The sequence below is a fragment of the Camellia sinensis genome, chromosome 2, assembly GCF_055761805.1.
Source record: "Camellia sinensis isolate YWXY chromosome 2, ASM5576180v1, whole genome shotgun sequence".
Lineage (NCBI taxonomy): Eukaryota > Viridiplantae > Streptophyta > Magnoliopsida > Ericales > Theaceae > Camellia > Camellia sinensis.
The window spans coordinates 62,329,828-62,386,369 of NC_138962.1; the positions used below are offsets into that span (position 1 = coordinate 62,329,828).

The window sequence follows — 56,542 nt, forward strand, 5'->3', positions numbered from 1 at the left end:
TAATTTATAATTTATAATTTTTATTTAATAAATAATTTTAAATTAACAACACTAAAAAAATAATTTTATTTAATATGTAAATTTAATTTTTTAACAACACTAAAAAAATTTAATTTATAAGGCCATAAATTTTAATTTATTATTTTTAATTAAATTAAATTTATAATTTAAAATTTTTATTTAATATATAATAGTAAATTAACAACACTAAAAAAATAATTTATAAATATTTAAAAGACTATTTTATCATTTTCTAATTGTTTACTAAGTAATAACATGGACATTTCACACATTAATCCCATGAGACACCAATCCCATGAAAATAATCCCGCCTCTCCCCCAGGATACAATTATCCTTCATACGAGGGACTAATAATTCGGAGGAACTATTAATTTAGAGCAAACAAATTAAATTAAATAATAAATTATTAGTCCAATGAGACTAATAGTCTAATCCTATGACCTAATCTTTTAAAACAAACCCACCCCAATAGAATATGTACAAAAGGTGATTACACCCCGTGTATTAATTGATACTTTTCTCAACCATGACCTCGCCGAAATAAAAAACTTAGGGTTTGGATTGTCTCCAGTCAAGATTTGAAATAATTCAATCTAGTTTGGCCCATTAAGCTATGTTTAGGCTTATTTTCGATAATCGGAATCGTTCACATTTCAAAATTTATTGAATATATTATTCTTGTAAAAAATTACGTCGATCAGATAACGAATATTATGTATTCGGATAACTTTTGTTTTAAAAAATTGACGGCTAGAAAATTAACTATTCATAAAAAAATAATCTGAATACATAGTATTCGTTATCTGATTGGCTTGATTTTTCATAGGAATCATGTACTCAATAAATTTTAAAATATGAACGGTTCAGATTATCAAAAAGCGGCAAAAAATTAAATCAAATGGACTAGACTGGACCCTCTAGTCTAAATGGTGAATCCTCAGCCAAAACTTATTATAATGATTTAAATAGTGACACCGTATAAATTTTTGTATATACATAATAATTTGTTTGTGATAATTTTTTATTTAATTTCAAAACGATTAATATTGTAATTTATAATTTTAAATATACAATTGTCAAAAGAATGTTCATGATCGATGACATGAGCGATCAATTTCTAATGGCCAATTGATGTTGGCCCCTATTCAGTCCACCATTCTCGCAAACGGATTACTAATAAATCTTAATTTTTTATTTTATAATTGTATTTTTTGTTATAATTATTACGTATTATTTTTAATAAAATTATGGTAATTTGTAATTTAAAAATAAAATTATTTATTTATTATAATTTTAAATATTTTTTTGTTTAAAAATATTTTAATAAAAAAATATATTTAAATTATAAATTATTGCAATTTTACAATAAGATAACCATGAAGGGTAGAGGGAACCTACTAAATACTCTCAGTGGGGGTCGCACCCCAGTGAAGTAGCGCGCCCACTGGCTGACAACAAAAAAAAAAAAAAAAAAATTTTTTTCGTTCAATCACGAGCCTCCACTCACTCACTGAGAGTCGACGCCAGCGGTGGGGTATAAAGCATTTTTGGGGTAGAGGCGTGGTGGTCAGCATTGGGAAGTGGACGACATGGTGAGAATGAAAAGAAAAGAAAAAAAAAAATTGAGAGAAAGAAAAGATAGCGACATTTTAGACCTTATTTTTATGGGTAAATGCACTTTGATTTTTTATGTTTGGAAAAATATTATAAGCTTAAATTTTTTATTAAATAAATAATTAAATATTTTATCTGAATATAGATTTCACAAAATTATGGATCTTATATTTATATAAGATATTTAATTATTTATTGAGTAAAAAATTTAGGCTTGGTTTGGCATAATTTAAAAAAATCAAAAAGTCACTATCCTATTTAAGTCACACCACCTCTCCACCACATCACTTTAAACTCAACCCTTTCATAAAAAGTCAAAAAGTACACTTATTTAGTTTATCCCAAACAACCCTTTTAAATATCCTAACATTATCCTTATATTTGGCTGTTCTCTCATCTTGATTTCTAAATTTTTTATTTTAACTTTTTATGTTTTAATTTTTTCTTAATTTATTCTAAAAATTAACTTAGGTTCAAAACTAAACATAAAATATAATAATAACTGCTACATAATATAAAAAATATATTATATTAGAATTTAAGTTCTTATAAGATATGTAAGTTATATAAAATGAAATATTTTTATATCATATGACTGTCAATATATTATTTTTATTTAATTTATAACAGAAATTAATTTTAAAAATAAACTAAAAAAATTTAAAAAGAGAGAGAACAAACAAATCTTAAAAATAAAACCGAAGAAATGGTCAAATATAAAAAATACAAAACGTAATTTACCTGATTCCGTACTTTTGTAATTAATTAAAAAAAAAAAAAAATTTCACTGACGAACAATTGGTTACCCCCAAATTTCTATGTTTTGTAATTCCCTCCCCAACCAAAAATCTAAAACCAGATGTATATACATATATATCCCTATATATACACATAATTAGGGTTTTTAATTTTTTTGAGTTTTGCCTCCAAAAGTGGTTTCCCGCCACTTGTACATTTGAAACAAAACCCTCCTGCCAAATTTCCCCTATTTATTTCCCTTTTAGCGCAGCTGCTGGTTTTCAGAAACACTTTTCCTTTGTATCTATCTAGGGTTCTGAAAAGTGTTGCGATTGTTTGTGGGTGTTTGAGAATTTTGCAAATTCTTGATGGGTTCCTCGAGTTTGATGGTGGAGAATCAAAGCGCGGTGAATAATGGCGTGGGTTTGGAAGACCAAGTGAATCCAGGTAAGATTTCTTCTTTGTTTTTGTTGTTGTTGTTGTTGTTGTTTAGGGCTTTTGCTGATTGATTGTATATATCTAACAACGCACATATAGATTGATTCTGTCTTAGAGAGAGAAAATGTGTGTGTGACTTGACACATTGAATCGATTTGAGAGAAAGAGAATGTCTGAACAGAGTGGATCGATTGATTGAGAGAATATTGGTAAGGAGATGGTATTTGTATTGACTACTTCTTTGTTTTTAGACATATGAGGAACTAGTGTGTTGATTTAATTGAAATGAAAAAAATGATCTATGTCTACTATGTTTTTCAAATGAACTTTTCTTGTTTGATGATGATCAGAGAAAGAAGTTTTTCATAGATAAAACATGGATGAATTGATAGATAGATGGAGGGGCACAAATTATCAGTTTAAAGAATGCTTGAAAGATCATATCACACCAAAGAAACACATATATGTATGCAGAGGTGCATGTATTCAAAAGATGGCTGATTATTCCTTAGAAGGTTGAAAGATCAAATTATTCCATAGAAGGTTTGTCTTACCAACTATATATGCTATCGCCTGGGTGGCTGGCCCCGAGAGAGTGAAACATGGGACCTCAACAATGTTAAATGACAAAATTGACATTGTTAAAGAAAAATACTCTCTCTATATCTCTCTCTCTATATATATATATATATTTCTTTAATTTTGTTATTTAACATTGTTGAGGTCCCAGGTTTCACTCTCTCGGGGTCAGCCACTCGGCCGATAGCATATATGGTTGGTAGGATGAGCCTTCTAGACATGGGCAAATCGTACACAGTGTCAAGCGTGTGGGTTTGAATCCTCACTTGTGTGTGAGTCTGTGACTTATCTTGTTGTGTAGCAACCACCTAGTGGTAACCTTTGGAGCCTTGACTCCTTAGGGTCTAGCTCCAGAGTTAGGGTCTAGCTTTAGAAGTTATTCTTTTGTGGTTAGGCATTTAACATGAGAAGTAGTTTATCTGTATAGATCTAATCAACAATAACCTATATTTGGGTTATGCTATTTCTATAAAAAAAAAACTAAAAATAAATCGGGACCTAGTATGTTCGCAGCCTGTCCTAACTTGCCCTCGGTTTGTCTCCAGTGTGTTACAGTATTTTTGACTCCCTCCAGCGAGTATTTCGGTGCATGCTTGTGTCCAACACATGTCAAACATTGGTATGTGACCTCCGGTGAGGTCTGTGCTTGATAGATTTTGGGAAATCACAAATAATAGATTTTTTAATTTTAAAAAGTAATTTTATTTGATGATTTTGGGATAGCCTCTTTTTACGATCTCTGTATAGTTTAACTATCCATCCTGTAGGACTAAACTTTCAAGTGTTCAACATGCATTTTTTGGCTTTCACTACACATTTAGCACAAGTAGTGGGCTTTTTTTACTCCTTATTGATGTGCTAGCATTCTTTTTTCATTAGGTGGATTTCATTTTCTATCTTCTTGTTTTGTGTTCCGCTTTTGTTTAATCTGTCTTTGCAAATTTTGTTGCTTTAACCGTATTGCAATATTTACTTCTATGACAAGTTTGGCAATCATGTTCTTGGTTTCATTTAATATTTAACTCTTATTTTTTTTTGGTTTTTGTTGTGATGTATAAAAGTCACTTTGATTGCCAAACTTGTCATAGAAGTAATTATAAGCAACTTTGATTAGTCAGAAATCTTAACCTGTGCTTGCTAAAATTGCGTGGTAGATTCCAGTCATCTGTATGCATAGATATAAGATGATACAACTACATCTGTATTTCTTTTGGCCTGCCTTGTGAATTTAAATTGAATACAATGCGTGCTTGCATTTCTTTTGCCTCACTTTTTATCTTCTCCTCCCAATATTATTGTCATTCTTGCTTATTTCCTCTCCTTATTGTTTTTTTAAACAGAACTTGTATCATGGAACATGCCATCTTGTTCTTTATAGTTTTGCCTTTTTTGATGCTTAGTCTTTTCTTTTATTTATGATTTCATCTTTTGCTATCTGCATATTTTTCTCATGATAACTCTTTGTATCTCTTCCAACTTCTGTTCATTTTTTCCCCTCATGTATCCTTCACTAGCTTCTTTTTCATGCTATGAATTTGACTATGGAGATGACAATATAATTCTTATCCCACGAAGTAATTATTAATTAGACATGGAAAAGATTGAATGCATTCCATGGCCCTATGCAGGCTTACCTTCAAAGATTGCATCTTAGGTTTTTGTAATCTTTTGGCCTGTCATCTTGAGGGTGTCAAGTGAGGTTACCCAGTCTCTCTTCCATCTCTCTTTCTAATTTTTTGTAGTCTGCAATTATTTTCATAATTTATGTACGTACCTTTTGTGGCTGCTTGGTATCTTGTAATGTTGCCTGTCTGCACTTCTGTCTAACATTTGTGTGTCTCAAAGGGTCAAATTCTTGAGAATGTCTATGCAGTCTAGTATGGTTTGTATTAAAACTTATATATCTTCATAGTTGTGGTTTTATCTTCTAATTATTTGCATGCCTCTTGTAACTTCTGTTATCTCTGTAAATTGCATGTGTCTTCTTCTTGTTTTCTAACCTGCCATTTTTCTCTTATCCTTTTTGGTTAGGGATGAAGGAAAAGAGAACACAGGGTAAATCCAAATCAAATGTTTCTGATTCTAGTATCAAAGTGACTGCAAAACCAAAGAAAAAGCGAATGTCTGAGAGCACTGAAAATGTTTCTGGTTCTCGAAAAATGCCAAAACGAGCTGCTGCCTGCAGAGATTTTAAGCATAAATCAGTTCGTGTCACTGAAAAACCAAAAATAGAAACAAAAAGGGATCATGTAGTGGAAGATGAATTGGAAGCAATATGCTTGACAGCTAGCCAGGATGCTCAGCGGCCAAATAGAAGATTGACAGATTTTGTCTTCCATGATGAAGATGGAATACCACAACCGGTAGAAATGTTGGAAGTGACTGACATTTTTATTACTGGTCTCATCTTGCCCTTGGAGGAAACGCATGAAAAAGATAAGGCAAAAGGAGTTAGATGTGAGGGTTTTGGGCGTATAGAAACCTGGGCGATATCTGGGTATGAAGATGGCTCACCAGTCATATGGGTCTCTACTGAAATTGCAGACTATGATTGTGTTAAGCCTACCAACAGCTACAAAAATATGTACTGTCTTTTCTATGAAAAGGCACATGCATGCATTGAAATTTACCAGAAGCTATCAAGATCTTGTGGAGGTGATCCTAATCAGAGTCTTGAGGAGTTACTTGCTAAGGTTGTCCGTTCAATGAGTGGAAGAAAAAGTTTTCCTCGTGGGATGTCTGTTAGAGACTTCATTGTTTCACAGGGGGAGTTTATTTTTAACCAACTAATTGGCTTGGAGGAGACATCCAAGAAAAATGAACAAATATTCAGTGAGTTGCCTGTTCTTGCTGCTCTTAGGGATGAAAGCAAGAAAAATATGGGTTGTGTGGCTGGCGAGGTGATTCCATCTGACAGGGTGCTAGATACAAATCTGAAAATTAGAGAGGGAGATAATATAAACCAGTCACGTTCATCGAGTTATGCAGACGAAGAAGATGAAGATATGAAATGTGCCCGGTTGTTGCAGGAAAAGGAAAACTGGGGACAAGTGAGACAGAAGAAAAGGCAGCGTATGGTTACTTCCCCAAACAACTATTACATCAAGATCAATGAAGATGAGATTGCAAATGACTATCCACTTCCTGCATATTACAAGAATTCTCTTCAAGAAACTGATGAGTACCTTATCTTTGATGATTATGATGATGCAAATGATCCAAATGAGCTTCCTCGAAGCATGCTGCATAATTGGGCACTCTACAATTCAGACTCTCGGCTGATCTCTTTGGAGCTTCTCCCAATGAAACCTTGTGCTGATATTGATGCCACTATTTATGGTTCAGGGAGTATGACAACTGACGATGGAAGTGGGTTTTGTCTTGATGGGGAGTCTCATAAAACTTCTAGTTCTGTTGGATCACATGATGTGGATGGAATTCCTATATATTTAAGTGCAATAAAGGAATGGATGATTGAATTTGGATCATCGATGGTCTTTATTTCAATTCGGACAGATATGGCCTGGTAATAGATTCTATTCTCATGCTACAAGTTTCACAGTATTAAAAATCTGATAATTTAGTTTTTTCCTTTTCATCCACTTTCATAGTGATTATGTTCTAAAATTTTTATCATTTGTGGCCTATTTAGTTTTACATGTCCTTGAATTCTTCCCTTCACAGTTAAATTTGAAGAGAATGAGGCTTATTTTTTATGTTTATATTTAAATGGTAACTTAATCATCATGCGGCAAGTGGTTATTTTGTATTTGTTTAGCTTCATATACATTGCCAGGGTCTTTTCTTAAGCTTTAGATGAGTTGATCTGCACGACAATTTAACATAGTATCAAGCTTTGGTTCCAGGAGATCATGAGTTCATCTTTGTAATCTGTGTTTGCTCCACTGTTGGTGCATCCTGTTCAGTTTAGGCTATTTGTCTCTTCACATGTGAGATGCCCTTGTATGCGAGGAGAGTGGTAGATAGCCCATTTCTTAACAATTAAATTTTTTGGCATAATAGGTGTGCTCTAACATGCTTAGTCATTGATTGTAATCACATATTGAACTCAAGAGGTGCACAAACAGACACAGAACAGGATGCACAATGGCATATGATAACAAGAGTGGAGCAAATACAATAACCAAACTTGAAATGAGGACCTCTTTGACCCAAAGATTTGATACCATGTTAGATCACCAATTATACCAAAAGCTTAAGGAAATGAGGATAACGATGTATTTCTAGTTATCTTGTACAAGGATGGTGCCTAATCGGCACTACCCTTAATATGAATTTGTTGCTTACAATTTTAAAAAATAATAAACAAATAAAATAAACTGTACATTAAACTATCTTAACAAGATTCACAGTGTCTTCTTAACCTGCTCAGTTACAGTTTCTGGCTGATTTAATATCTATGAGAAGGGATAAAATAATGATGGAAGCTTATGTGGTCTTCTTTGAGTTTTACAGGTATAGGCTTGGAAAGCCATCAAAGCAGTATATTCCATGGTATGAACCAGTTTTGAAAACAGCGAAGCTTGCAATCAGTATCATCACATTGTTAAAGGAGCAAATTCGAGTATCACGACTTTCATTCTCAGATGTCATTACTAAAGTATCTGAATTTGACAAGAATGACCCTGCTTACATATCTTCCAATCCAGTGGCAGTAGAGAGGTATGTGGTAGTTCATGGACAGATTATACTGCAGCAGTTTGCTGAGTTTCCAGATGATGCTATTAGGAAGTGTGCTTTTGTGACTGGTCTTCACGATAAAATGGAGGAAAGACATCATACAAAGTGGTTAGTGAAGAAAAAGGCGGTGCTAAAGAAAGAAGCAAATTTGAATCCTAGAGCAGCCATGTCAGCTGTGGACTCGAAAAGGAAGGCGATGCCGGCAACAACAACAGGACTGATCAATAGAATATGGGGAGAGTTTTACTCGAATTACTCACCAGAAGACTCGAAGGAGGGAGATGCATGTGCAGTGAAGGAAGATGAAATTGAGGAGGAACAAGAAGAAGAAGGAGAAGAGGATTTTGAAGAGGTTGAAGAAGAAAAGGGATTGGTTATTGAGCAAACTGTGAAGCCTTATTCAGGATCAAAACAAGGAAAGCTGTCCTGTTGTAGTGAGGAAATTAAATGGGATGGGGAGGCAGTTGGCAGAATGCATGGGGTTGAAGCTCTCTATAAACAAGCAATAGTTCGTGGAAGTGTGGTTTCTGTTGGTGGTTCTGTCCTTTTGGAAACAGATGACTCAGAGGAATATCCTCCTATCTATTTTGTCGAGTACATGTTTGAAGACTCAGATGGGAGAAAAGTGGTTCATGGAAGATTGATGATGAGAGGATTTCAAACTGTTCTTGGAAACACTGCTAATGAGAGAGAGGTATTTATGACAAATGATTGCTTGGAATTTGAACTGGGTGATATTGGGCAATCAGTGGTTGTTGAACTCCGGTTGATGCCTTGGGGTTTTCAGCATCGCAAGTCTAATGCCGCTAATGATAAGGCTGACAGGGCAAAAGCAGAAAACAGAAAAAGCAAAGGATTGCCCATGGAATACTTCTGTAAAAGTGTGTATTGCCCGGACAAAGGTGGTTTCTTTTGTCTTCAAATTGATTGTATGGGTCTTGGTACTGGGATTTGCCACTCCTGTAAAATAAAGCAATCTGAGAAGGAGAAGGAAGTCTTCAAGATGAATTCTTCCTTGACTGGCTTTTCACACAATGGAACCGAGTACTGCATTCATGACTTTGTATACTTAGATCCTCATCATTTTGGAGAAGATGGGAAGGACAGTGAAAATTTCAAAGGTGGGAGGAATGTGGGTTTGAAAGCTTATGTTGTTTGTCATTTGCTGGAGATTGAAGGAGTGAAAGCTCGGAAGCAAGCTGACCCTGAATCAATGAAAGTTAAAGTTAGGAGGTTTTTCAGACCAGAGGACATTTCAGCAGAGAAAGCGTACCGTTCGGATATACAAGAGGTAGTTATTTTTTTTTTTAAATCAACATCAGTAGTCTGTCTTTACATTGGGAAATGAGTTGCGCTTAAGCCTTGTAAGTGAAGCATATGATCTCCAGTATGCTACATGGACATGCAAGTGTGTATGTATGACCCATGGTTAGGAGTTAATATTTTACCAATAGTGGAAGTTCCTATCTTCTCATGATTCTGTTATGGAAATTATTCTGTGTTACCTATTATAGATCTGTTGTAAGTTGTGACAATTCACTTACTGAATGTGCAGGTTTATTACAGTGAACAGATGGTCACAGTGCCTCTCATTGCCATAGAAGGGAAGTGTGAGGTCCGAAGAAAGCAGGATCTTCCCTTCATGGATGCCCCTGTAATTTTTCAGCATATCTTCTTCTGTGAATATTTTTATGACCACAATAATGGAGCAATCAAGCAGGTAGCTTTCCCCTTATCCTTTTGCGTGGTAGTAATGTTATCCTAGTTCTTTTCTTACTCTATTAGGCTTAATATTGAAATGGAAACTCTGATGATGTTTGATCACAAATTCATTTATCATATTTGTCAAGTACATTTTAAAAAAAATTCTATTTGACTCTCCTTTTGGATGCGTGCCATTTTTTGTAATTTTTTTTTAGCAACTGTATATTCGTCCTTTGAAGTCTGTTATTTCATTTAATGGACAGTTGCCAGCTCACATTAAACTAACTCCTTCTAAAGAAAGGGTTGTGGATGATGCTACAATTAGAAAGAAGAAGGGGAAGTGTAAAGAAGGTGGTAGTGGTTTTGATGAACAAAAGGATGCGTCTTCTTCAAATCGCCTTGCCACACTAGACATTTTTGCTGGTTGTGGTGGGTTATCTGAAGGTTTACAAAGATCAGGTAGGCTCCTTTTTTGTTTATTCTTTATTAAGATAATATCCTGCCAAGTTCATGTTTAAAGTACTTGACATAGAACATTAAAAATTTACTACTTTTCTGAACCTATAAATACTTGCAGGAGTGTCTCTGACCAAGTGGGCAATTGAATATGAAGAACCTGCAGGGGAAGCTTTCAAATTAAATCATCCGGAGGCACTGATGCTCATTAATAACTGCAATGTGATTTTAAGGTGGATGCTTAATTTTCCTTGAAGTTTGTATTCAATGACGTTAAGTTAAAACATTACAATTTTACATAGACATCCTTTTTGTTTAATCTTAAACCTTGTTGCTTGAAGCAAATGATTTTCACCAGACCTGTCCTGGATACTTCCATACAGGCTATGTTTTTATTTTTGTATTAATATATATTTTTATTATAACAAATATTTTGTATCCTCTTATTCTTTGTTCAAGCAACTAATTCCTGGTTTTGTTGAGTTCTCATCTTTGATCACTCATCAATGAATTGATTCGCAGAGCTATCATGACAGCATGTGGGGATGAAGATGACTGTATTTCAACTCCTGAGGCTGCCGAGTTAGCTGCAAAGCTTGATGAGAAGGAGATCAATAATCTGCCTCAACCTGGACAAGTTGATTTTATCAATGGAGGGCCTCCATGTCAGGTGAAATATAATTCTTTAAGCAATTTGAATAAAGTATATAGTATTGGATCTCTATTCTGACACCCTTCTCTGCAGGGCTTTTCGGGAATGAATAGGTTTAATCATGGAGCCTGGAGTAAAGTTCAATGTGAAATGATCTTAGCATTCTTGTCCTTCGCTGAGTATTTCCGCCCGAAGTTTTTCTTGTTAGAAAATGTCAGAAACTTGGTATCATATAACAAAGGGCAGACATTCCGGTTAACACTAGCTTCACTTCTTGAAATGGGTTATCAGGTATATTGCTTCTTTTTCCATTTTATTGAAATGAAGTTTACCCCCATTATGCAGGCAGCTAGTTCAGCAGCCAACAGACAATATTTTGTAACAAAATAAAGTTCTTAAATCATGCACTGTGGACAAGGGGGACGGGTCAATATGTCTTTGATTTTCTCTTTCCAATTGCTTCGCCAAAGAATAGTATTGATCTGGAAACTGTCTAAAGATGGTGTTTAATTGAAAAGACACTGATGGTGAATTACATGGTCCCCCATGGTTACTTGATGACTGCTTTTTAAGTCACTATAATTGGTCATCAACTACCTGATTTATGTATGATGGTTTTTTTGACTTACAAAATCATGTCCAGTTTAAAGTGCGTTATTTAAGATGGCAGGAAAAGTTTGATTTCCTTATAAAAAACTAATTTGTTATTTTTATGTTTTTTGGCAGGTGAGATTTGGTATCTTGGAGGCTGGAGCATATGGTGTATCGCAATCTCGGAAACGTGCATTTATATGGGCAGCCTCTCCTGAAGAGACACTTCCAGAATGGCCTGAACCAATGCATGTTTTTGCTGGTCCAGAGCTTAAAATATCATTGAATGGAAAGATCCAATATGCTGCTGTTCGAAGTACTTCGACCGGTGCTCCTTTCCGTGCAATAACTGTAAGAGATACAATTGGAGAGCTCCCAGCTGTTAAAAATGGGGCTTCAACAACTACTATGGAGGTGGTGTTTCTTCTCCAGTTCTATGGAATTTTCTCTTCTTACTAATGTTCTATGTTCTATCCTTATATCATACCTTCCTTGCTTTTTATATTGCTGTACAGTACAAAGACGAACCTGTGTCTTGGTTTCAGAAGAAAATCCGAGGAGATGCTCTGGCCTTAACTGATCACATATCAAAAGAAATGAATGAACTCAATCTCATTCGGTGCCAAAGAATACCTAGACGCCCAGGTGCTGATTGGCGTGACCTTCCTGATGAAAAGGTAGTTTTTTAATCTATCCACAGAATTGCATTTGTAAACTGCCCACATGATTATGCAACAGGTCTTTTATCCAAGAATGTATAAAAGAAACTATTTGTTATTTTTTAATCCAATGGTTTGTGGTTCCGTCTGTTGTGTGCTGTTTTGTATTTTTTATTGTACACTTGGATGTATTTTAAGGAAAGCTGAGGCCCTCCAGAGGTAGTTATTGTAATTTTTTGGTTATGGTTTTGGTATATGAAAATGTGATGACATTGTTTAGCTGTTTAGTTGAGAGGTTTAGATTTTTGTAATCCCCATCCATCGACTTAAGCACATTGCTGAACCATGTATATTTTATGTTCTGTGTTTGCTTGTTTCTCTATACTTTTTTGTGATTGGAACCATTCAATTTCTGCATAACAGCATGCCCATTTATCATTTGGTTGTGTGTTTTATATTGGGGCTTTACAATTGAAATCTTTGCTCATGGAACTTTTAGCAGGCTGCTATATCACAATTTTTTTTTCATTATTTTTCCTGTTTCTGCAGGTTCGGTTGTCTACAGGACAAGTTGTTGATTTGATACCTTGGTGCTTGCCAAACACAGCCAAAAGACACAATCAATGGAAGGGCTTGTTTGGAAGGTTGGATTGGGAAGGAAACTTTCCAACGTCTATTACTGACCCACAACCAATGGGTAAGGTTGGGATGTGCTTTCATCCTGACCAGGACAGGATACTCACTGTACGCGAATGTGCTCGATCTCAAGTAAGCCTTTCACTTAAGCATCTTCATAAACTTTAGAATTAATGCAACTTCTTCATTGCCATGATCAAAAGATCATTACAAGTTAGGCCTTGTTAGGAGCTTGAAATAAAGGGGACTTCATGAATCAAGTGAGCCAAACAATTTGTCCAAGTGTTTGAGATTATTAAGAAACTACATGATTTTGATTTGATTTTCTCAACAATTGTAATTCATTGAGTAAAAAGAAAAATTGAATTTGGATAGAGTGAGAACTGTGTGTTTTTTCTGATCTGCTTTTCATCTTTGGCATGCAGGGTTTTTCAGATGGGTATAAATTTGCTGGTAATATTCAGCATAGGCATAGGCAAATTGGCAATGCGGTCCCTCCTCCTCTGGCGTTTGCTTTGGGGAGTAAACTCAAGGAAGCAGTGGAAGGGAAAAGCGGTAGATAGTTGAATTGCTGTTAATGCACATCCGTGCAATTGTACTTACCTCAATTGTGTTTGTAAAATGAAACTAATCTTATGTAATTTCTTTTTGCCCAAGGCAATAATATCATAGAGTTGGGTTTATATTGAAATTGACCGAGAATGTATCACTTTATATAACCTGGTTTGAACCCAACTTTATTGTATCTCACTCACATTTAAGTATTAGTCCGTTTATAGGACTTTACTCATATGTAGTTCTTGATTTGAGTTTGACAGTAGCTGGAGTCTCTTATATTTAATCTAATCCTGACAAGTTTGGATTAGATATAAGAGTTTGAGAAAGATATGTAATATTTAAGAATAAGGATGAGATATAACATGTAATAGGATATGAGATGGATTATATATATTGTGAGGTCATTTATTATGTTTGGTTAAAATGAGATAAGAAGAGGGTAATTATTTGACTCTTGGATGAAAGATGAGTTATATTTGACAGTGGGGATATACAATACGATGGGACCTTGTTTGATTTGAAGATATAAAGGGTGAGATTCGATATTATATATTATGGGGTTCACATATTCTATGTAATTTTTTTTTTAAAGAGTATATAATATATTGTGGGATTGTATATCTTTCCAAAATTGGTGGATATACAATACTACTCTCCTCCTATTATATTATATCCCTTGGTCTGGGACATGAATTAGAAAGTCCAATTTATCTTTCTTGTCTATCTAATATGAAAAATGCTTGGGAGCACTTAGTGCTCCCACTAATTAGGTGGCAGTGAGTCCCGCCATTAATGATGTGATGTTTTGGTCTTGGAGTTGTATTTTTTTTTTTTTTACTTTTTTAATGCATTAGTGCTATTAGTGGTGATGTTTTTAGTGGGATGAATCATTGTTGATCTAATATATGTACACATTAGGGTTTAGCAAAACATGTGTTGCTCAATACATCTAGGCATAGAAGAAAGAGCTTTGGTTTTTGCAAGTGTAGATCTACTCGATTTTCTGGTTAATTTCTGTTGGCAAAGTTTCTTTTTGGTGATAATCATCATTTCTCTCTACTTTGTTTTCTTTTTATTTTTTTTTTATTTTATGGTTTTGAGTTTTTCGTGTATGATTTTTATCTAAAGCATTTGGGGGCCTTTCATTGATTTTTGTTCAATCTGAACTTTCTAAACTCTTTTTTATTTGTATAAGGCTGCTTCAATCATTTTATCTTACATATTTGTTTCGTAATCTTTTTTTGTTTGTGGATATCTTAATTTTGTCTCAGTGTTTTTTGTTTGTGAGTATGTTGATTATGTCTGTTTTTTTGGGGGCTTTGATTCAAGCATTAATAATAATAATAATATATATCTTTTTAGTTTTTGTTTGAGCTTTTTGTTTGAAATCAGAGGGCTGAGAGAGGTTACATATATTAATTGATTTGCTTTAATTCCCCCCCCCCCCCTTTTCCAAAAAAAATAAAAAAATTCTTGTACATCTATGACCTGTGTTTGATAGTGTTTATTTATACAAGACAATAAAAATTTGTTTGTTTTGTATGTAAAAATCAAGGGATTTGATTGAATCAAACTCTTCACATAAAAAGAAGCAAATAATCTATGAGGAGTTTGATTTTTTTACATAATCAGATTTTTTATATATTGGGAAAGTTAGTTTAAAGATTGATTTTTGTTGTAGTTGAATGACCCCTCTTCTTCAATGCTTCTTGTTTTTATATGTTCTTGATTTGGAAAACAATTATGCATCTATATACAAACAAAAAGATATTAATTTATAAATATAAGATAAACAATGAGAAATCTGGTTGATTGTATACGACAAAAAAAATTAGTTCTAGGATTTTTTTAAATTTTTTTTAAGCTAAAAAAATTTGATTGTGTAGGAAATTATGTCAAAAGTTTGATTCTTGTTGTAGCTTAATAATCCTTCATATTGAATGCTTCTTGTGGATAAGATTATTTTCCATCAAATCTGATTGTTTACATGAAGCTGCTATAAATAGTAGTTAGCATTGATTTAGTTATCTATTTGATTACTTTAGTTATTTAATCTACTATTGCACCATTTCTTTTCATAGATGGCAAATAATAAAGGATTTGATGGTAAGAGAGACCTCATTGAGGCCTACGTTGCCTTGCAACATATTGTATCATCCATGAATTATATTTGTGGAGTTCATATTGTCATTATGCATGTTGCACTAGAAAGGTTTGAGGCTACGAGGAAAATAAGTAGAAATCTTACTTCTTTCAAACAACAAATTGACCACCAAAATAGGTTGGTAAGAGATAATGACATAGACTGTGATGAACAACTATGAATGAATAGGCATACATTTATGCGGTTGTGTGGGCTTATCAGAACAAGGGGTGTGTCAGATTCAAAATATGTTGTGTTAAAGGAAAAGGTTGCTATGTTCATGACTGTGCTTGGGCACCACCGTAAAAATCGAAATGTCTAATGCAATTTTATGAGGTCTGGTCAAACAGTTAGTAAGTATTTCAATAATGTCCTTAGGGCTGTGTTTCGACTACAAGGTGTCTTACTAAAGACACCTAAACTGATAACTTCTGGGTGCACAGATGATAGGTGGAGGTGGTTTTAGTTAAATACTAGTTTTAGTAATGCTTCATGTTTGATAAAAGTTATAATATTCATAATTACAATTTAATAAGTAGTCATTTATTTTTGGTAATTTTTGGTAGAATTGTCGTGGTGCACTTGATGGCACTTATGTTAGAATGCTAGCTCCTGCAGTAGATAAAGCAAGGTATAGATCAAGAAAGGGTGAAATTGTGACTAATGTCTTGGGTGTTTGCTCCCATGACATGCAATTCATATATGTCTTACCTGGATGGGAAGGTTCGCTTCAGATTTTAGGGTACTTAGAGATGACATAAGTAGACCAAATGGGTTGAGAATGCCAATGGGTACAAATGCATTTCACAATATCTTTACTATGTATAACCTTTGGCCTTGTACTCAGCTTATGTAATTCTATAATCCTACATTATTATAGGTTCCTACTATCTAGTTGATGCAGGCTACACTAATGGAGAGGACTTTTTAGTGCCTTATAGAGGACAACGTTACCACTTGTCCACTTGGAGAGAAGAGGGTGCCCCAACTAATCTATAGAGAAGTTCTTCAATATGAAGCACTCTGCGACTCGTAACATAATAGGGAGATGTTTTGGTCTTCTGAAGCTTAGATGGGCAATATTGAGTACTTTCCAATCAAGACCCAATATCGAATTATCACAGCTGTTGTCTTTTACACAATTTCATCAAACATGAGATGCCTGTGGATCCATTGAAGGTAGACTTAGATGACACATTGCCAAATAATCAAGAAACAAGGGACGAGTACATTGACACAATTGGGGGATTTGACCAATGGACTAATTGGAGGGACACTCTAGCTAACCAAATGTATAATGAGTGGTTAGCTAATAGGAAACAAAATTAAGTACTATTTTCATTGGATGTAATTTTTTTTAATAATTATGTTGTGTAGTGAGTTGGTGACTTGTAACTTAATAGAATGATATAGATATGTAACTTATAACTTATTTTATGTTTGAGTTATTTGTTGAAGACATAACTTTTTCCTGTGTTTGTTTGGTTGTCTTGATAATATTATTGTTGTGTTGCAAATGGTTGTATGGATGACACAACTGCTACTAGTGGATGTCGAAAGGAAGGTAAGGGGAAGGCAACTGCTTCCTCATCAAGGGGTCGTAGAGTGTGGACCCCGAAAGAGTGTGATGTGTTGATCCGAGCCATGAGGGATTTGTTCAGTGACAAATGGAACGTTGACAATGGTCAGTTCATGTGTGGATTTTACTTTGAGTTGGAAAAGCTTATCATATTGGCTTTTCCTGGAACTGATCTTCGTGCATATCCTCATATTGAGTTGAATATCAAAATTTGGAGAAGGCAATACAATTTGTTTATTGACATGCTTCGCTTGAGTGGCTTTGGGTGGGATGACTCTGACAAGATGAATTTAGTCGACAGTGAGTAAGTTTGGCAAAAGTATGTCAGGGTAAAAAACTTACCTTAAAATTTGAAATAATGTTGTTTTGTAGAGAGCCAGATGCCAAGGGCATGAGAAACGTACCTTTTCCTTACTACGAGGATTGGTAATTCTCTTTGGCAAGGATAGAGCCACTGGAGTCTTGGTTGAGGGGCCCGTTGACATGCCTTAGAAAAAGAGGACCAAACTACTGAGGAGTGTTACACTCCAATTGTTGATTTGCCTGATTGTTCCTTATCAGCATCTAGGACTCCATACAACCAAGGTGGCTCAAGCACAACTTCTAAGAAAAGAGCTAAGGAAGCTGAAGGTATTGCAAAGGGTCTTGCTAATATGGCTGTTGCGTTTGGTTCATTCTTTGAGAAAACCAACACTACTATGGAACAAATTGCTCATAAGATTGGTTATGCTCATGACTTGTCTCAAGCTAGGAAGCTGGTTAATGGGGAACTAGTCAAGTTACCACCGAACACCAATGACAGGTTAAGAGCAACTACCCTTGTCGTGAAGGATGCAGAAAGGGTTGATTTGTTCTTTAGCTTGCCTGAATAAGACAAAATGGAATGGGTATGTTTGTTGTTTGGTAAGTATATTTAGGAGGGTGTGCTTACTTTTGGTTAGTAAAAGATATCTATTTATATATTATAATATTTAGTTTAGCTATTCATCTAGAGGCACATGTCACTACAAGAAAATGCACATTTGGCGACTAAAAAAAATTTAGTCGCCAAAAGTTGTGGAATTGGCGATCAAAAATTTTTTTAGTTAGCAAAAGTATAATATTTAGCTACTAATTTTTTTAGTCGGGATATATTGATTATTAGCGACTAAAAAAAAATAAATTAGTAGCTAAAAATACCAGAATTAGCGACAAAAAAATTATTTTAGTCGCTGTATATTGAGTTTTGGCTACTAAAATCATTTAGTCGCTGAATAGAAAATAAATAATTATTTTTTATCTTTGGCGACTAAAAGTTTGGTCACCAAAAACATATTTTCAGCAACAAAAATAAATTTTAGTTGCCGTATATCGAGTTTTGGCTACTAAAATCATTTAGTCGCTGTATAGAAATAAAAAAAATATTTTTTATCTTTGACGACCAAAAGTTTGATAGTCAAAAACTTATTTTCAGCGACAAAAATAAATTTTGGTCGCCAAAAAACCAAAATATTTGGAAGGATTTTTCAAATTTTGGAGGGTTTTATAAATTAATTGGCGACTAAAAATATTTTCAAGTTTGGTACCTCCCCAAAAAGATAAAAAGTGAAAAAGTTACTCAAAAAATTAAAAAGTTATTACTATTCACGAAAAAAATATTAAAAAATTAATTTTTTACACATCCATACAACTTAGCAAACATGTTTTTTCAGCGCTGTGCAGCGTTTGTTAAGAAAAATTGCATAGTTTGAGTTCAATTTTCACACATTGCTGTTCGGCTCGTGGGGGCTCATCATGGGCCCCGTTTTGATAATCTGAACCGTTTAATGTGTAGAACTCGTTGAGTACTATATGTCTGTAAAAAATCACAATGATCGGATATCGATAACTACATGATCAAATCAGTTTTGTATAAAAAATGGATGGTGTTATAATTAACGATTGAAAAAAAACAAATCGGATCAGATAACTATCGACATCCGATCAACATGATTTTTTATAGGCATATAGTACTCGACAAGTTCTACATATTGAACGATTCAGATTATCAAAATGGGACCCGTGATGGCCCCCATGGGCCGAACAAAACCGTTCAGGGCAATGTCCGAAAAGTAGCCACTAGTTTCTTACTATCAATTCGGCTGTGCAGATTGTACGGCTGTACAACACACATCTCTAATCTTCTCCTACATACTTCTTTATAAAATTTTTTAATACAAATTTTTTCATAAAAAATTAACCCAAACATTCATATTTTTTTCTTCAACTTTTTAATCACAAAAAGTACATTTATTTAGCACACTCCAAACAACGCCTAATGGGGAAACAACGCCTGTGTCTCTCTCTCTTCAGCGTTTTTCTCTCTCTCTCCATCTGCCTTTCCCTTTCCGCTGCTTCTCTCTCCTCTCTCTCTCACTGCCGCTCCACCAGCCGCGCCTCCGCCGCTCCTCCTTGCGGTCGCGGGCAACCGGACCACCGATTCACCTAGATTTGCCCTATTTTCTCTCTTTAAAATCTCTCTATATTTGCATATCTGTCTATCCATCAACGGCGAGAGCGATGTATTATATATGTGTGTGTGTGTGTGGATTTGTACGTGATTGTTAGGGTTTTGGAGATGTAGGGAAGGTTGAATGATGGGAGAGAAATTGCGGTGAAGAAGCTGTCGCAGAGCTCGAATCAGGGGAAGAATGAGTTCAAGAACGAGGCCAAGCTGTTGGCTCGCGTGTAGCACCGCAATGTTGTCAATTTGTTAGGGTATTGTACGCACGGTGCGGAGAAGTTGCTTGTGTATGAGTATGTAGCTAATGAGAGCTTGGACAAGCTTCTCTTCAGTGAGTCCTCTTTTGCTTTGATCTTTTTTTGGATGCAACACTCAGTTCTTATTTATGTAGAGTTGAAATTGGGACACCAAAATTGAATTTATGGTTGTTACAGTAGCAATTAGTGACGAGTTTATTGAATTTTAGCTGTCATGGTCAGCTGCCAATTGAATAAACAGGTACTAGGTAGATGTATTGAAATTTAAGATATTGAATACGGTGTGTTTCATCTTTGTAAACTCAATTTTTTCCCCTAAAATGTTTTCCGCGAATTTTTTATTATATGGCTAAGGATGCTCTCTTCCAAATTTAATTATTTTCTCACTTTATGGGTGGAGCTCTTGTCCTCCCCAAACCCTGTTTTATATGATTGCCACATCACGGAGTGCAATTAATGATCCTAAGTTATAATTGCAGGTTTTGAGGTATGTAGAAGGTTTATGCTGGGTTTGCTGGTACCACTACCATGGTGTCTGCTCATGGCAATGGTCAGTTTTTGATTTATAATTCATTTTTACTTGTGTATTCAGGAATGCAAATATTCCTTTGTGTCTGTATATAGATATTAGTAGTAGTACATATGTCAATAATGAGTTTTTGTAAAGACATTATGGCCAAAGAAGAGGTTGTACACCCATGTTATGCAATATGTATTGTGTGGATTGAATGAGAAAACAGAGGGTTTTGGCTTTGTGTCTAAAAGGAAGTCAAGCAAAGCATCCTACAGATGTGCACTTTTATAGGATCTTATTTTTAAGATAACATTGGGACCAGGTAGATATGAGCAGATACTTAATCTCCATCCCACCACACAGATGATATATACACCTGTTTAATTAAGGAGGCTTATGCTTATTTATCAACAAAAAAAATAAAAAAATTAAGGAGGCTTATGCTTGTTACTGTTTTATGTTGTGTAGATTGCTGCCCTTCAGTGTACTTGCATTTAAACTAAATGTCCTGTTTTTGCTTCAGGTTTTATCTGTATCATTATGCTCCATTTGCTTCCATTCTAAATGGTCTAACTGATTTAGAAATAACATTTTTCCTGGGAGAGCCTTTTAAGCCTTTCAACCAGCTAATGGGAACCTTGCCTGCTGCAAGGTCTGTATTACTTTCTCACTCTGTCTCTCTCTCTCTCTCTGCTGCTGCTGCATTTGGTACTGTATGAGCATATCTCTTTCATGTTACAGTTCTCATGCTCTGCCTGAAGAGTACAGGAGATTGACGACTGATCCAGCATCACCAATCCAAGAATTCTACCCTTCTGGTTGTATTACTTGAGTTTCATAGTTTTCTATTATTTCTTTTTGAACTCCCCCCTCCGACGCATGAATTTATAGCACACTATCTAAATGGGCTAGTTAATCAAAAACTTATATTTATCATATGAATACCAGCCACAAACACTCAATGTGTTAGTTGGAAGCTTGTCATTGTGATGCTCTAAATTATCAAAGCCTCAAATTATTTTGGCATCATCTGACAAATGTTGGCGTATGATGTAGGGCTTACTTTAGACCTATGTTGCTGTTAGATAGTTTAGGATGTTGGTTTTAGCTATATATTTATATGTGTGGAGTTTAGTGGGTTTGACAGTTTGAGAGGCACTTAGTTATCTTGAAGGGATGGAGGAATGGAGTTTATTGTTAAACTTGAGCCATAGATTGTTAATTTGTGATAGATATTTGGATTTTGTAGTATTTTTTTTTTTTTTTTTTAATTACATATGGAGGTAAAAGATTGTTTTGGTTTCCCTTCCATTTTTTTGGGTTTATCGTTTATGTATTCCCAATTGTGCCAAAGAACTTTCGGAGAGTGATGAATTCCTTTTTTTTTTAAGCTAAGTCATACCAAAGAAACTTTCATCAATTTTGATCATTTAGACAATGCCACAATTACTTCAGATTGATCACAGAGATAGTTTTATGTTCCCATTGTCCTAAAGCTATAGCTTATAGTTCACTTTGGGAAAGAACAATGTTAATCAATGTTAAATGTAATTGGCTGATTGTTTATTGAGACCATCTTAGTATTCCATTTTTGCCATTTAGTATTATGATTTTTCTGTCTTATCCTTGCTGACCATTTTTCTATCTGTTCCTGTGTTGCAAATAGGCTACAGAATTTGGTTGAAACCTTGCAAGCAAACTCTTCTTCCAGTATGTTCTTGAGTGAGTAACTAAACTCAATTTTTTAATGTGTTAATCTCTCTCTCTCTCTCTCTCTCACACACACACACACACACACACACACAAACAGAGAAACAAACACACATGATTTCATATTTCTGATAGAAATTTATATTTTTTCATTATCTGTGCTGGTTTTACATTGCTTTGGCAAGATCTTATTTGAAGATGGCAATCACTTGTACCGTTTCTTGGATCATGATCCTATTGTTATGTCTCAATGTCACAACATTCCAAGGGTTATAACAGAAGTAAAGCCAAAGCCGATAATAGAAATTTCATCAAGGCTTGGATTTTGGTCGTATGCAATCTTTGAAGCTTATGCAACGGAAGATGGAAAACATGTTGATTACAAAAGTATCCATGGGAGTGAGGAATTTGCAAGGTTTGTTGGAACCTTTGATTTATATGGATAAACTTATTGCGGCATTTTAATTAACGTGTATGATTTTATGAACATGGATGTATATTCAAGAACTTGTGGCCATTGAATTAAAAAATCTTTTGTAGGTATTTAAGAATAGTTGAGGAGCTTCAAAGATTAGATCTACAGGATATGTCAAGGGAGGAGAAGATGGCTTTTTTTTTATAAGTCTCTTCAATATGTTGGCCATTCACACAATTTTGGTTTGGGGTCGTCCTACTGGAGCTCTAGAGCATAGGAAACTGATGGCGGATTTTAAGTATGTTATTGGTGGGTGCACCTATTCGCTTTCAGCAATTCAAAATGAAGTTGAACTTGTAAAAATCACATTTCTATGATTGAAGATTTGGTTTTGAACTTTGTTTTTTGGAAAAATAATGGACAAATTAAATAAATTAAAAAAATAATTTTAACACCATGTTTTATGTTATGGATAAATTAAAAAAATAATAATAATATCATGTTTTTGGCCACTAAATAATTGGTAGTCAAAAAAGAAGTAAATATTTTTAGTGACTAAACTAAATAGTAGCTAAAAAAAAATAAAATGAAAAGAAAAAATTTTGGCGACTAAAATTTTAGTAGCCAAATAAAAAAAAATAGATTTTAGGCGATTAAATTTTTAGTAGCTAAAAGAAATTACACTTTAGGGGACCAAACCATTTAGTAGCTTAAAAAATTTACGATGAACAAAAAAAAAAAACTTTTTGGTTACTAAATAAATTAGTTGTGGAAAATAATTTTAGTTTTGGCGATTAAATGTTTTAGTTGCGAAAAATGTGATATTAATAAAGCCTTTGGCGACTAAAAGATTTGTCGCCAATTTAGCCTATCAAGGACTAAAGTTTTTTTTGTCGCTAATACCTTTACTTTTGACGACTAATTGTTTTGTAGTCGATTTAGCACTTTCAGGCACTAAATTTTTTTTAGTTGTCAATACCTTCCCCCGGCGATCTTTCCGCAACCAAGCCGGTGACCAAACTATTTAGTCGGGAAATTTTTTTGGTGACTAAAACATGATTTTTGGAGACTAAAAATTTAGTTGCTAAAAGCGTAAATTTTTGTAGTGTGTGTAGTGCCTATTTTGCATAGTAATTGGGAGGTTTAGACATATATTGACAAACTAATTGGTGTAAATCCCCTACAAATTGCTTTTGTGCCTAATTTTGTTGTAATTGTTGAGGTTATAAGTATGCTTGTGGACATGCATATATGAAATATGATGTATGATAACAATCATGATGCTTAATATATTAACTTGTTGTAGATCAAAAAAAAAAAAATATTAACTTGTCTATTGTAAAAAAATATTATAATTTGCTTAGAATGAATGATGGTTATTTTTAATTATAATGGCTTGGATTATTTTGTAAGAATGATGATGGGCGATGAATGAATGAATGAATGAAGATGTTATTTTTTTCATTCAATGATGATTATTTTTGTAAGATAGAATTTTTTAGAATGAATATTAGTTTTTTTTTCAAATAATTTATTTGCTTGGGTTTTTTTTTTTTGTTGTAAGAATGATGGATGTGGGATGATAAATGAGTGATGGTTATTTTTAAAATCAAAATAATTGTTTAAAATGATTTTGTGGTATTTATTTTTATTTTTTGTCATTATCAGGTTGACATTAATATAATATAATATAATATATTTTTTTGTTTGGAAAATTTTTTTTGTTTGGAAAAATTATTGGATTTAATGTGAATCTTTAATTTGTTCAAATAAAAAATAATATGAATTTTTAATTTGTTTATTTGCATTGGTTTTGCAGGTGGTGTTATATTTTCCTAAACTGAATGGTGTCCCTTTTGATGGGTATAAGGGCAATATGGGTATTAAAATATATTATGAGGGCAATCTTGAAAATTACTTATTTATATCCCACAATATATTTTGTAAAACAATCACGGATAAGATATATCTAGTGTTATATATTTACATTGGTGATGACTGAGATGACCTTGATCTTTGGATTGTGACCTTGTGCTTTGCTGTTGCTTTTTCTGGAGTGTGGTCTGCATCACTGTGAGGCTTGTTGCATCAGTCCATCATCCAATTCCTTGTTCTTCTTGGCAACAGGATTGTATTTCTACTCTAAGGCATCAGATTTGGTTTGGGAGATGTATGCTTTGGTCAGTGGCCTGGATATTGCTCTGTATTGCTCTGTATTCTGCTGTATATTGCTCTGGTTTTGCATTGGTGTGAGGTCTGGGATCTGTATGCACTGGAATCTGTTGGAATCTGTGGGTGATCTGAGCAGGCCAGCTGCTGTGATGGTGCATGTTAGTGGAAGTGGTAGTGGTTTACTGAACTGATGGTCTGATGCTGGACTGATGCAGAGGGAGTTTGTTTCGTGGTTGTGGGAGTGGTCTGCTGCTGGAATCTGAGGGTGATCTGAGCAGGCCAGCTGCTGTGATGGTGTATGATGGTGGAAGTGGTAGTGGTCTACTGAACTGATGGTCTGATGCTGGACTGATGCAGTGGGAGTCTGTTTGGTGGTCGTGGGAGTGGTCTGCTGGACTGCTGCAGAGGGGAGATTGTTTGGTGGACTGTTTTGGGTTTTTTCTATGTATCTGGTGGTTGTTTTCTCCTCAACCTTGTGGTATGTTGGCAAATGATTGGGCTTTCCTCGCGGTGCCAACCTAGTTGGGATCGTGAGGTTTGCTTTGATGCCTTTTGCACTTCCTCTTCCTTTATTTGATGTAATTTCATTTTAACAATTTTCATCAATAAAGGGTTGTTTTTTGCTGTTCAAAAAATAAAAAAAAATATCAAGTCAATAAACAAGAATTGGAGGATATATTATCTAATATATATATCCTATTTATTATATATCTTGACTAAATTTCACATCATATTATATCCTCCATATTATATCCAGTGAAACAAATAGGACATAGGGGGTGGTATTGCATATCTTTTCCTTTTGTATTATATACTATCCGAAGCAACTAAACACGAGATATAGGAAGACAAAAAAAATGTGGGACTCACTTCATTATATCTGGTTCCACATAAAAAAACAGGCCCAAGGGCTTGAGATCCTAGAAGTGCTACTTGACATGCTCTTGATATGAGCTTAAGTGCCTGAAATGTTAAGGCTAGTGCTCGACAGGTGTTTGGCCTGGGTTGAGTACATAAGATGTCGAAACTTATGCTTGATATGAGTTCCAAGTGTTGCTAACATACTTCAGGTCCATTTTATGATCATTTTACCTTTAAATTGTTTAAAAAAAAAACACATTTCATCATTTTTGAAAAAGAGAGATGATTATATATATAGTTTCACATGGATTGTTTCTCTACAAATCAAAACCTTAACACAATTTTCATATTCTTATAACACCAGGGCGATGAGTAATAGCCGATGAGCAACAAAAGACGTTGAAGAGGTAGATTGAATCAAAGAGTTTTTTGGTTGCTTTTGGATCAACAGGGTTAATGTCATCAAAACAGCTTTGGAGGGGAGATTAAGCTTGTGGCAAACTCAATGACATAGGTGAAATTGGACAAGAGTTGTAACTTTTTCATTTTGAGTCTTGTAATCATTTGATTCATTAGTGGATTTGTTAAGAGTTAGGATCATGGTTTTCATCTCGCGAGATAGTTGTTCCATAGAATTTGTGTTTGATTGAATTGCTTAATAGATGAATTGATGGATTAAATTGTTTAATTTCCATATTGATTGCTTGATTAATTGATTGGTTGATGGATAATGTTCTAGTTAGATTTGAATCAATTGGTTTTTTCATAACTGCATAGTTAAAATTGGGGGGAGTTATGGGCTAATCGTACTTAGGGAACTTATTAATTGCTAGGTCCAGCCAATTTAATGAATTCATTTTTCTAATTTTACCCCTAGCCCAAACCCGCTACCTATCTTTATCTTTAAATCGTTTGACTCTCTCTTTGAATGACGCTCAGGCGGCTCAAACCTTTTGTCAGCCATCATTGTCCTATGTTGCCTTCAACATCATGGGCCTCAACTACCATCCTCCCTTGTCATCATCAACATCACGGGTCTCAACCATCATCCTCGTCTTCTTTTCTCACCGTCACTCGCCTCACACTACCATCCTCCTCCTTTGTTGCCATCACCACCATTCCTCCATCATCCATCTACTATCTTCAACATTGTTGTTGCCACCATCATCCTCCTCAATTATCGATTTGTTATCTTTGATACCGATCTTCACTAGTGACTTCAGATCTGGTCAATTTCAACGCCGATCTACAATCTTCAACCTTAGATTTAGATATATTGTGCATAAAAACTAAAAGAATCGGCCTGAATAAATTCATCAGTGATAAATTTATCACTATAATTTATCATTGATTATTATTAATTATCACTGATAAATTTATCAATAAATTTGTTGAATTCTCTGCTATTAATTCATCAATGTTTTGGTTGTACAGTGTTAGTGATTGTTGAATGATGATTGAATCACAAATTAATTCGATTATTGATCATAGAATGATAAAAATGATTAATTGACCATCTTACATATTTATCCCTTTACATTGACAAAAATGATAAATTTATCACTATATTAATATTAAAATTCCATCACAGCAACAACCACATATCGAATAAAATTAGTGATAAATAAATTTATCACTGAAACTATAACTCAAAATATATAATGCTATAAATATATACCCAATAATCTCCAACAAGCACACAAAAATCTCCACATTGTGATTAATAAATAATTGAAGAAAAAATCACACAAACAATCTCCACATTCATTCAGAACAATATATAAACTCAACGTTGAATATAGTAGATCGATGATGGAAGAGAGTGATGGTGATAGCGGGCGAAGGACGGTGGTGGTTGAGGCGAGCGTTGTTGAAGGCAACGAAAGAGGACGTGTGTTGACTGGAGAAATCATTAGAGGAAGAGAGAGAGAGAGAGAGAGAGAGAGAGAGAGAGAGAGAGAGAGAGAGCAACAAACATGGGTAAAACGGAAAGAAAAAAAGAGTCTTGGGACTTATTGGTGCAGAAAAACAAACTTTAGGACTAGAACATGAATAGCTCTTGAAAGCAGGACCAACTAGTAAAAAAGCCTTAAAATTAGTCTATTCAGCCCATCTAGGACCAACTCTGTCGGAACTAGGTCATTTCAAGGATTTCAAGTGGGCTCCAATATATAACATCTAAAATAAAGTTCATTTACTCATGTTTCTAAATTGGCAACTAATCTTTTATCAATTAGCATTACAATAAAATAATTAAAGTATAATGTGACATTCTTTCCATCTCATTTCCTTCATCGTTATAGGTTTTGTTGAAATCAAGCAAGCCTTTCCCCTTTTGAAAAGTTGAATTATTAACATTGTAGATTAGGCCACTTATCTTTTGTTTTATTAAAAAGGGTTTTGCAACGGGTGTCTCACCAAGTGGTAATATGAGAGCTATTATGGATTAGATGTTTGGGGCCTTCTTTATTTTGACTTCCAAGTCTAGTAACTCTTAGTTTACTTGTAAAGTTTATGAACTTGCAAAAATAATTCATCTCTTAAATCCATTTCCTTCTAAGAAAAATAATTTATCATCTTAATTTTGCCCTCCCAGTTCTACCCCCAATGATGTGGAATTAGGGGAGCTAAAGGCGAGAGATAGAGGAGTGTGAGACCGCTTTACATGAGTCTTAGCTAAGTCATTGGGGGTAAAATTAGGGGGTCTAAATTAGGAGATGTAGTGAGACTGTTCCTTCTAATTCATCACAAAGTAAAAAGTCAACACTTTGACCAATAATACTGTTATTCAAGCGAAATTGATCTATAATTTGTTATTAATGAAGTACACGACATATCTATAGACAAGATTCGACAAATTTTGAAGGAAAAAAAAAAAAACAATATCCAATTGAAAGAAATCACTTATGAACAGTCAGACTCGCTGCCTCCTTAAATGATAATTGTTTGGCCGTATTTCGTACAAAAGAACCTAAATGATGGTTGTTTGGCATATTCTGTACAATATGTAAATTGACAAGATTTGAAAAATTTTGTAGAAAAAGAGAATATTCAATCAAAAGTTCATTTTAAATGAAATCATTTATGAACTTATGTCAAACAGTTAACGTCTTCCTAAATGATTGTTGTTTGGAATTATTTTGTTCAAAATAACTTAAATGATAGTTATTTACCTGTATTCTATACAACATATTAACTGACAATATTTGATAAAATTAGGAAAAAAAAATAAAATAATAGTCAACGAAATTTAAATGAAATCATTTATTAACCTAAGTTAGATGAGCAGTGCTTCTCTAAATGACAATTGTTTGGTCGTACTTTGTATAACATGTAAACTAACAAGATCTAACAAATCTTGGAGGGAAAACATAATATTAAACCAAAAGAAAGCACAATATTTGTAGAATGTTGCTAAATGCCCTTACATTCCTTCTTTGAACCCCCATCTCTTTAATTTATTTTCATTACAATTTTACCCTAATATGAAATTCTTAATTTAACCTCGTTCATATCCTTCCAAACCCAAGCTTTAACTCTAACCCTAATCCTACTTTGACCCCACCCCATTATCTCTGGCTGGCATCTTCCCCACTCGTCTCATTTCCAAGAATCCTCTCTATCTTCACCATGCCTATCTTTGCCATCTAACCCCAGTTCCCTTATTTGTCGATCTCCCAATCTCTCTCTCTCTCATCATTAGTCTCTATTGATTGGTCGTCGCTCGTTACTGATTTCTTATTGTTCGCCATTAGTTTGGCATTGCTTGCCGCCAATCTTGCATTTTTCTCTATCTCACCTCGCTTGTCGTCAATCTTACATTGCTTATGTAGTAGAGAGTTGCAGGGGGTGGGATTTGCGAGGGTTGGTGGCAACAGAGGGTGGGGGGAGAGGGTTGTACAAAGTGGAGTAGAGTTGCTGCAATGGCTAGACGGGAAGTTAGGTGACGTGGGTGGACAAGAGAGTTGTTAAGGAGGGTAGAGAAGTGTTAGAGGGGTTGCTGGAGATGGTAGTGGCAGAGGTGGTCGGAGGTGGATGTGATAGTGGTAGGGGTGAAGGTTGTCGAAATAAAGGTGTTGTCAGAGGAGAGAGGATTACCAGAGGAAATTAAGTAGCTAAGGTGAGGGTACAAAAACAAGGGCATTTTTGGATTTATGATGGGGCTTAAAGAAAAAGGTGTGGGGATCAATTTGACAGGTGGTTGGTCTTAAGTCAAATGATGGGAACTATTAGCAACTCTCTATTTGCAATAATAGTGTGTTTTAAATGAAACATGTTATGAACCTAATGACCAAACTGCATAAGTATAGAGAGGAATAACTAAAAGTTAAATTGGAACAACACTTCCAAACAATTAAAAACTCGTGCGTGGCAGGGTAAGGAAAAATTGTCATCCCTAACTCGGGATCAATCTCCAGGTCCCTTTGGATTGGAGTCAAACTCACAACAAGAACTATAAATGAGTCAAGTAAAAGATTATTTAAGTTTGACAAATGCTAACAAGTGTCCCCTAGGTATTATTTAATGTTGAGAAATGTGTAAAAAGTTTCTTAAAATATGTAAAAATATTAAAAAATGTATTAATTTTAATAAAAATGCATTGAAATTAGTGAAAGGTGTATTGTGTTTTACAAATTATTTGTCTTTTACTTTTGTGCTAAAGACACTTGTTAGTAAGACCCTTTAAGTTTAACTTGAAAACTTAATACACTAGAAAATATGTTTAAATTTGTTTTATTGATATAAATTTGCTTTATTTTTTTTTTAAGGAGGGGTTACTTGTGCCTTTTTAGTTTTGACAATATTTATAAACATTATATTTTAAATGACATTATACTTATTATCATGAAATTTAGTGCATTAACCAAATGCATTACTCCTCTGGAGTACCTAGACCGGTTTGACTTTTTTAAAATTATCATCTTAATTTGAGAGAATGTTTGGATTTGATAAGCTTATTTTGAAATCGATTTTGATGATTGAAATCGTTTTTTTTTTTTTTTTTTTGTTTCGTTGAGTAGAATATTTATGTTAAAAAAATCAAGATGATTGGATATCGATAACTATATATTTGAATCATATTCATTTTTAATTAAATACATGACAAATATAATTTAAGAATAATCATTCATTTTTTATAATATAAATTTGATTCAAATATATAGTTACTGATATCCGATCATCTTATTTTTTGTGTGAATATTCTACTTAATGAGCCGTAAAATATGAATGATTTGAATTATCAAAACGAAACATATGGTGGGTTCTACAGGTCTCTCAAGTTTTCTCATGTTAAAATATGAATATGAGAGAAGACTAATCCTATCTAGAAAGTTGGTGAGTACACTCCTTATATTAGTTAATACCAAAAACTAGGGGCATTCGTGGTTCGGTTGCAGTCGAAGAATCTCCAATCCGTCATCCGTCTGTCGGATTGGAAAAATTCAATTCGCATCCGTCTGCAGGATTAGCAGATGTGGATTGAGCAGATTGGCGGATAGATGCGAATCGGTTTGGCTTTTTAAATTTTTACAAATTTTGAACATAATACAACAATTTGTCAACATTTTGTTTTGGATAACAATCAATGTGTTTGGTTTGAGTTTTCTGGATTAAGTTTTTTGAAAACTGAGTTTTTTAGTTTTCGTATTATTTTGTTTTTAGTGAATATTTTTTAAATTTTAAACATTTTTTTTTAAACTTTTTTAGATGCACCTTAGTTAGATGTATCTAAAAAGTAAAAAATTTTTGAAAAAATATTTTAAAAAATTAATAAATACATAAAAATACAAAAAATGTACTGAATTCTTGTATTTTTTTTTGTATTTTTGGTATTTAGTGAATTAATTTTTTTTTTTTTACAATTTTTTTACTTTTTAGGTGTATTTATATTAGGTGTGTCTAAAAAGTAAAAAAATTGCTTAAAATATTAGAAAAATTCAGTAAAAACAAAAAAATACGAAAAATAAGAAAGTATAATTTTTTGAAAAGTGTTTTCTGAAAAATGAAAATAAGCATAGTGTCCAACTCAACATAACCATAAGATTATCAAGTAAATTGCCAAATACCAATAATAAATACATATAAGAAAACCATGCATTATCAAAACTATTTCATTACTTTTCTTTATTCATAAACTATTTAATTTAATTTTTTTTTAAATGACAAAATTAAGTCTTATATTTTCCACACAAAAATACAAAATATCAACACTTGTCATTTGATAAAAAGATTTTCAAATTGAAAACACAACAGAATATTTAAATTATTTTTTAATTGAAAACATAAACAGAATATTTAAACAAATTGAAAATACAAAATCTTACAAATTACTAGGGGTCAAGGTTCTGAAAAGCGGTTGCGGTCGCCGTAACGGTGGCGGTGACGCGGTTGCGGTTGCAGGGTGTAAAGGCCGTAGTGTAACGGTTGCGGTAACCGGAACCGTGAATTTTTTTTTTTTTTGCACAATTTGAAAAAAACTTACCGATACGCATATTTTTTTTCCATGATCATATTTATTGGGTTAAAAATAAATATTGATCAATTTTTATAAATTTTTAAGTATGATGCAATATATTTCATATTTTTAAATCACTATAAATTGAGTTTTTTACATTTTATTTTAATAATTAATGACTTTATATTATACAAAAAATCAATCACTAACTATTATACATAAGATAAACAATGACAAAAGTAAGAGAATAAATAAGAGGCTAAATATATATATATATATATATACATATTTTAACCAAGCCAAATAGATAATGACCACACTTATTATTATTATTATTATTATTATTATTATTATTATTATTATTATTATTATTATTATTATTTTCAAACAATATATAGATAAACACACACAAACAAAATGGTTTAGTAATAGCAGCTGAATAGAATAGCATAGGTCTTACAGTTTCAACAAATTAATAACATGTTCTTCATCTTCCCTCTTCTCTTTCTCTATCTCTTGCTCCTCCATTTTCTCTCTTTATCTTCTTTCTTCTCTCTTCTCTCTATCCCTTTTCCCCCATTTTTAGCTTTTTTTTTTGTGTGTTTTTTCGGAAGAAATAGTTTGGAACCGTTACGTAACGGTGCGTAACATGCCGTTACGGCTGTTACAGCACCGTTACGACCGCTACGGCAGCCGCTACGGCCGACACACCTGTGAATCTCAATCACACTGCAAAAGCGGCCGTAACGGGTGGCGGTAACCGCCAAAACCGTTACGTAACGGCGTTACGTAACGGTTGCGGCTGCTTTTTAAAACCTTGCTAGGGGTGCTTGCGGTTTGACGGTTCGGTTGCGGTCTAAGGAATCTCAAAACCGCCATCTGTCCAAAACTAGGCGAATTGAGAAAAATCAATCCGCAACCGTCCATTCGTCATTAAGCATCCGTTCAAAATGTGACAAATCGATTCGGTTCGGTCAGTTTGGGACAATCGACATATCTACTACTTACCCCTACTAAAAATTTTAATAATCAATAAACATACATATCAAATGTAGTTACATTTTTTTAAATTTTAAATTAAGTAGATAACGATGACATTTAAATAAAATTTTTTTCATAATGATTAAGTAAAGAATGATGTCGTATAAATTTATATATATAATTTTCATTTTAAATTAAAATAATTAATATTACAATTTATAATTTCAAAAATACAATTGTTCAAAAGAATGCTCATGGTCGACGGCCTGCTCAATTAATCTCAAATCCCCGATCGTTGTCGGCCGCTAAACCAATCCGTCACCCTTGAAATTGCCGCGAACTGATAACTGATAAACCCTAATTCTTTATATATAATCACATCAATGACCTTTAACAAACTCATTAAACAACTTGTAGACTTTTGAAAAATCCACATTAAATGTCATTTTAGCCTGTGTTTGGCAAGGGCTTTTTCAGGTTTTTTTGGCTATTTTAGCCACAAAAAACAAAATAGGCTAAGCCATAACAAACAAAACATCACATCCAACCTATAATCATTACATTCTTCTCTCACAAAAAAAGTCAAAAAAGCCAAAAAGTCAAAAAGCCCTTCCCAAACCAAGCTTTTTAGCCTAGGCTAAAATAGCCAAAAAAGCCAAAAAGCCAAAAAGCCAACCCACTTCCCAAACGGAGGCTAAATAACATAATCTGTAATTCTAAATTTAGTTCCACCTAAGATTATGAAAATCTCCACACAGATTACAAAAATACCAGGGGGAGACCTCTCCGGCAACACCGTCGGCAAATGAGGGTAAAATGGTAATTTTAAATCACAGTCGGTTTCAACGAACTTTGTCACTGTCTAAAAGGGGGAGTAATTTTTGAAAAAAATTTATAGGTTGATAGGTATCACGTCGCATTACCTTTAACTAATTATAAATGTACATATTCTTTATTGTTTCTTAAATATCTAATATAAATATAATAGATCTTACTGTCAAATTCAATTATAACAATAAAAAACACCGCATGATATAAATATCCAAAAACTATTCAATTACAGAAAACTAAAAAAATCCAAAGACCACCTGTATGTACATATGTACAGATATTCATACATACATACATATCTATCTATCTATCTATACTATTATAAAGTGAACACCTCTTATGGTGTCCTGAAGCTTTACTCTCCTCATGCCATGTGGCAGTATTTTTTATTTTTTAAAAAAAAGTTGTCCTGAAGCTTTACTCTCCTCATGCCATGTGGATTTACTCTCCTCATGCCATGTGGCAGTATTTTTTATTTTTAAAAAAAAAGTTGTCCTGAAGCTTTACTCTCCTCATGCCATGTGGCAGTATTTTTTATTTTAAAAAAAAAAGTTAAACAAAGAGATGGGCAAGGCTTGAACCCATGACCATGAGTTTAAGTACGAGGACTCATACCACTTAAGCTAAGTACACATTATAATATTAATTTTATTATTATTATTTTTTATTCCTACTTATTTAAATTGCACACACATCGTGTGTGTGCCACCCACTAGTATATATATATATATATATATAGACAGTTAATTAGGGTTTTTAAAATAATTTTTTTTAATTTTTCTTTCTAAAATTGCTTTCCCGCCACTTGTCCATTCGAAACAAACCAACCCAGACACGTAATTTTTCTTCTCATCAATTTTTTTTTTTTTTAAATTTCTTTTTTCCTTTTTAGGGTTCTAAAAAGTGTTAGTGATTGTTTCCAAAAACTTTGAATTTTTGAAAATTTGGGATGGGTTCGGTGGATTTGATGGTGATGAAGCAAAGCACGGTGAGTAATGGGGTGGGCTTGGATTTGGAAGGGCCAGTGAATACAGGTAAGATTTTAATGTTGTTGATTAGGGCATTTATTGATTGTATATGCATTTTCTCTCACTACATCTAACACAGATTCTGTTTTAGAGAGAGAGAAAATGTGTGTGTATGTCTTAGAGAGAGTGTGTGTGAATTGTGTGTGAATTGTATATAAGAGACAGATGGGTAGGCAGTTCAGTGTGACTTGAGACTTTGAAACGCTTTGAGAGAGAGAGAGAGAGAGAGAGAGAGAGAGAGAGAAGAAGAAGAAAGTGAGACTGTCTGCACAGAGTCTAGAGAGAGAGAAGGAGAGTTTTTGTGTAAGGAGAAGGTATAGGTTCTTCATCTTTACCCATTATTTTTGTTTTTCAGAAATGAAGAATTAGTATGTTGATTTTATTGAAATGAAAATTTTGTTATGTGTCTACTATGTTTTTCAAATGAACTTTTCTTGTTTGATCAGAGAAAGGGAAAGTCTTTCATGCATAATTCATGAGCACAGATTCTGAATTTAAAGAATGCTTGAAAGATCATATCACACTAAAGAAACACACACAGACACAGACACAGACACATATATATGCAGAGACGCATTTTTTTTTTTTGATCAACAACAAAGAACCCTTTATTGATGATGGAAAACCTTACATAAAGGAATAGAACATCAACAAAAAAGAGGGATGATGCAATCCATCACATGGCAGCACCAAACCAGCAAGACCCTGTTGGTGAGAAACCAGCAGAGACAGCAACCTAGTCAATACAGCAACCAACAAATAGAGGCATGCAACCTAATCCAAATACAAACAAATCAAATATAGGCATGCATCCTAGTGCTAGCAGAGGCCAAAAACAGCAGCAGATACACCGCAGATTAGCAGATTAACATCAAAATCAGATTAGCAGACCAGCCACACAGCAGCAGAAAAACCGATACAGAGTAGCAGATTAGCATCCAACAGATAACAGATACAGAGTAGCAGATTAGCATCAGATACAGAGTAGCAGGCCAGCCACACAGACCCAGCAGACCCAGCAGACCCAGCAGATTATCCCCCATCAGTCCCACAAACAACCCTCAGCAGTCCAGAATCCATTCCATACAGATTATCAGATTATCACCCAGCCCTCAGCAGATTATCAGACCATACCCCTCAAAACCCATTCCAGCATCCAACACAGCAGGCTAAAAATTGATCAAATCCATGGCCTTCCTCAAATGCAATCCTTAATCTGAGCCAAATTGATGATTATATCCAAGACAGAGTACATGATCCTTTTTACAGAATCTTTAACCCATAAGGCAAATCTAATCTTTATCAGCTCACCTAACTCAGATGCACAAGGATGCACACCATTATATGCAGAGACGCATATAATGAAAAGATGGCTGATCATCCCATAGATGGTTGAAAGATCAAATTATGTGTATATAGCTATATCTATATCTATCCATCCTATTATATAAAGCAAAGGCTCAAGTTAGTGTTTTGAAGCCTTTGCTGTTATGTATGCTAGCCCTCCATCATTTTCTACAAATTCATTCATAATCATAGTTATCAGAATTCTGAGTAGATCGTAAGATCTTATGATTCCATGATCTTTGTTGGGCCAAAGGATCCGGATTGTACTAGGATCTATACTATTATATAAAGCAAAGGCTCAAGTCAGTGTCTTGAAACCTTTGCTTTTGTGTATGCTAACCTTTCATCATTTTCTACAAATCCATTCATAATCATGGTTATCAGAATTCCCATCTAGATAGGAGGATCTTATGATTCTATGATCTTTGTTGGGCCAAAGGATCCAGATCGCACTAAGATCTCAAAATGACCATGATCCCAGTTCGTAGAATTGTGTAGAATCACACTATGATCAAGATTCTACTACGATCTTGATCCTACAAAAAAATAAAATAAAAATTATTGTTTATTTCTTATATATGTATGTCTGGGTTGTTAGAATCGTACGATTCACGATTTAATTCATATGAGTCGATACAAGTTTCAACAAAAATGATTTGAATCATGTTAAATCGAAAAGTGAGTGAATCATACGATTCACACAATTTACTGCGATTCAGTTCTATTTTTATTTTTGCTTACATGTATAAATTGATGTCATTTTTGCCAAACTATGAAGATATATAGAAAAGATTAATTTGTTATATTGATAGACATAATTAATTTACGTTATTTTAAACATTGTATATATTTTTATATGTATATAAATATATAGAATTATATATTATATAAAATAAAATGAATTTTACAATTCATGATTCGATACGATTCACGTTTCACTATTTTAGCAAAATGATTCATGATTCGATTCACGATTTAACGACAATAATGTATGTATATGTGTATATCTATATATAAAAAAAAAAAAACTAACTATGAACTCTTTCTCTAAACATCTTGGCTATTTTATGTTAACATAAAATATGTATTATATCAAATTTATCTTTTTCATCTAATGATTTTAAAATTATTTAACATAAATTATCGTTATTGATAATTTCTCATTTTATTTTGCATTCACAGTAGAATCCTATGATCCTTTATTCAATTTTATGATTCGATCTATAAGTCTCTCCCACGATCCCGTGTAGGATCCCGATTTTAACAACCTTGCTCATAACCCCATAATTACTAACTATTGGGATGTTGATTTTGAATTTCAAATTTTTATAACCTTTTTGTTTTTTTTTTAATTATTCTATATCCCACTGATTTATTTTCTTAGCACATCCATTGGGTGTGCACACCGTCTAGTTAATATATACATAGAGAGAGATATTTTTCTTTAATTTGGTCGTTTAACATGAGAAGTAGTTTATTTGTATATATCTAATTAGCAGTAAACCTATATTTGTGCGTGCATGCACATGAACAAAGAGGGAAAGTGTTTGATAAGGAGAAGGAAGGTATACCATTTCTTGTTCTAGTTTTACTTTTACATATGCAGAAGTTAGGGTTTCATTTTTTTTTAAACTGAAAATGATGTTATTCATATGTTTGCATTGTATGTATTCACATTTGTTGCCACTTCTTTTTGGTCATAGATGAAATTTTACAATTATGATTGTCTATTGTATGTGTGCTGAAAGTGCAGAAATGGCGACTAAAAAAATTATTTTCGTCACTGAAAGTGCCATTTTCGGCAACTAAAATGGAATTAGTAGCCAAAAGTGAAGACTTTTGGCGACTAAAACAATTTAGTAGCCAAATGTATAGTTATTGGCGACTAAAAATCAATTTAGTCGCCGATTATATGGGTTTTACCGACTAAAGGTTTTTTAGTAGCCAAAAGTGACTATTTTTGGCGACTAAAAACAGTTTGCTCGCTGAAAGTGAAGCTTTTTGGCTACTAAAAAAAATTTAGTAGCTAAAAATAGGCAATTGGCGACTAAAATTCAGTTTAGTAGCCAAAAGGGGACGTTTTTGGCGACTTAAAACAGGTTTAGTCGCCAAAACTGTTTATTTTTAGGCGGAACTTATTTTTTTAGCGACTAAAAAATAATTAGTAGCCTAAAATTATAGAATTGGCGACTAAATCCAAAAGTGGCCTCAATTTTTTTTAGTAAATAATTTATTTTTTACATAAATTATATTGAATAAAAATAATTATATTTATATATATAGTTTTATATTAATACGGGTCAATATAATATATAAATAATATAGATTGCATATATATTCATGTGGTGTTGTAGTGGCATAGTAGAGGGAGTGTGGAGGGAGTGTGTTGCTAAAGGTTTAGAACCTTGGACAAGTTGGTGGTTCGAATCTCAGAAAAAGCAAAAAAGTTGGTATTATTTTTTTTTCACGGAAGCACCTTTGGCGACTAAAATTATTAGTCGCCAAAAGTCTTTATTTTGGAGACTAAACGGTTTAGTCGGCGATTCAGTGAGTATTGGCAACTAAAGGATTAGTCGCTAAATGTATGATTTTCAAAAGTGTAAATCACTATTGGCGACTAAAACTTTGGTCGCTAAAGACCTGTTTTTTGCCGACTAAAGAAGTTTTAGTCGCCAATACCTCCGGCGACCATGTATTCGCGACAAAAGCGGCGACTACAAATTTTAGTCGAGGAAACTAAAAAGTGGACTTTTGGCGACTAAAAGTTTTACTTTTTTTTTTTTTTTGGACATACATTACAACAGACATTCTTAATATCTATCTATTCTATTTAGATAAAACGTACACTTGAGTTGGTGTGAACATTGTCATGCTTTTTTTTTTTTTTTTGGGGTGCAAGAAAGCCCTTCCCATTTCCAAACTGCCCTTATACAACTACCTCTATGTAACGACTACTTCAGATTTTGATTTCAATTTTGGACTATTTCTTCAGTTTTTTTTCTCCATAACTGGTTGATTTTGTGCACACTGTCTACTATGCGTATATATGCAAACACACAAGCATGAAAGCTCAAGTGTTTGTGTGTGTGCGCGCATAGCTTGGAATTTTGATTTTATTGGAATTTTGATTTTCATCTGGATAAGTGGTACAGACATAACATGTGACATTCCAAAACAACATTTTTTTTTAAAAAAAGCATGCTTGTGACACATTAAACATTTATATTTCTATAAATTCATTACATGTCAAATAAATGAATATTTTATTTATGGGCAAATTACAAACACCCCTCTCGAGATTCGGTGAGAATACAGATTCCCCTCTGAGGTTTGAGAAATTACAAATTGTCCCATTATATTTTCATAACAAATTGCCTCATGAGATTTTTATTTTCATACAGATTTTCTCCTAATTTCCCCTAATTTGTTATGAAAATTTGACCCTCAGGGGGCAATTTGTAATTTCTCAAATCTCAGGAGAGAATCTATATTTTTACCAAATCTCGAGGGGTGTTTGTAATTTGCCCTTTATTTAAAGGTATGGAAAAAAGAAACAGGTAACATATCACTAATTAAAATTAAAAAGCTATATATTCCATAATGTTAACATCAAGATATCATTCACATAATAACCGCATTACAAATAATTCATAATAATTGTAGAACATTAAAATCCACATGATATATTTATTTTATTATTATTTTTGACAATCATGTTCTTGGTTTCATTATATATTTTACTATTTTTTTTTTTTTTTTTGGTTTTTGTTGTGATGTATAGCGCATTGTTTAGTGAAGTTGCCAATGGTTCTTACATTACCACGCATTTCATTATCATTATTCTCATTTTTTACTCTACTCCCTGAACTAGTTAAACTAATTTATACAAGTACTGTTGCAATGATAATTTATATGCATGCTAGTATTTTTGCTTACTCTTTCTAGTCTACTGAATGCATGCTATTCTGTCTAGCTCCAAATGTTTTGTCCACTTAATTCTCTCTTTTGTCATTGTTGCTTTGCGTTTTAAAATTTTTTCTTTGACCTTCCTGACCATGATGTTTGTGTTCCTTCTCTTATCCTTCTTGTCATTTCTGTATGTAGGCACTCAATCTGTTGAGTCTCATGTCCTTGATATGTAAAAGATATAAAATGTCCACCATTTAATTAAAAGTCACTTAATTAGGCAGAAATCATAACCCTATGGGACAATTTTATGGCCTGTGCATGTTAAAATTGTGTGGCATATTCAAGTCGTCTGTATGCATAGATATGAGATGATATGACTACATCTGTCATGGGGTACCAGTTCAAGAGGCCCAATATCTCTTAGGACAGTCTATTTCTATATTCTTTATCTTGTCTTGCACATATATACGCTTCTGTTTGTGCTGTATGTGTCGTTTCTTTCAGTGACTAACATTTTCAGGATCAGATCTCCATCCTTCTGGTCTTCCTTATTAAGTCATGAAAATGTTAGTTTGTTTGCTTTTCTCTATTTCTGACTGTTATTTCTTCTGTTGGCAACGAACTTGTATGATGGAAGATAAGTAGTCGAATATGATATTGTCATTCAATTTATTGAGATGCATTTGAAATGGAAAAGAATGTAGAATGGAATATGATAGGCAGGAGAAGATGGGATGGCATCTTTCGTGGTTTTTTTTTTTTTTCACCCCTCCCATCTGTGCTGCAGTGATGTGTGAGTGTGCTGGTGGTGATCTCGCTGCCTGCCTGTATGTGTGTAACTGTGCATGCTCGTGCATGTGTGTGCTCATGCAAGTATTTGAGTGTCATGGTTACAAATTATATTCTTTTCTTTATTTTTTTTTAATTTTATTTGTCTTTATTCTCTTGATTTGCGAGGTTACATTCTGAACCTCAGGTGTGCTTTGTTTCTTTTCACTCATTATTGTTATAGTTTGTTATGCTTTGATTCATTTCCCCCTTTCTTTCTAAGCAAATAATGTTTAGCATGCAATGTACATACTGTTCTTCATTCTAGAGGTGCATATACTTGAGGGTGAAGAGTCCCTAGCCTGGGCCAATAGTGGGCATCTTCATTGAGTTGATAGTGAATAACATGCATGGGAAGGAAAAGAAATGAACCTTCATTTGTCAAGGGATTTCTACGTACCTCTTCCTTGTTAATCTGTTACTACGAATTGACTCCATATCTGCCATAATTTTATTTTATTTTTTGAAACTACGATAATTTTATAAAGGAACTATAAATATTATCAATACAAGGGCCTTCCCCTAAGCAAAACAACAAGGATGGAAACCTTCTAAAAAAGAATGGGACAATCATCCAAAATTTTCTCCTTCATTATTTTATACCGTCTTATCCATATATTTTTATCCTTCCATTATTTTCCTTCCTTTTTTTTCTTCTTGTAATAATACAACTAGTAGTTGGAAGATAATAACATCCAAAATTGCCTAGTTGGGTAAATTTTAATGCTTAACATGGAAAAAAAATAGCGGTTATCAATTATATTGGTTAATCATCTCTCCAGCACATTAATGTTCTTGCAAACATCCTGCATTTTGTACACAGTAATTATGTAGTTGGCTTAAATTTCTCGATATATATTTTGTTTATGCAGTCTTTTTTGAAGTTTTGTGCACTACTAAGCTAACTGGCACCTTCAGTGTTTTTTGTGCACAACTCTTTATTGATGCTTTTGTTCTGTATCTTGTTCTTTTTTATTTCATCAATAAAGCTTCTTTTTGCAGATCCAAAAAAAAAAAAAAAAGACTGGCACCTTCAAATTAATTATATGAATTCACTGAAGGCATACACAATATATCTTAGTTTATCAATATCATATTTGCATCTCTATTGCATTTATTTTCTTGGCCTCCCTTGTGAATTTAATTTGAATACAATGTGTGCTTGCATTTCTTTTGCCTCAATTTTTTATCTTCCCCTCTCATTATTGTTGTAATTTTTTCTTATTTCCTTTCCTTATTCTTTTTGATAACACGACTCTTACCATGCAACATGCCATGATGTTTTATAGTTTTGCTTCTTTGATGGTTAGTCTTTCTATTTATGATTTCATCTTTTGCTATCTGCATATTTTTCTCATGACACCACTTTGTATCTCTTCTAACTTCTATTCATGTATTTTCTCATGTCTCCTTTCTTCATCATTGTCTTCTTCTTTTACATGCTATGAATTTGACTATGAAGATGACAATATAATAAGTTGTAACTGATAATTAATTGCTTAGGCCTCGTTTAGGGACTAGCCAGTTTAGCCAAAAAGTCAAAAAGTTACTAAAAAAGTCAAAAAGTCAAAAAGCCAACAACTCATACAAAAAAGTCAAAGATTCTCTTTTCTCTCTACTTTTTGCACATCTTTTCGTAAAAAGCCAAAAAGTCATCCCAAACATACTAGTTTTTTTTAGCTCATATTTTAGCCAAATAGTCAAAAAATTACTAAATTAGTCTGTTCCCAAACGAGGCCTTAGCCCAGGAAAGTAGTTATTATTAATTAGATGTGGGAAAGATTGAATGCATTCCATGGCCCAATGCAGGCTTACCTTCAAAGATTGCATCTTAGGTTTTTGTAATCTTTTGGCCTGTCATCATTCGGGTGTCAAATAAGGTTACCAGGTCTCTCTTCCATGTCTCTTTCTAATTTTCTGCAGTCTGCATTTCTTTTCATAATTTACCAGTGTACCTTTTGTGGCTGCTTGGTATCTTATAAACTTTCCTGTCTGCACTCTTCTGTTTAACATTTGTTTGTCTCAGAGTCTCAGATTCTTGAAAATGTCTATGCATTCTAGTATGGTTTGTATTAAAACTTATATATCTTAATTACTGTGGTTTTATCTTCAAATTATTTGCATGCCTCTCATAACTTTTCTAATCTATGTAAATTGTATCTGCCTTCTCCCCATTTTCTGACCAGCCAGTTTTTTCTTGTCCTTTTGGTTAGGGATGAAGCAAAAGAGATCACCGGGTAAACCCAAACCAAATGTTTCTGATGTTTCCGAGAGCACTGAAAATGTCTCAGGTTCTCGAAAAATGCCAAAGCGAGCTGCTGCCTGCAGAGATTTTAAGCATAAATCTGTACGCGTTCGCGAACCAAAATTAGAAATGAAAAGGGTTCGAGCAGTGGAAGATGAATCAGAAGCAATAAGCTTAACAACTGGTGTAAATCATCCGCGGCCAAATAGAAGATTGACAGATTTTGTCTTCCATGATGAAGATGGAAAACCTAGACCTGTAGAAATGATGGAAGTAACAGACATTTTTATTACAGGTCTCATCTTGCCCTTGGAGGAAACAAATGAAAAAGATAAGGTGCAAGGAGTTAGATGTGAGCGTTTTGGGCGTTTAGAATCCTGGGCCATATCTGGGTATGACGATGGCTCACCAGTCATATGGGTCTCTACTGAAATTGCAGACTACGATTGTTTTAAGCCTGCCAACAGCTATAAAAATCTGTACTGTCTTTTCTATGAAAAGGCCCATGCATGCATTGACATTTACCAGAAGCTATCAAGATCTTGTGGAGGTGACCCTAATCAGAGTCTTGAGGAGTTACTTGCTAAGGTTGTCCGCTCAATGAGTGGAAGAAATAATTTTCCTCCTGGGATGTCTGTCAGAGACTTCATTGTTTCACAGGGGGAGTTTATTTTTTACCAACTAATTGGATTGGATGAGACGTCCAATAAAAATGAACAAATGTTCAGTGAGTTGCCTGTTCTTGCTGCTCTTAGGGACGAAAGTAAGAAAAACAAGGGCTGTGTGGTTGGAGAACTGATTCCGTCTGATAGGGTGCTAGATACAAATCTGGAAATTAGAGACAGGCATAATTTAAATCAGTCACATGCATCCAGTAATGCAGACGAGGAAGATGAGAACATGAAATATGCCCGTTTGTTGCAGGAACAGGAAAACTGGCAACCACCGAGACAGAACAAAAGGCGGCGTGTGGGTACTTCGCCAAACAACTATTATATTAAGATCAATGAAGATGAGATCGCAAATGACTATCCACTTCCCGCGTATTACAAGAATTCTGTTCAAGAAACCGATGAGTACCTTATCTTTGATGGTTTTAATGATGCAAATAATCCAAACGAGCTTCCTCGGAGCATGCTGCATAATTGGGCACTCTACAATTCAGACTCTAGGCTGATCTCTTTGGAGCTTCTCCCGATGAAACCTTGTGCTGATATTGATACCACCATTTATGGTTCAGGGAGTATGACAACTGACGATGGAAGTGGGTTTTGTCTTGATGGGGAGTCTGACAAAACTTCCAGTTCTGTTGGGTCCCATGATGTGGATGGAATTCCAATATATTTAAGTGCAATAAAGGAATGGGTGATTGAATTTGGATCATCGATGATCTTTATTTCAATTCGGACAGATATGGCCTGGTAATAGTTTCTATTCTCATACTACAAGTTTCAAAGTATTACAAATCTGATAATTTAGTTTTTTTCGTTTCTTCCACTTTCCTAGTGATTTTGTTCTAAAATTTTGTATGATTTGCATCTATTTAGTTTTACACGTCCTTGAATTCTTCCATTCACAGTTATCTTGTACATGGGTGGTGCTTCCTTCGCACTGCTCCTAATACGATTTTGTTATGTCAAGCTATCTTTAACAATATTCACAGGGTTTTGGCATTAAACCCTTCTTAAACTGCACAATTAATTTTTTTGGCTGATTTATTAACTATGGAAAGGGATAAACTAATGATAGAAGCTTATATGGTCTTTTTTTTGAGTCTACAGGTACAGGCTTGGGAAGCCGGCAAAGCAATATAGACCATGGCATGAACCAGTTTTGAAAACTGCAAGGCTTGCAATTAGTATCATCACACTGTTAAAGGAACAAATTCGAGTATCACGACTTTCATTTTCAGATGTCATTATGAAAGTATCTGAATTTGACAAGGATCACCCTGGTTACATATCTTCCAATCCAGAGGCAGTAGAGAGGTATGTGGTAGTTCATGGACAGATTATACTTCAGCAGTTTGCTGAGTTTCCAGATGATACAATTAGGAAGTGTGCTTTTGTGACTGGTCTTCATGATAAAATGGAGGAAAGACATCATACAAAGTGGTTAGTGAAGAAAAAGGCGATTCTAGAAAAGGAAGCAAATTTGAATCCAAGAGCAGCCATGGCACCTGTGACCTCAAAAAGGAATGCAATGCCGGCCACAACAACAAGACTGATCAATAGAATATGGGGAGAATATTACTCCAACTACTCACCAGAAGACTCAAAGGAGAGTGATACATGTGCCATAAAGGATGATGAAATTGAGGAACAAGAAGGTGGTGAAGAAGATGAAGAAGAGGATGAAGAAGAGGATGAAGAAGAAAATGGATTAGTTATTGAGCAGACTGTGAAACCTGATTCGGGATCAAAACAAGGAATGATGTACTGTTCTAATGAGGAAATCGAATGGGATGGGGAGGCAGTTGGAAGCATGCCTGGGGGTGGAGATCTCTATAAACGGGCAATAGTTCGTGGAAGTACGGTTTCAGTTGGTGGTTCTGTCCTTTTGACAGGTGACTCAGAGGAATATCCCCCTATCTATTTCGTCGAGTACATGTTTGAAGAATCAGATGGGAGAAAAGTGGTTCACGGAAGATTGTTGATGAGAGGATCTCAAACTGTTCTTGGGAACACTGCTAATGAGAGAGAGGTATTTATGACAATTGATTGCTTGGAATTTGAACTGGCTGATATTGTGCAAACTGTGGTTGTTGAACCCCGGTTGATGCCTTGGGGTTATCAGCATCGCAAGTCTAATGCTGCTAATGATAAGGCTGACAGGGCAAGAGCAGACAACAGAAAAAGCAGAGGATTGCCCATGGAATACTTCTGTAAAAGTATGTATTGCCCGGATAGAGGTGGTTTCTTCTGTCTTGAAATTGATTGTATGGGTCTTGGTTCTGGGTTCTGCCAGTCCTGTAAAATAAATGAAGTCCAAAAGGAGAAGGAGAACTTTAACATAAATTCTTCTATGACTGGCTTTACACACATGGGAACAGAGTATTCCATTCATGACTTTGTATATTTAGGTCCTCGTCATTTTGGAGAAGATGGGAAGACCAGTGAAAATTTCAAGGGTGGGAGGAATGTGGGTCTGAAAGCTTATGTCGTTTGTCATTTGCTGGAGATTGAAGGAGTGAAAGCTCGGAAACAAGCTGACCCTGAATCAATGACGGTTAAAGTTAGGAGGTTTTTCAGACCAGAGGACATTTCGTCGGAGAAAGCATACCGTTCGGATATACAAGAGGTAATTATTTTTTTATCAACCATCAAATAGTCCATCTTTTATTGGGAAATGATTTGCATTTAAGCCTCGTATACGAAGCATATGTTTTCCATTATGCAACTGTGTGTGCAGTGGCGTATCTAGGAATTCAGTGCAGAGAGGCACAAATTAATGATAATTTGGTTTCATTTTTTTAAAATTACTTTTCAGAAAATTTTACTTTATTATTTTTCGTGTTTTTTTGGTTTTACTATTTTTTTAATATTTTAAGCAATTTTTTTTTTACTTTTTAGACATACCTACATAAATATACCTAAAAAGTAAAAAACTGTGAAAAAAACTTTTTAAAAATTCACTAAATACCAAAAATATAAAAAAATACGAGAATTCAGTACATTTTTTTTTAATATTTTTATGTATTAATTAATTTTTTAAAATATTTTTTCACAATTTTTTTACTTTTTACATACATCGATCTAAGTAAGGTGTATCTAAAAAAGTAAAAAAAATGTTTAAAATTTTAAGAATATTCACTAAAAACAAAAAAAAAACACGAAAATAAAAAAACTCAATTTTCAAAAAACTTAATCAAAAAACTCAAACTAAACACACTGATTAATTTTTTTTTCCATAATAAACAACAATGAGATATTACTAAACTTAAATATTAAGAGTTCATTTGGATAAATGTGAATTTTAAATTAAAGGATTTGAGATTAAATTTTATACAAATTTTGGGGAGTAACTATTTTATAGGTGGATTAAAAAATTAAAAAAGAAGATACGTTGACACAGAAATGATATATTTTAGTAGAGAAATTCTATAAAACATACAGCAAAAAAAGTGTCTATCATATGTCGCAATTATGATCTTTGTGGTATTTAGTTATAACACATTATAGTGTTAGCTATAATTTAGTTATAACTTTTTGTGGTTGTTATTTTAGTTATGACTATATATCAAGTAATCGTTAGTTATGACTCATTCTGATATTAGTTATGACCTATTGTAATTTTTTTTATTTTTTTATTTTTATAATTGAAGATGTGTTGCTTGATTATAATTTATATAGTGGTCATTTTAGTTATGAATGGAAAGAAACACATGAAGGATAAACTCCACATGTCAAATGTAACTAATAATCCAATAAATTCTATATCTTCATTGAAATTAATTATGTTTGCATGTCAATAATGATAAACATCACCATTATATTGAAATTTTTATAGATAATAATATGACTTATTATAGTCTCTTTATTTTCAATCAAAATAACCATTATTGTTCTCATAATTTAAAAAATGTCATTGACATTTCACTTTAAATAATATTTTTATAATTTTTTTTATTTAATATATTTTCTTTATGTTTTGAAAAAAAATAAATAAATAAGGGGGCACGTGACCCCCCGAGCCCAACGTGACCCCGCCCCGTGTGTATGGTTAGCCATGGTTTTATAATGGAGTTAAGATTTTACTGTTTATGGATATTCCTAATCTTCTCATGATTATGCTATGGACATTATTCTTTATGTTAACTATAATAGATCTGTTGTGACAATTCACTTTAACTGAATTTGCAGGTTTATTACAGTGAGCAAATAGTCACGGTGCCTCTCCTTGCCATAGAAGGGAAGTGCGAGGTCCGAAGAAAACAGGATCTTCCCTTCATGGATGCCCCTGTAATTTTTCAGCATATTTTCTTCTGTGAATACTTTTATGACCACAATAATGGAGCAATCAAGCAGGTAGCTTTCCCCTTATCCTTTGTGTGGTAGTAATGTTCTCCTAGTTCTTTTCTTACTCTCTTTATTAGGCTTAATATTGAAATGGAAACTCTGATGATGTTTGATCACAAATTCATTTATCATATTTGTCAAGTACATTTTTAAAAAAAATTCTATTTAACTCTCCTTTTGGATGAGTACCATTTTTTGTAATTTTTTGTAGCAACTGTATATTCGTCCTTTGAAGTCTGTAATTTCATTTAATGGACAGTTGCCAGCTCACATTAAACTAACTCCTTCTAAAGAAAGGGTTGTGGATGATGCTACAATTAGAAAGAAGAAGGGGAAGTGTAAAGAAGGTGGTAGTGGTTTTGATGAACAAAAGGATGCGTCTTCTTCAAATCGCCTTGCCACACTAGACATTTTTGCTGGTTGTGGTGGGTTATCTGAAGGTTTACAAAAATCAGGTAGGCTCCTTTTTTGTTTATTCTTTATTAAGATAATATCCTGCCAAGTTCATGTTTAAAGTACTTGACATAGAACATTAAAAATTTACTACTTTTCTGAACCTATAAATACTTGCAGGAGTGTCTCTGACCAAGTGGGCAATTGAATATGAAGAACCTGCAGGGGAAGCTTTCAAATTAAATCATCCAGAGGCACTGATGCTCATTAATAACTGCAATGTGATTTTAAGGTGGATGCTTGATTTTGCTTGAAGATTGTATTCAATGACATTAAGTTAAAACATTACAATTTTACATAAGAGACATCCTTTTTGTTTAATCTTAAACCTTGTTGCTTGAAGCAAATGATTTTCACCAGACCTGTCCTGGATACTTCCATACAGGCTATGTTTTTATTTTCGTATTAATATATATTTTTATTATAACAAATATTTTGTGTCCTCTTATTCTTTGTTCAAGCAACTAATTCCTGGTTTTGTTGAGTTCTCATCTTTGATCACTCATCAATGAATTGATCCGCAGAGCTATCATGACAGCATGTGAGGATGAAGATGACTGTATTTCAACTCCTGAGGCTGCCGAGTTAGCTGCAAAGCTTGATGAGAAGGAGATCAATAATCTGCCTCGACCTGGACAAGTTGATTTTATCAATGGAGGGCCTCCATGTCAGGTGATATACAATTCTTTAAGCAATTTGAATAAAGTATATAATATTGGATCTCTATTCTGACACCCTTCTCTGCAGGGCTTTTCGGGAATGAATAGGTTTAATCATGGAGCCTGGAGTAAAGTTCAATGTGAAATGATCTTAGCATTTTTGTCCTTTGCTGAGTATTTCCGCCCGAAGTTTTTCTTGTTAGAAAATGTCAGAAACTTGGTATCATATAACAAAGGGCAGACATTCCGGTTAACACTAGCTTCACTTCTTGAAATGGGTTATCAGGTATATTGCTTCTTTTTCCATTTTATTGAAATGAAGTTTACCCCCATTATGCAGGCAGCTAGTTCAGCAGCCAACAGACAATATTTTGTAACAAAATAAAGTTCTTAAATCATGCACTGTGGACAAGGGGGACAGGTCAATATGTCTTTGATTTTCTCTTTCCAATTGCTTCGCCAAAGAATAGTATTGATCTGGAAACTGTCTAAAGATGGTGTTTAATTGAAAAGACACTGATGGTGAATTACATTTAAGTCACTATAATTGGTCATCAACTACCTTATTTATATATGATGGTTTTTTTGACTTGTACAAAATCATTTCCAGTTTAAAGTGCATTATTTAAGATGGCAGGAAAAGTTTGATTTCCTTCTTATAAAAAATTAATTTGTTATTTTTATGTTTTTCGGCAGGTGAGATTTGGTATCTTGGAAGCTGGAGCATATGGTGTATCGCAATCTCGGAAACGTGCATTTATATGGGCAGCCTCTCCTGAAGAGACACTCCCAGAATGGCCTGAACCAATGCATGTTTTTGCTGGTCCAGAGCTTAAAATATCATTGAATGGAAAGAGCCAATATGCTGCTGTTCGAAGTACTTCAACTGGTGCTCCTTTCCGTGCAATAACTGTAAGAGATACAATTGGAGAGCTCCCAGCTGTTAAAAATGGGGCTTCAACAACTACTATGGAGGTGGTGTTTCTTCTCCAGTTCTATGGAAGTTTCTTTTCTTACTAATGTTCTATGTTCTATCCTTATATCATACCTTGCTTGCTTTTTATATTGCTGTACAGTACAAAGACGAACCTGTGTCTTGGTTTCAAAAGAAAATCCGAGGAGATGCAGTGGCCTTAACTGATCATATATCAAAAGAAATGAACGAACTCAATCTCATTCGGTGCCAAAGAATACCTAGACGCCCAGGTGCTGATTGGCGTGACCTTCCTGATGAAAAGGTAGTTTTTTAATCTATCCAAAGAATTGCATTTGTAAACTGCCCACATGATTATGCAACAGGTCTTTTATCCAAGAATGTATAAAAGAAACTATTCGTTATTTTTTAATCCAATGGTTTGTGGCTCCATCTGTCGTGTGGTGTCTTGTATTTTTTATTGTACACTTGGATGTATTTTAAGGAAAGCTGAGGCCCTCCAGAGGTAGTTATTATAATTTTTTGGTTATGGTTATGGTTTTGGTATATGAAAATGTGATGGCATTGTTTAGCTGTTTAGTTGAGAGGTTTAGAGTTCTGTAATCCCCATCCATCGACTTAAGCACATTGCTGAACCATGTATATTTTATGTTCTGTGTTTGCTTGTTTCTCTGTACTTTTTTGTGATTGGAACCATTCAATTTCTGCATAACAGCATGCCCATTTATCTGTTGGTTGTGTGTTTTATATTGGGGCTTTACAATTGAAATCTTTGTTCATGGAATTTTTAGCAGGCTGCTATATCACATTTTGTTTCCATTATTTTTCCTGTTTCTGCAGGTTCGGTTGTCTACAGGACAAGTTGTTGATGTGATACCTTGGTGCTTGCCAAACACAGCCAAAAGACACAATCAATGGAAGGGCTTGTTTGGAAGGTTGGATTGGGAAGGAAACTTTCCAACGTCTATTACTGACCCACAACCAATGGGTAAGGTTGGGATGTGCTTTCATCCTGACCAGGACAGGATACTCACCGTACGTGAATGTGCTCGATCTCAAGTAAGCCTTTCACTTAAGCATCTTCATAAACTTTAGAATTAATGCAACTTCTTCCATTGCCCTGATCAAAAGATCATTTCAAGTTAGGCCTTGTTAGGAGCTTGAAATAAAGGGGACTTCATGAATCCAGTGTGCCAAACAATTTGTCCATGTGTTTGAGATTATCAAGAAACTACATGATTTTGATTTGATTTTCACAACAATTTGTAATTCATTGAGTAAAAAGAAAAATCAAATTTGGATAGAGTGAGAACTGTGCGTTTTTTCTGATCTGCTTTTCATCTTGGCATGCAGGGTTTTTCAGATGGGTATAAATTTGCTGGTAATATTCAGCATAGGCATAGGCAAATTGGCAATGCGGTCCCTCCTCCTCTGGCATTTGCTTTGGGGAGTAAACTCAAGCAAGCAGTGGAAGGGAAAAGTGGAAGATAGTTGAATTGGAAAAGCGGAAGATAGTTGAATTGCTGTTAGTGCACATCCGTGCAATTGTACTGACCTCAACTGTGTTTGTAAAATGAAACTAATCTTTTGTAATTTCTTTTTGCCCAAGGCAATAATAGCATAGAGTTGGGTTTATATTGAAATTGACCGAGAATGTAACCACTTTATATGACCTGGTTTGAACCCGCGCACAACTTTATTTGTATCTCTCTCACATTTAAGTATTAGTCCCTTTATAGGACTTTACTTATATGTACTTCAAGCCACTTTGTAAAACTTTTGTAAAGATATGTAGTTCTTGATTTGAGTTTGATAGTAGCTTGAGTCTCTTATATTTCTAACCCTGATAAGTTCGGATTGGATATAAGAGTTTGAGGAAGATATGTAATATTTAAGGATAAGGATAGAATATATGTTATAGGATATGAGATGGATTATATATATTGTGAGGTTACTTATATTATGTTTGGTTAAGATAGGATATATGATAGGATAAGAAGAGAGTAATTATTTGTGACTCTTGGATAAAAGATGAGTTATATCCGACAGGAAGGATATACTATACAATGGGAGTTGTATCCGACGGTGGGGATATACAATACAATGGGGCCTTGTTTGATTCCAAGATATAAAGCGTGAGATTGGATATTATATACTGTAGGGCTCACATATCTCATGTAATTTTTTTTAGAGAAGATATATTATATTGTGGGATTGTATATCTCCCAAAATTGGTGGATATTCAATACCGCTCTCCCCCCATTATATCATATCCCCTGGTCTGGGATATGAATTAAAAAGTTCAATTTACCCTTCTTGTCTATCTAATATATATACACACACTAGAGTTCAGCAAAACATTTGTTGCTCAATACATCTAGGCAGAGAAGAAAGAGCTCTGGTTTTGTAAGTGTAGATCTACTCGATTTTTTGGCCGATTTCCGTTAGCAAAGCTTCTTTCCGTTGATAGTCATCGTTTTCCTCTACTTAGCTCCTTTTTTTTTTTTTTTTTGACTTTATGGTTTTGGTTTTTCGTGTATGATTTTTATCTAAAGCATTTGTGGGCCTTCCATTGATTTTTGTTCAATCCGAACTTTCTAAACCCTTTTTTTTATTTATATAAGGCTTCTTCAATCATCTTATCTTATCTTACATATGCGTTTTGTAATCTTTTTTTGTTTGTGGATATGTTAATTTTGTCTCTGTGTTTTTTGTTTGTGGGTATGTTGATTATGTCTTTGTTTTTTTGGGGGCTTTGATTCAAGCATTAATAATAATAATAATAATAATAATAATAATAATAATAATATGTTTTTAGTGTTTATTTGAGCTTTTTGTTGGAAATTAGAAGATTGAGAGAGGTTATGTATATTAATTGATTTGCTTTAATTCCCCTCTCCCCCCAAAAAAAAAAAATTCTTGTATATCTATGACCTGTGTTTGATAGTGTTCATTTATACAAGACAATAAAAATTTGTTTGTTTTGTATGTAAAAATCTAGGGATTTGATTGAATCAAACTCTTCACATAAAAACAAGCAAATAATCTATGAGGAGTTTGATTTTTTTACATAATCAGATTTTTATATATTGGGAAAGGTAGTTTAAAGATTGATTTTTGTTGTAGTTGAATAACCCTTCTTCTTCAATGCTTCTTGTTTTTATATGTTCTTGATTTGGAAAACAATTATGGATCTATATACAAACAAAAAATATTAATTTATAAATATAACATAAACAATGAGAAATCTGGTTGTTTGTATATGACAAAAAAAATTAGTTCTCAAATTTTTTTAACCTAAAAAAAATCTGATTGTGTAGAAAATTATGTCAAAAGTTTGATTCTTGTTGTAGCTTAATAATCCTTCTTATTGAATGCTTCTTGTGGATAAGATTATTTTCTATCAAATCTAATTGTTTACATGAAACTACTGTAAATAGTAGTTAGCATTGATTTAGTTATCTGTTTGATTGCTTTAGTTATTTAATCTACTATTGCACTATTTCTTTTCATAGATGGCAAATAATAAAGGATTTGATGGTAAGGGGGACCTCATTGAGGCCTACGTTGCCTTGCAACATATTGTATCATCCATGAATTATATTTGTGGAGTTCATATTGTCATTTTGCATGCTGTACGCGAAAGGTTTGAGGCTACGAGGAAAATAAGTAGAAATCCTATTTCTTTCAAACAACAAATTGACCACCAAAATAGGTTGGTAAGAGATATTGACATAGACTGTTAGGAACAACTATGAAGGAATGGGCATGCCTTTATGCGGTTGTGTGGGCTTATCAAAACAAGGGGTGTGTCAGATTTAAAATATGTTGTGTTAAAGGAAAAGGTTGCTATGTTCTTGACTATGCTTGGGCACCACCATAAAAATCGAAATGTCAAATTCAATTTTATGAGATCTGGTCAAACAGTTAGTAAGTATTTCAATGATGTCCTTAAGGCTATGCTTCGACTACAAGGTGTCTTACTAAAGACACCTGAACCAATAACTGCTGGGCGCACAGATGATAGGTGGAGGTAGTTCAGGTAAATACTAGTTTTAGTAATGCTTCATGTTTGATAAAAGTTATAATATTCATAATTACAATTTAATAAGTAATCATTTATTTTTGGTAATTTTTGGTAGAATTGTCGTAGTGCACTTGATGGCACTTATGTTAGAGTGCTAGCTCCTGTAGTAGATAAAGCAAGGTATAGATCAAGAAAGGGTGAAATTGCGACTAATGTCTTGGGTGTTTGCTCCCATGACATGCAATTCATATATGTCTTACCTGGATGGGAAGGTTCCGCTTCAGATTCTAGTGTACTTAGAGATGCCATAAGTAGACCAAATGGGTTGAGAGTGCCAAGGGGTACAAATGCATTTCAGATTCTAGGGTACCTTTGCTATGTACAACCTTTGGCCTCTCAAGTATCCTCAACAACTAGCCATTTCAAGACTATTTCAATGTTTTGAACAATAATTTTCAAAATGAACAACAATTCTCGTATTCCCTGAAATTCATCATTTATATAAATATAAATAAGAAATTTTCCAAACATTCATTTATTTTGACACACAAAATAAACACAACAATAACATTCATGGATTTTCGGTCTCTTTTAAAAAATCTCTAAATTCTAGGTTTTCTCACTAAAACTATACAACTCAAATCCTTTGAAAGAAAACTTTCCAAAATCATTTTTTCTTTAATCAACGAAGATCAAAACCCATAAGATCATTTTAAAAGAACAAGAGACAAACCCACTTTCAAAATCACTCAACTTCTTCGATCAACAATCAATTTTCAAAGCTATCGAAAGATGATTTCGAAAATCATATAGATCTTGCAAATATATATATATATATATAACTCTAAGAAAATCTCTATCTCAAGTTTTGAAGAAGAAATGAGATGAAACCCCGAAAATCAACAGTGTCGAAACTCGATCTTCACCGGACACAACGAAGCCCTCAGTGAAGAACTTAGGTCTAAATCCCAATGGATTTGGAGAAATCAAAGAGAGAAGATGACTTCTAAAGAGAGAAGCTCCCGATCTAAAATTCTGGAGAGTTTTAGAGGGAGAGAGGACTAAAAAAGTGATATGAAATATTAGATTCACGAACTGATATAACATGGCCCGCTCGAGCGTGGAAAGCCCCGCTCGAGCGTCAAATACACTAACCCAGTACTTTTGCAGACAGGTTAAACTTCTGAAACCAAACATTCTCCGCTCGAGCGTATAGACGGCCGCTTGAGCGGACAAGCAACTTCGAATGCATTTTGCATTTTTGCTTCGAGAGCGCTGCCCCTCGACCCTGCCAGGGTGTTGCCCTTGGACCTACCCAGGGACGCTGCCCCCTGGACCCCCGCGAGCTGACCGGGCGGCTCGATCCCCGACCGGCCCAGTCGAAGCGGCAAAACATGAAAGAAGGATCAAAATCGAGATTGCTACAACCTTCCCCCCTTAAAGAATTTCGTCCCTGAAATTTCAAATCAAATTACCCAAACAAAGGGGTTTCTAGCGATCAAAGCCACGCTATTTCATTTTCAAATCACAATACTAACTCTCAACCAAATTCCACAATTTCTACCATGGTTATCTCATTAACAACAACGTCCTAAATATGCATAAACATGAAATTTCCTAAAAAGTAATGGCAACTTTCAACAACCTTATGCTTAAAACAACAACGCACATATCAACATGTGGTTAACAACTTTAAATACGTTTCCCTCAACACTAGGGAATATTACAAAGAAAAGTAACTTAAGAATTTTCAAACAAATCTGGATATTTGGAGCGGACTTCCGCCTCCCGTTCCCACGTCGCTTCTTTAACCCCATGGTGTCTCCACAACACCTTTACCAACGGTATAGTTTTGCCCGTAGCACTTGCTCCCGCGTATCTAATATTTGAACCGGTCGTTCTTCGTAAGAGGCATCCTCATCTACCTCCACGTTAACCCAATCAAGAACATGAGAAGGGTCGGGTTCATACTTCCTAAGTATAGATACATGAAATACGTTGTGAACTCCCAAAAGTTGTGGCGGTAAAGCTAACCGGTATGCCACTTCTCCAATTCGCTCTAAGATCTCAAAAGGCCCAATGAACCTTAGAGATAATTTACCACTCTTACCAAATCTCATCAAACCCCGCCTTGGTGAGATTTTTAGAAACACATGGTCACCAACTTCAAAAGATAAGGGTCGTCTCCTCTTATCGGCATAACTCTTTTGTCGGCTTTGGGCCGTAGCTAACCTCTTCTGAATAAGAACAACTTTCTTGGTTGTCTCTCTAACAATTTTTGGACCCAGTAACGGTGTATCACCCACTTCGGCCCAACAAACCGGTGATCTACAAGGTCGGCCAT

The 56,542-nt window shown here is 34.0% G+C and overlaps 3 protein-coding genes across 22 annotated transcripts; all 3 read left to right on the forward strand.

Moving 5' to 3' along the window:
* Window positions 1–2,429: 2,429 nt before the first annotated feature.
* On the forward strand, window positions 2,430–13,757 carry LOC114290610 (DNA (cytosine-5)-methyltransferase 1). Its single transcript, XM_028234542.2, has 12 exons — window positions 2,430–2,821; window positions 5,423–6,917; window positions 7,868–9,383; window positions 9,648–9,812; window positions 10,060–10,255; window positions 10,374–10,485; window positions 10,775–10,922; window positions 10,998–11,195; window positions 11,631–11,909; window positions 12,011–12,172; window positions 12,704–12,922; window positions 13,216–13,757. Exons 1-12 carry the CDS (start codon window positions 2,743–2,745, stop codon window positions 13,351–13,353), a joined length of 4,707 nt encoding a protein of 1,568 aa, XP_028090343.2. The 5' UTR covers window positions 2,430–2,742; the 3' UTR covers window positions 13,354–13,757.
* Window positions 13,758–19,367: 5,610 nt separating this feature from the next.
* LOC114290609 (5'-3' exoribonuclease 4) lies at window positions 19,368–26,173 on the forward strand. Of its 20 annotated transcripts, none has more exons than XR_014360994.1 (8): window positions 19,368–19,883; window positions 20,289–20,359; window positions 20,847–20,975; window positions 21,065–21,141; window positions 21,990–22,045; window positions 22,219–22,448; window positions 22,574–22,757; window positions 24,268–26,173. XR_014360994.1 is itself a non-coding variant. In XM_082914619.1 (6 exons), exons 1-6 carry the CDS (start codon window positions 19,857–19,859, stop codon window positions 24,290–24,292), a joined length of 588 nt encoding a protein of 195 aa, XP_082770745.1. In that variant the 5' UTR covers window positions 19,368–19,856; the 3' UTR covers window positions 24,293–26,173. The 20 variants fall into 20 exon arrangements, 4 of the variants coding, with proteins under 4 accessions (XP_082770745.1, XP_082770744.1, XP_082770746.1 ...); XR_014360996.1 differs by having other exon boundaries at window positions 22,574–22,746; XR_014361000.1 differs by having other exon boundaries at window positions 22,302–22,448; window positions 22,574–22,746.
* A 16,904-nt stretch (window positions 26,174–43,077) lies between these two features.
* LOC114290597 (DNA (cytosine-5)-methyltransferase 1B) lies at window positions 43,078–51,782 on the forward strand. Its single transcript, XM_028234526.2, has 11 exons — window positions 43,078–44,528; window positions 44,889–46,407; window positions 47,970–48,134; window positions 48,385–48,580; window positions 48,699–48,810; window positions 49,103–49,250; window positions 49,326–49,523; window positions 49,934–50,212; window positions 50,314–50,475; window positions 51,012–51,230; window positions 51,525–51,782. The coding sequence occupies exons 1-11, from the start codon at window positions 43,078–43,080 to the stop codon at window positions 51,660–51,662; spliced, it is 4,587 nt and encodes a 1,528-aa protein (XP_028090327.2). The 3' UTR covers window positions 51,663–51,782.
* Window positions 51,783–56,542: the final 4,760 nt, after the last annotated feature.

Excerpts from the sequence above, each read along its gene's own strand:
- LOC114290597 (XM_028234526.2), top strand. The coding sequence starts at position 43,078 with ATGAAGCAAAAGAGATCACCGGGTAAACCCAAACCAAATGTTTCTGAT. Across the intron at positions 44,529-44,888 it reads ATTCGGACAGATATGGCCTG|GTACAGGCTTGGGAAGCCGG; the intron begins GTAATAGTTTCT and ends TTGAGTCTACAG. Across the intron at positions 48,135-48,384 it reads ATAATGGAGCAATCAAGCAG|TTGCCAGCTCACATTAAACT; the intron begins GTAGCTTTCCCC and ends TTTAATGGACAG.
- LOC114290609 (XM_082914618.1), top strand. The coding sequence starts at position 19,857 with ATGAGAGCTTGGACAAGCTTCTCTTCA. Across the intron at positions 22,046-22,168 it reads TTCTTCCAGTATGTTCTTGA|AAATTTATATTTTTTCATTA; the intron begins GTGAGTAACTAA and ends TATTTCTGATAG. Across the intron at positions 22,449-22,573 it reads GGGAGTGAGGAATTTGCAAG|GTATTTAAGAATAGTTGAGG; the intron begins GTTTGTTGGAAC and ends AATCTTTTGTAG.
- LOC114290610 (XM_028234542.2), top strand. The coding sequence starts at position 2,743 with ATGGGTTCCTCGAGTTTGATGGTGGAGAATCAAAGCGCGGTGAATAAT. Across the intron at positions 11,196-11,630 it reads TTCTTGAAATGGGTTATCAG|GTGAGATTTGGTATCTTGGA; the intron begins GTATATTGCTTC and ends GTTTTTTGGCAG. Across the intron at positions 11,910-12,010 it reads CTTCAACAACTACTATGGAG|TACAAAGACGAACCTGTGTC; the intron begins GTGGTGTTTCTT and ends ATTGCTGTACAG.